Source organism: Dipodomys merriami, unplaced genomic scaffold, assembly GCF_024711535.1.
Source record: "Dipodomys merriami isolate MVZ:Mamm:240054 unplaced genomic scaffold, mDipMer1.0.p SCAF_421, whole genome shotgun sequence".
NCBI lineage: Eukaryota > Metazoa > Chordata > Mammalia > Rodentia > Heteromyidae > Dipodomys > Dipodomys merriami.
The window spans coordinates 895,157-961,519 of record NW_027205838.1 but is presented as its reverse complement, the minus strand read 5'-3'; the positions used below and the strand labels follow the sequence as shown (position 1 = coordinate 961,519).

Here is a 66,363-nt window from a genome sequence, read left to right as displayed (position 1 = left end):
CCGCTCCGGCTCCGGCTCCGGCTCCGCTCCGGCTCCGGCTCCGGCTCCGGCTCCGCTCCGGCTCCGCTCCGGCTCCGGCTCCGCTCCGGCTCCGCTCCGGCTCCGGCTCCGCTCCGGCTCCGCTCCGGCTCCGGCTCCGCTCCGGCTCCGCTCCGGCTCCGCTCCGGCTCCGGCTCCGCTCCGGCTCCGGCTCCGGCTCCGCTCCGGCTCCGGCTCCGGCTCCGCTCCGGCTCCGCTCCGGCTCCGGCTCCGCTCCGGCTCCGCTCCGGCTCCGGCTCCGCTCCGGCTCCGGCTCCGCTCCGGCTCCGCTCCGGCTCCGGCTCCGCTCCGGCTCCGCTCCGGCTCCGGCTCCGCTCCGGCTCCGCTCCGGCTCCGGCTCCGCTCCGGCTCCGCTCCGGCTCCGCTCGCTCCGCGCCGGGTCTTGCGGACGCCCGGCGGGCGCGGCGGGGGCGGCGGGGCCCGGGCGGCGCGGAGCGAGCGGAGCAGCGGCGGCCGCGCGGCGGCGGCGGAGATGCGGCGGCGACGCGGCCCGGGCCCGGCCTCGGCGCTGCGACCCCGGAGCCGACGCCCGCGCGGGGGCCCGGGCTGAGCCCCGCCGGCCCCGGGATGCCGGGCTGAGCCGCCCGCCTGGCGCTGGGGACCGGACAGGTGCGCGCGGCCCCCGCCTCCTCCGCGCGGCCCCGAGGTGAGCGCGCGGGGCCGGGGGGCCGGGGCCGGGGCGGGGAGCCGGGCCGGGGGGCGCGGGGCGCGGGGCGCGGAGCCCGGCCGGACCCCCCCCCGCCCGCGGCGCACTGCGGCCCGGGGAGGCGCCGGGGTTTTTCGGGGGCCGCCGCGCGCCGCCGGGGGGGGCGGGGGCCGGAGACCCGGATGGGGCGCGGGGCGCGGGGGGCCTCCGCGCGGGACACCCCCCCCGCCGGGGTCCCGCGGGTTTTGGGGTGCGCCTCGGCGCGGGGCCGCACGGGGCGCCGGGCCCGGGGTGGGGGGCTCGGCCGAGGGGGTCCGGGCGGGGCGCCCCGGGAAGGTGCGGGGGTCCCCGCGCCCCCCGCCGCCGCCAGCTCTGGGCCGGGCCGCCGCGGGGAGGCCGCGATGGGGGGGCCCGCCGAGCGCACCCCTCCTCCCACCGCAGCGGAGGGGCGGCGGGGGTCCCCGGCCCGGGGGGGCCCCCGGAGCCGACAAAGGGGACAAAGGGAGCCTCCCCGCGCGCCGGCCCGGGGGGGGCGCCGGGGCCCCCGCGCCGCGCGGATTGGTCTCGGGGCGGGGGTCACGTGGCGCCCCCCCCCCCGCCGGGACGGGACGGGGGCTGCGGAGGGCCGCGGGGGGGGGGCGCCCCGGGCCGGGCTGGGGACCCCGGGGTCGCCTCCCCGGCCCCCGGCCGGCCCTGGGCCCCTGCGCACCCCGGGCCGCGGTTCGGGGGCGCGGGGAGCGGGCGGCGGTTTGGGGGTGTCTGGGCCGCAGGAGGGGGAGGGGGCCGTGGATTGGGCCTGGAGGCCGGGCCGGGCCTGCGCCCCGCCGCCCCGGGTTTGTCTGGGCTCCCCCCAGGCTTCGCCAAATGGCCTCCGGGAAGCGTGAAGGTGGGGTCCGCCGGGGCCGCCCCCGTCCCCCCCCCCCCGTCCCTCCCCACCGTGGGGTCCGCTCCTCCCTGAGGAACTTCAGGACGAGGCCGTGCGGGGGTCTGGGGTGCGGTCCGGGGTTGGGGGGGGACCAGACGGATACATAAATACATCAATCCCAGCGTCCACCAGGAGCCAGCCCAGCTGCCAGAGCAGGAGGGGGAAACTGAGGCCTGGGAGCCCACAGAGAAAGCCGGGGGGCTGGAGGGGGGGGTGAACCAGGCCTCTCCAGACGCAGCTGTGGGACAGGGCGCGGGGGGTCGGGTCTAGGAGCACCGCCCGCCCCCCATCCCTGCCCCGCAGGCTCCCCCAGCCCTCCCTGACTCGATGGCCATCGGAGCTGTGTGACCTCGGGCAGGTGCCTGGCCCTCTCTGTGTGTGTGGGGGGGGGGTGCTCCAGGGCGTAATGGGATCTGTGTCCTCACCCCTTCGCCTGCCTCTGCCGGCCCAGCTGGCCCCCACCAGTGCGGGGCCTCCGTCCTACCCCCCCTCTGGCCGCGGGCAGGGAAGGGGCAGTGGAGGGAGCTGGAGGAAGGGCAGCGTGGGGCTCAGGAGCCCGAGGAGTTGCTGGGCTCCGGGACCTGGAAGATAACAATCAAACGCTGCCCTTGGAAAAGGTGACCCTGACGTCAGCCAGAGGGACAGGTGAGCCAGTCCCCCGGGACAGAGCGCGCGCTGGTCACCGCTGCTCTTCTGGGAAGGAGGGTGTCCTGAGCTGACCCTGGGGTGTGGCCCCGTTCCCTGATGCTAGAGAATGGGGGGGCGGGGGGAGGAAGGAAGCAGGGTAGGGCTTGCCTGGAAGAGGGCTATGGGACTCCCCAAGAGGAAGCCTCCAGGGAGCATCAAGCGTTATCCCCCTAGAAGGTTCCAGAGCAGTAAAAGAACTAGGGATGTTTCAGATCTGGGATTACCCCCGGGGGTGGTAGGGAAAGCTGGACCCTGACTCACGGATGGGAGAAGAGGCATGGAAGAGGGGGCATTACAGCTAGGGAAAGGACGGATGTATAGGAGTTGGCCAGGAGACAGGTCGTGTCAGAGGGCCTGGGGCCGCTCCTCTAGAGTGTGGGGCCTGAGAGCTGCCCCAGCTTGTGGGTCTAACTCACGCAGCCCGTCCCTCCGTGCCTCAGTGTCCCCATCTGATGTCAGTGGTTGAGGCGGACTCATTCGGTTCTGCCCTGGTCAGATTCACAACCAGATGGGAACAAAGTCACTAACCTTTGAATTAAAGGAGGCAAGTCCAGTGTGAGGAGTGGCTGGTGGAGGGGTTGGAGGGATGGCTCAGGTTAGCCAGTGAGCCAAAGGGACCGCGGGTCCCAAGTGTGAATCCTGCTTCAGACATAGGAAGGAAAAAAAGGGGGGGGGAAGCTGTGACTGGCTTTCCTGGCTGGAAGGTGGGGGTGTCCGGGAGTGGGAGGCGGGCTGAGGAGGAAGCAGACATCAGTGCTGGGAGAAAGAACCAGCACCCAGACCCCAGGGCAGCAGCAGCCTGTGCGAAGGCCCCGCGGGCAGGACGCTGCCTGGTGAGCTGGAGGAGCAGCAAGGAGGCCTGGGTAGCCAGAGAAGAGGGAGGAGGAGGAGGAGGCCAAGAGGGGCCAGGTGGGCCCAGGGCAGGGCGCCAGGGGCTGCGGCGGGGACTTGGGCTCTGACCCTGCGGGGACGTGGGAGCCGTGGAGGGCAGTGGGCAGAGGAGGGAGGGACCGGACTCGGTGCTCAGGGGCGCCCTCTGGCGGCTGCAAGGAGGCCGAGATGGCGGTGGGTGGGAGCTGGGGACCTGGTAGGCGATGATGTTGAGGGCTGGGCAGAGGAGGAGAGAGTGTGGTTTTTGGATTCCACCACATGGCCTGGTTCAAATACCAGCCTGGCCCCTTGCTGCCAGTGAGCCACCTGCCCAGCCTGAGCTGCTTTCCCTTCCCTGCGGAGTCCCACACAGCTCCCCCATCTGTCTCTCCTCCCTCTCCCTCTCTCTTTCTGTTGGGAACACATAGTAGGTGCTGTGAGTATACAGCAGGTGCTCTTTAAGTACTGTGCTCCAGACACAGGGAAGAACAGAGGAGGATGTATTTAGTTAGTTAGTTATTTTGCCAGTCGTGGGGCTTGAACTCTGGGCCTGGGCGCTGTCCCTCAGCTCTTCAACTCAAGGCGAGCGCTCTACCACTTGAGCCACAGCGCCACTTCCAGTTTTCTGGTGGTTTATCGGAGATCAGAGTCTCATGGACTTTCCTGCCCTGCCCGGGCTGGCTTCAAACCCCGATCCTCAGATCTCAGCCTCCTGAATAGCTCGGATGACAGGTGTGTGTCACCAGCGCCCGGCTCATGCACACATTTTATAAACAAGACTGTTCTCGGGGCATCATTCAGTGGGTATTTGTTGAGTACCTACTGTGTGCCCACATTCCTGAAAGCTGGGGGACCCACCACTGCAATGACTGGGAAGCCCCCGCGCCCCCCAGAGCCCACAGCCCTGACTGTGCTCCTGGGAGGAGGAGGTCAGCCCAGAGCCCACAGCCCTGACTGTGCTCCTGGGAGGAGGAGGTCAGCCCAGAGCCCACAGCCCTGACTGTGCTCCTGGGAGGAGGAGGTCAGCCCAGAGCCCACAGCCCTGACTGTGCTCCTGGGAGGAGGAGGTCAGCCCAGAGCCCACAGCCCTGACTGTGCTCCTGGGAGGAGGAGGTCAGCCCAGAGAGGGCCAGGCCTGAGCCCGGGCTGCACAGCTGTCCGCTGGATATGTGACCGTGCATGTGTGTGTGGCTGAGAGTAGGGAAACTGAGGCCCCGGGGAAAAAGAGTTAGGATGGATGCAATGGCCCGGCAGACCCCCTCAGGCTTGTGGAGATGTCATGGGTGGGGCCCGGGGCTTCTCCTTGGCACCCCGAGAACCCCCTCCCCCCTCGCCAAGTTCCTAGACAACCCGACTGCCTGCAAAGGCAGCTGGCAGCGGCTGTAAGTGGAGCTGTAACCGGACCTGGCTGGCCGCGGTCACTCAATCCCCACAGGGGACACCAGGCCTTGCGTGGAACTGAAGGATCGAGGGGACGCCCAGCTGGGCCAGGGAGGGTGCGAGGTGGGCCCCGGGACGCACAGCAAGGGCGGTGAGCCTTGGGGCCTCCAGGAGGGTGGGGCTGGGACCCCGGGCCTGGATCTCGGCTAGTGCTCATCACATGAGTGGATGCAGGTGTGTCCGTGGGTCCCGGGTCTGGACACCGCAGGGTCAGCGTGCGGCGGGGGTGGGCCCGGGGGTTGTGGGGGTGGCCGAGGGGAGATGGAGGCAGTCAAAGAAGGCTTCCTGGAGGAGGCGGCTCCCACCCGGGCCTTCGAGGAGGGAGGTGGTGACACTTGGCATCCTGGCTGTACCAAGGCCAAGAAGGGCAGAGCGCACAGCCGGGCAGGCCTGGCGGGCCGGGGCCTGGCCGCCGGGGAGAGCCAGGGCTGCGGCCATATCTGGCTGGGAGGGGGTCTTGAACATCAGCAGGTGAAACTTGGTTCCTTTTCCTTTCTTCCTTCCTCTCTCTCTTCTTCTCTCTTTCTTTCTGGGCTGTCCTGGGGCTTGAACTCACGGCCTGGATACTATCATCCCTGAGCTTCTTTTGCTCAAGGATAAACTTTGCCACTTGCGCCACAGCGCCATTTCTGGCTTTTTGGTGGTTCATTCGAGATGAGAGGCTCAGAGACTTTTTCCTGCCTGGGCTGGCTTCGAACCTAGGTCTTCAGATCTCAGCCTCCTGAGTAGCTAGGATGACAGGCGTGAGCCACCGGCGCCCGGCTTGGCCTTGTTTGTTGAGATGGGGTTTTGCTAACTTTTTGCCCAGGCCGGCCTTGAACCACTCTGCTCCCACTCTCCCACCCCCACATAGCTGGGATTACAGGTGTATGCCACCACGCCCGGCTAGGGGCTTCTCTGTCCCCAGCCGCCAGGGGTGCACACACGGGTCCCCAGGCACGTGGTCTCATAAAGCCTTTGGTTACCCCAGGTTGGGAGGGTAAACTGAGGCTAGCTCCGTGGATGGACCCTCAGTGGCATGGCCCAGACCATCCCTCCCCCATGGTACATGGCGGCCCGTGGTTTCTGGGCTGTGGGGAAGTGCCTCAGTTTCCCTACTGTGCACAGCCCTTTGCCTCTTGCATGTTCGGATACAGGAGTTAATTTAACAATGCGTGGTATACAGCAAGGGCTGCGTAAGTGCTTGTTGTGTTCTTCTGTGGAAGTGTATACTGAGCGCTCCCTGTTGGCCAGACCCTCTTGAGGTGCTGGGGGCGGAGGGGGGGAAGGGGGGAGGATTGTGCCCTCCCCAGGGTTCGGAGGTCAGCGCGGGGGTGCTTGGGAAGCTTCCCACCTGGCCCCAGAGGGGCTGATCCTGTGGGGTCTCCCGGGAGGGGCAGGTGGGAGCTGACTTCTGGAAAGATCCCTGTGCTGGCTGGCGGGGTGGGCCGGCCCTCATCAGGACCTGTGGGAAACAAGACCAGAAGGAAGGCCCGGCCAGCCCTCGGGTACGGAATATTCCCTTCCTCTGGGGTCCCCCAGCCCTAGGCTTCCCATTTAGCAGCTGCGTCCTCTGCAGGGAACACAGCTCCCAAACCCAAGCCTCAGTTTCTCCACCGGCAAAGTGGGCTTCCGGCTTCCCCGAGCCCACTCTGCTCCTCCCTCTTGCTTCAGATGCGAACAGACAGCTGTAAGAATGAGCATTTCTTGGGTACCGGCTGTATGCCAGGCACTGTACTGGTACCACCACCACCACGGGCCTGTGAGCAGGGTCTCCTTCCCCATTTACAGAGCGGGGAAACCAGAGAGGGAGCAAGATCTGTCCTGAGTCACACAGCACAGAAGTAGCAGAGTTAAGTGGCTCAGTGGTAGAGCGCTTGCCTTGCATGCATGAGGCCCTGGGTTCGATTCCTCAGCACCACATATGCAAAAAGAAAAAAAAGCTGGAAGTGGTGCTGTGGCTCAAGTGGTAGAGCGCTAGCCTTGAGCTGAAGAGCTGAGGGACAGCGCCCTGGCCCAGAGTTCAGGCCCCATGACTGGACCCCCCAAAAAAAAAGAAGTAGCAGAGTTGGGATTTGAACTCACAGCTCGGTTCTGGAGCAAAGCCCCTAGTGTAGTTTTAGTTTGAGATGAGCACTAGGGAGGCTGAAGCAGGAGGATCCATGGCTGCAGAGACACACACACACACACACACACACACACACACACACACACACACACACACACACACACACACACACACACACACACACACACACACACACACACACACACACACACACACACACACACACACACACACACACACACACACACACACACACGGACTGAAAGCTGGGGCTTGGCCTTGCACGCCAGCCATCCATTCACAGCAGTCAGCCCTCGGGCAAGCATTGTACAGAGAATAGAAACACAGCATGTGGTCTCTATAGGCTGGAATACTATGCAGTCATGAAAAGGAAGGGACTCATCACCTGCTCCACCCTGGATGCCCCAGCCCCGGCGACAGGCCGGAGGTGGCAGATGGGAGGAGGTGGGGCCAGGGGCAGAGAGGGGATGGGGGTTCACACTGTGAACGGAGGCAGCCTGTCAGCGTCGGAGGTGGAAGGAAGGTTCTGGAAGCAGCGGGTAGGGACAGCCACACAACAAAGTGAACTTATGAGCTGCTGCCGGGCCGCGCTCTCCCACGCCGTTCAGATGGTCTGTTCTGCAGGACGTCTGTTTGTGGAAAGAAGATGCCGGAGCTGGCCAAGCACTGGGGTGGCAGGTGTTCTGGGGGGTGGGGGGAGGAAGGCACACAGACATACAGCCCCCCCTCCAGGGTAGGCTGCAGGCAGGGTCAGAGGTCAGCCTCCCCGTGTGCCAAGCAGAGTGCAGAGTCTGGGGCCCCCGAGGGGCCGGGGAAGGAAGCCACGTAAGGAAAGCTCAGGACACGTGGATTCCGGCCGTGCTGACTCACAAATCCCGGAAGCCGGGGGGTCACGGAGAGGAAAGCCAGGCGGGCCACACGGGGTCTTCCTGTTTTGGGTCCTGACTGTAGGAGATCGGCTCACCCTGGGAAGGAGGGGGGGCTCTGTTCCCCCACCCTGAAGCCACAAGGCCAGGCCAAGCCCTCCCTGCCGCTCAGATGGGGAAACTGAGGTCCCGGGTCTGCTGGAGACTTCCCAGAGCAAGGAGGCTGCTGTGATTCTGACGTGGGTCTCCCCAGGCCCAGGACGGAACCCCCTCCTTTCTGATCGGGAGGGGGCCTGGCCAAGGCCCTCCGGGCTGGGAAGGCTGGGCGCCACAGGCCCAGCCACGCGATGGGAGAAGGAAGAAGCAGGCGCCCGCGGAGGTAGTGGGGCGCCCGTCTCAGAGGTACCCAAGCTGGGGACCCAGAGGGGGCCGGGAGCAGGACCTGAGAAGGCAGTGAGATCGTCCCTACCGTTTCCGTTAGCTCCCGTGTGGTGGTCTACAAAATTCCCAGGAGCCTTTCTCCATTATTATTATTATTATTATTATTATTATTATTATTATTATTATTATTATTTGTTGTTGTTGTTGTTGTTAGCTGCCAGAGCCCAGGTGTGAACTCAGGACCTCTAGCTGGCTAGAGGTTCAAGGCTGGTGCTGTGCCCCTGGAGCCAGGCCTGCCGTCGAGCTTTTGACTGGTTCATCGAGAGATAAAGAGTCTCTGACTTTTCTGCCTGGGCTGGGCTTCGAACCACGATCCTCCGGCCCTCGGCCTCCCGCATAGCCAGGATTCCAGGCATGCGCTGCCCCCAGCCTGGCTGTCATTTTAGTTTCCAGTATTGGGGGCCGGGGGAGGGGGGGTTGAACCTAGGTCCTCAGCGCCAGCGGGCACCCTTGGGCCGGTCAGGAGCGTCCAGACGCCGCGTGGAGGCCGAGGGGCGGCGGGCTGCGCGTGGGGTCGGCTCCGTCCTTGTCCTTTCTGTCTGTCTGTCATCACCTCCTGCTCTCCGGGGCCCTCCCGCGCCTCGTCCTGAAGCTGTGCCGTGCATTGCATCGTTTGGTGGCGGTGGGGTCGGGTTTTAGTGATTAATTAGCTAATTTTTGCCACCAGTTTGGTTGTTTTTTCCAATTCCTACCCGCGTGGGAAATGCTGGCCAGGCCGTGGCGCTCCCCCTGCGGGCCGCGCGCGGGGCTGCAGGCGCGGGCTCACGCTCCCTTCCCTCCCCTTCCCTTCCTCTCTTACCTTCCCCTTCCCTCCCTCCCCTCTCCTCCCTCTCTTCCCCTCCCCTCCTCCCTCTCTTCCCCTCCCCTTCCCTCCCTCCCCTCTCCTCCCCCTTCCCCCCAGGTGTCACGCCAGCCCCCCTGGCCCTCGCCATGCGGACCCCGCGAGCGCCCCCTCCCCGCCTGGCCCTGCTGCTGCTGCTGCTGCTGGGGGTCGCCCAGGGCCTCTTCCCGGAGGAACCTCCGCCCCTCAGCGTGGCCCCCCGGGATTGTGAGTTGTGGCTGTTGAAGGGAGGGTGAGGGCGAGGAGGGGGGAACCTGGCTTCAGCCATGCTGGCCTCACACCTCCCCTAGAAATGGCCTGACCTCAGCTCCCCTCCCCCATCTCGCCTCTCCTTCACCCCCTCCCTCCTCCCCTCCCTCCCAGATCTGAGCCACTACCCCGTGTTCGTGGGCAGCGGGCCGGGGCGCCTGACCCCCACCGAGGGCGCCGACGACCTCAACATCCAGCGGGTGCTGCGTGTGAACAGGACGCTGTTTATTGGGGACAGGTATGGGGGGACTGGGGGTGCCCATGAGCACGGAGCATGGATTCAGGGTGCTGCATGCATGCCGTGTGGTGGGACCATGGGGGGCGCTGGGTGCTACTGAGCGCCACAGAGGGGTGTCCTTGGAGGAGGGGCCACTGGGCCATGGAATCAGTGGGGAACTCTCAAAGGCAATCGGAGGGCTTCTCTGAGGAGGTGACATTGGCTTGAGACCTAAATGATTTTTTTTCAGTCACAGAAACGTTCTAAGTGTTCTAGCCGGAGGGCACCGCCGGGCAAAGGCCCTGGGGCAGGAGGGAGCCTGGCCTGTGGGGGGAAGGGAGGAGGGTCTGGCTTTGACCCTGAGTGGGGTGGGAGTAGTGGAGGGCAGTGGGCAGAGGAGGGAGGGTGCCCTTGGCTGGCCACTGGTGTCTGCTGCAGTGAGAAGCTGGAAGGTTCTGGGTGCTTTTGAGGGGCAGCGTCTGCAGCACTGGCCCATGGGTTGTACTGAGGAGGAGAAAGAACAGTGGGGGGTTGGGGTTCCTCCCGGGTTGTGGGATCTGATCCTGGGCATGAACAGAGACATGCCCTCAGCAGGGGAGGTGCAGGTCTGGGGGGACCTGGGGCAGCCAGCTGGACCCCCGAGTCTGCGGGCTAGAGATGGGTTTGGAGGAGTAGCAGGGTTGTGGATTGGGCTCAGGAGGCGTGGGGGGGTAGGGAGAGCCCCAGCTCTGCACCCTGGCCGAAGGGGGTGGCGCCAGGGGCGGCGGCGGAGAGGGGGTGACCAGGGGGTGGGTGGGGAGGGTGGAGAAGGCGCCGCCTGCAGGGGTGAAGCGGGGAGGGGAGGAGCGGGGGGGCCGTGGTGTGACAGGCCTGGACCACGTGGGGACCGGGCCCTGGGGGGGGCTTTGTTGGGGCTGCTCCTGGCAGGGTCTTAGACCCCCCGGGTGGATGGGGCGCGGGTGTGGGGAGCCCCACCCCACTCACGACGCCCCTCCCGCAGAGACAACCTGTACCGGGTGGAGCTGGAGCCCCCCACTTCCACGGAGCTGCGGTACCAGCGGGTGAGGACGGGGCGCGGGGCCTGGAGCTCCAGAGGAGGAAGTGGGGGGGCGCCCTGGTGGACCCAGCCGTGCCACCAGGCACTGGCCCCCCACCCGGCTCAGGAGCTCCTTTGCCTACAGAAGCTGACCTGGCGTTCCAACCCTAACGACATCGACGTGTGCAGAATGAAGGGCAAGCAGGAGGTGAGTGGGCCCTGCCTCAGCCACACCCACCCGCCGCGGCCACGCCCACAACACACAGGCCACGCCCCGAAGAGCGCCCCCGCCGCGGCCCCGCCCCCGCCGCGGCTGCCCCGCCCCACCCAGAGCGCAAGGCCCCGCCCACCGCGCACAGGCCCCGCCCCGCCTGCATGGCCACGCCCCTAAGGGCACCCAACACGTGGCCACGCCCCCAGCCACATCCAACACGCCAGGACCACGCCCCAGCTAATCCCAGCCTGCCCTGACCACGCCCCCAATTGCATTCAGCATTCCACCACCACCGCTGGCCCAAGCTACGCCCAGCCTCCCCATTCCCCCCCCCCCAGTGCAGACCTGGTCCACATCCCCCACCCCTACCGCTGCTTTGCTCCCTTCGGAAGCCCTAAGTCCATCCGGGCTCCTCCCTCTGCCACAGCCGCGCCCACCTCCACAGAGCCACGCCCACACCGGCTTCCCTCTGTCCCCTCCCCACCCCAGGGCGAGTGCAGGAACTTTGTGAAGGTGCTGCTGCTCCGGGATGAGTCCACGCTATTCGTGTGCGGCTCCAACGCCTTCAATCCCGTGTGTGCCAATTACAGTGTGAGTCTGCCCGTGCGTGCCCATAGCCACCTCCTCCAGGATGCCTTCCTGGATCTACCCCTGCCCCAGGCTCCACAGGAGCCAGTGCTGTCCAAAGGAGGCCCTGTAGGGCTCAAGGGACCCCTGAGCGGCTAGTCATAGGACTGACCAGGATTGACTACAGACCAGAGAGGTCAAGGGACTGGACAAGGTCACACAGTAATCTGGGCTGAAGCAGGACTACTCCTGGAGTGGGAAGCTGGGAGGTTCCAGACATGGCCAGGGGAGTGGCCACTCAGGCCTGGTCCTCCTGCAGATGGACACACTGCAGCCTCTGGGGGACAACATCAGCGGTATGGCCCGGTGCCCATATGACCCCAAGCACGCCAATGTTGCCCTCTTCTCAGGTGAGTGAACCCTGGACCCCCACACCACAGGGTCAGCCAGGCCCAGGCAGGCCTAGCACAGACAGCTGGGTGACCAGTCCACTGGCTGTGGGACGGCCCAGGCCAGGAATGCAACCAGATGTCAGGGTGTGGGTAAGAGGTGGGGCGTGGGTGGGGTGCCTCGACAAAGTCTGGGGTCCGTAATTCACCCTGGGATCCAGGCTCAGCTGGGCTTGTACTAGAGCCTGTTTGGGGACCTCATCTAGGCTCAGCATATCAAGGCAGAGCTGGGTTTGATACTCATCTTGAAGCAGGAATCGGTCTAGATCGGTGTTGGGATGGTGCCTGGCTCAGCCTGGAGACAGACGCACCCCTGGGTAGGGGTTGGGTCACGGCAGGCTCTCTTCTTTTTTGGTTGGTCGTGGGCCTTGAACTCCGGGCTTGGGAGCTGTCCCTGTACTCTTCAGCTCAAAGCCAGCACTCTACTGCTTGAGCCACAGCACCACTTCTGGTTTTCTAGTGGTTTTTGTTAGAGATAAGAGCCTCACAGACTTTCCTGCCCGGGCTGGCTTTGAACCCCGATCCTCAGATCTCAGCCTCCTGAGTAGCTAGGATGACAGGCGAGAGCCACGGGCGCCTGGCTACCGCAGGCTCTTTTTTTACCCACACTGACTGCTCTGGGCCTCTCCACTGCCTCCTCTCCCCCTCCCCCTCGCTGGGATCCAGATGGAATGCTTTTCTCAGCCACGGTGACCGACTTCCTAGCCATCGATGCTGTCATCTACCGCAGCCTTGGGGACCGGCCCACCCTGCGCACTGTAAAACACGACTCCAAGTGGTTCAAAGGTGAGGCCTGGAAAGGCTACGAGCCTATACCTAGAACCTAGACATCCATCCAATCCCCCTACCAGAGTAAGAGCCCCAGAGGTGCCACAGAGAGGACTCTTACCTCATCTTTGCAATGATTGGCCTTTTTAAAAATTACTGTTATTGTTATTATGAAGGTGATGTACAGAGGGGTTACAGTTATATGTCAGGTAAAGAGTATGTTTCTTTTTGGACAGTGTCCCCTGTTCCCTTTCTCTCTCCCAATTTTTCCTCCCATCTCCAACCACAAGTTGTATAGTTCATTTTCAACACAGCATCCAGTGAGTACCACTATTGCATTAGTGTACCCTTTGTCCCTTCATTTCTGTATCCCATTCTTATGTTCCCAAAGACAGATAAATGAACAAACAAGACAAAAAGAAATCTCGATGCCTGTGGCTCACGCCTATAATCCTACCTACTCAAGAAGGCTAAGATCTGAGGATCTCGGTTCAGCCTGGGCAGGAAAATCTGAGATTTTTTTTTTTTGGGGGGGGTGCAGTCGTGGGGCCTGAACTCTGGGCCTGGGTGCTGTCCCTTAGCTCTTCAGCTCAAAGCTAGTGCTCTACCACTGAGCCACCCTCCCAGCCCCTGAGATTCTTATCTCCAGTGAACCAACAGAAAACCAGAAGTGGTGCTGTAGCTCAAAGTGGTAGAGTGCTAGCCTTGAGCAAAAGAGCTCAGGGAAAGTACCTAAGCCCTGAGATCAAGCCCCATGAACAAAACAAAACAAAAGACAAAAAGAAAAAACAAAAATAACAACAAATGCTGGGCACTGGATGGCTCATGCCTATAATCCTAGCTACTCAGGAGGCTGAGATCTGAGGATCGTGGTTCAAAGCCAGCCCGGGGAAGAAAGCCCACGAGACTCTTAAGAAAGAAAGGAAGGAAGAAAGAAAGAAGGAAGAAAGAGCAATTTTATTTATTTATTTTTTGCCAGTCCTGGGGCTTAAACTCAGGTCCAAGTGCTGTCTCTGAGCCTCTGCTCAAGGCTAACACTCGCTCTGCTACTTGAGCCACAGCACCACTTCTGGCTTTTCCTGAGTAGTTAATTGGAGATAAGTCTCATAGACCTTCCTGCCTGGGCTGGCTTCCAACTGCGATCCTCAGAGCTCAGCCTCCTGAGTAGCTAGGATGACAGGCGTGAGCCACTGGCGCTGGCAAATTAGCAAACCTGTTCATATTGCAGAGAAGCCAGCCTAGATCCCCCTTTGATCATAAAACCCACCCAGCCCCCTGGTGATGCCGGGGCCGGCTCTGCCCTCCTCTCCCACAGAGCCCTACTTTGTCCATGCGGTGGAGTGGGGCAGCCACGTCTACTTCTTCTTCCGGGAAATCGCCATGGAGTTTAACTACCTGGAGAAGGTGAGGCTCTGCTCCCCGGCAGACCAGAGGGTGCCTAGCCCCAGTGCCCTACAGCCAGACCCTGGCCACCACCCAGCTCTTCCTCATCCACTGTCTGCCCATCTTCCCATAACCCCCGCACCCACTTCCATTCTGACACCCGCAGCTCCATCCACCCAACCGTCACACCCCATCATCCCATGTCCATCCACCTCCATCTGCCATCCATCCAGCAACCTGAAACCCACCAGCATGCTAACCAGTCCACTCATATCCCATCTACCCATCCATCCATATGTCCATCCATCCAGCCATCCATTCAGCCATCCATCAGCCATCCCTTCATCTTATCTGTCCATCTGGTCATCTGTCCACCCATCTGTCTATCCAGCCATCCACCCTACAACCATCCATCCATCCATCCATCCATCCATCCATCCATCTATCATCTACCCATCCATCCACCCATCTATCTGTCCCTCTACTCATCCAGCCATCCAGTCATCTATTTCATCGGTCCATACATCTGTCCACCCACCCACCCATCCAACCATCTACCCAGCCATCCATCAATCTGTCCACCCAGCCATCCAACTCTCTACCCATCCATCTACCCATCCATCATCCATCTACCCATCCATCCAATCATCTACCCACCTAAAACCTTCAATCCATCCATCCATCAAGCTGTCCACCCAGCCATTCAACCCTCTACCCATCCATCCATCCATCCATCCATCCACCTCTCCTCTCTCCTTGTTTCCTTGTCATCCTCCCTCCTCAGGTCCTCCCTCCCTGCACCCCGCATGCTGTCTTCCCCACACTGCCCTCCATCACCCCCACCCTACCTGTCCCTCAGCCCCTCAGCCATGAATGCAGACTTGTGCACTTACCACTCCTGGAACCTTGCCCTGCTCATCTCCCTTTGTGGTGCCTTGGTTTTCCCATATGTGCAATGAGGATGTGGCTGTCCTTTGTGGGGCTTTGGGAAGGTCAGCCCAGCCTAGGTGGTGGGCAGTGTGGTCTGTGACACTCACGTTGCCCTCTGACCCCCATCTTGGCCAGGTGGTGGTGTCCCGCGTGGCCCGAGTGTGCAAGAACGATGTGGGGGGCTCCCCGCGTGTGCTCGAGAAGCAGTGGACGTCATTCCTGAAGGCGCGGCTCAACTGCTCCGTGCCAGGGGACTCCCACTTCTACTTCAACGTGCTGCAGGCTGTGACGGGGGTGGTCAGCCTGGGGGGCCGGCCTGTCATCCTCGCTGTCTTCTCCACTCCCAGCAACAGGTCAGCCAGTGGCCACAGGAGCCACAAGGGGGCAGAAACTCTGAGTTCCTTTGGTCAGAAGTAGACAGGCAGGTGGGACTTCATCCTCAGGAAAAGGGACCTTCCAGAAAAGGAGTAGGGGGGGGGGAAGAGAAGAGACATGGGACCAGACTGTGATATGAGATGGAAGAAGACAGAAGATCATTCCAAGTTGGGAGGATAGGTAGCATGTGCAAAGGCCCTGAGGCTGAGTTGGGTGTTTTAAGTCTGTGTGAGGTAGCTGGTGTGGCAGGAGTGGGGGAATGTGGTGGCAGTGGGTGGAGGAGCAGCTGGGGAGCAAGGGGCAGGAGAGGGACCAAGTCAGGTTTGTGTTTTCATAACATCCCCTGATAAGTGGGTTTGTGAGCCAAGTAGCCATGGGAGGCTGGACATTCAAATATGGTGCCTGGACATGGGGTGGTGTGGGAGGAAGCTGACAGGGCCCTGGGCAGGTGAGAGGAGGAACAAGGGGCTATCTTTGGTGCAGGGAAGGGAACACCTGGCAGGCAGCCCTGAGGTCAGGGACCATGGTGCTGCCCCCCCCAGCTCACCTCTGACCCCCCGCAGCATCCCGGGCTCCGCGGTCTGTGCCTTCGACATGACCCAGGTGGCCGCGGTGTTTGAAGGCCGCTTCCGCGAGCAGAAGTCCCCAGAGTCCATCTGGACGCCGGTGCCAGAAGAGCAGGTGCCCAGGCCGAGGTGAGGGCGCGGCGCGGGCCGGGGGCCGGGGGCCCGGGGGGCCGGGGGCGGCCAGCCCCTGCCCAGAGCAGCCGAGCCCGTCACAAACACGGGGGGACAGAGGGGCCACCCCCCCGACCTGGGGCCAGCGGAGCGTCCCCGGGGGCCACGGCTCATTTGTGGGTCCCCGGCCTCATGCCCCCCCAGGCCCGGCTGCTGCGCGGCGCCCGGCTCGCAGTACAACGCGTCCAGCGCACTGCCCGACGACATCCTCAACTTCGTCAAGACGCACCCGCTGATGGACGAGGCGGTGCCTTCGCTGGGCCACGCCCCCTGGATCGTGCGCACTCTGATGCGGTCAGCGCTGGGGGGCGGGGCCTCGCTGGGGGCGGGGCCGGGCTAAGGGGTGGGCCTTGGGAGGGGCGGGGCCCTAACGGGAGGGAGCCTTGTGGAAGTGTGGGCAGACCTGTCCTGGGTGGTAGGCGTGGCCTCGCTAAGCCACGCCCCCATGTTTCACAGTAGTGCCATCAGCGCGTGGGGGCGGAGCCTGAGCCGGTCCAGGCTGTGGGCGGGGCCTGTGGAGGCGGGGCCTGAGGTGGACAGTGGCTCTGAGCCCTGGCCAGGGGGTGTCTGAGTAAGGGTGAGGCAGGGGCTGTGAACATCCTAGCTGATCAGGAAACATCTGAGGCTCGAAGTTCCAAGCCAGCCCAGGCAGAAAAAGCCCCCTCTTATCTCCAATTAACCACTCAGAAACCGGAAGTGGAGCGGTGGCTCCAGTGGTAGAGCGCTCACCTTGAGCGCAAAGAGGCTCAGGTACCGTGCCCAGGCCCTGAGTTCAAGACCCACAACTGACAAACTAGAGAAAGAACGAACGAAAGCAAGCAAGCAAGCAAGAGATCGGGAAAGGGGAGGAGCCTTGTCTAAGGGAGGGCTGGACCTTGTGGTGGGCGGAGACTTCTCAGGTCACACCCCCACGGGCCCTGAGGCCGGCAGCGCTGGTGGGTGGGGCTTAGTTAGGGGAAGGGGCGGGGCGCGGGCGGGCCTGGCTGGGATGTGGGTGGGGCCTCGTCAGAATGGGGCGTGGCCTGGCGGAGCAGGAGCAGATGCCAGCAGTGGGCCTAGTCCAGGCTAGGGGACCGGGCGGGGCCCTGCGCAGGCTGTGTGGTGGCGAGTGTGAACTTCCTACCGGGGGTCACTTGCAGCTCAGCTCACCTCACCTCTCTGGGGGCCCCGTTTGTCCACGTGCACTCGCGTAACCATGCAGGGGGGGTGGACTCTTGGTGTCCAGGAGGCCTCAGCCTGACACCCCCTCCCGCCCCTCTCTCCGCCCGCAGGCATCCGCTCACCCGGGTGGCCGTGGACGTGGGCGCCGGGCCCTGGGGCAACCAGACGGTGGTCTTCCTGGGCTCTGAGGTAGGCACTGTCCTCAAGTTCCTCGTCCGGCCCAACGCCAGCCACTCGGGGACCGCGGGACCCAGTGTCTTGTTGGAGGAGTTTGAGACCTACCGGCCGGACAGGTGAGGCCAGGCATGGCTGGGGAGGGTGGGCCTGCAGGCGGAGAGCCCAGGGCTCACTCCTCCTCGTCTGGGGTGCCCAGGTGCGGACGACCCGGCAGCAGTGGAGAGACGGGGCAGCGCCTGCTGAGCCTGGAGCTGGACGCGGCCTCGGGCGGCCTGCTGGCGGCCTTCCCTCGCTGCGTGGTGCGCGTGCCTGTGGCCCGCTGTCAGCAGTACTCAGGGTGCATGAAGTGAGTGCTCGCACCCACCCTCTGCCAGCCCTGGGTGGGGAGGATGGGAGGTGACAGAGAAGGGGAGGGAATAACCCGTGCAAAGGCCCTGGGGCAGCATGAGCAGCATGAAGGCCCATGTGGCTGAGCTAGGGGCAGAGAGGGAAACACAGGTAGTGCAGGATGGACTTTGATTCTGAGGGAGGTGGAACTCTGGGCGTGAGAACGAGGTAGGGATGGGATGGAGGCTGTTTGTAGCTCTATCCGGGTGGTGGCTGTGGAGGGAGCACCGCTGGGCTTGGTGTGAGCACCGAGCCTCCCCCCCAAACAAAAAAGATCAGGACCCACATCCTAGGCCAGCTTGCCTAGGCTCTGCAACTTGGTCTGCAGTTAACTTCCTGGGTGAGCTCAGCAAGGCCCAGAGCACAGTGGGACCTTGAGGTGACTATGGATTGCTCCTTTAGGAACTGTATCGGCAGCCAGGACCCCTACTGTGGATGGGCCCCGGACGGCTCTTGCATTTTCCTCAGTCCAGGAACCAGGTACAGAAGAAGGGGGTTGGCATCTGACCCCTGACCCCCGAGGGTCTCCACTCCGCTGGGTGAGGGCCTCTGCTAACTGTCCCTCTGTCCCTCTTAGAGCCACCTTTGAGCAGGACGTGTCCGGGGCCAGCACATCAGGTTTAGGGGATTGCACAGGTGAGTACTGGAGGGGGGTGGTGCTAGACTGGGACCCCCATCCCCGCCGTGCTGCAGGTTAAGCTTCCATGGGTCCCACTTGTGCAGGAAGGAAGAGGCAGATTCCAAAATGCAGGGGCACTGAGCAGACTCCCAGAGGGACAAGAGGCGCTTGAATAGACAGTCACGTTAGGAGTGGGCTCAAATGGTAGGGCTCTTGCTTCAGATGTGCGAGGCCCTGGAGTTCCACTCTCGGCACAGAATTCAAAAGAGTTAGGGCCAGGCGTGGTGGCTTACCTCTGTAATCCAGTATTTAGGAGGTAGAGGCTGGGGAGATCTTGGGTCAGAGCCAGCCGAGGCCAGCCTTTCTGGAGACCCACAACACAACTAATAAGCCAGGTGCAGCGATTCCAACCTGCCGTTCCCAGGAGGCAGCAGGAGAAACGGATCTTAATCCTCAGGCAAAGGTGCCAGGACCCTATCTAAGAAGTGATGAGAGTCCCAAGAACTCTGGGTTTAGATCCAGCGATAGGGGGCGTGGCTCAGATGATAGAGGTCACACTCAAGATCTAGGGGGCGTGGCTCAGGGTGTGACGCAAGTGCCAGGGGCGTGGCTCGAGCGTAGGGGGCGTGGCTCCACTGAGTAGGCCACATTCAAGTGATGGGGTTGAGACTCCAACGACAGGGGGCGTGACTGGAATCGTGTGGGCGGGACTCAGGCTATAGGGGCGGGGCTTGCGCGGGGCGGGGCTCAACAGGTCACATTCAAGGATGGGAGTGTGACTCCAGCGGCAGGGGGCGTGGCAGGAGCCGTGTGGGCGGGGCTCAGGCTGTAGGGGTGTGGCTGGCGCGGCGAGGCATGACTGAGGGGAGCCACGCACTAGCGGTGGGGGCGTGGTTTACGCCGTAGGGGGCGTGGCTCGTTCCCAGGGCGGGCCGGGCGGGGCGGGGACCAGAGCCGGCCTCGGCCGTCACCTCCCCGCCCTCCCGCAGGACTGCTGCGCGCCAGCCTGTCGGAGGAGCGCGCGGGGCTGGTGTCGGTGAACCTGCTGGTGACGTCGTCGGTGGCGGCGTTCGTGGTGGGCGCCGTGGTGTCGGGCTTCAGCGTGGGCTGGTTCGTGGGGCTGCGCGAGCGGCGCGAGCTGGCGCGGCGCAAGGACAAGGAGGCCATCCTGGCGCACGGCGGCGGCGAGGCGGTGCTGAGCGTGAGCCGCCTGGGCGAGCGGCGGGCGGCGGGCGGCGGGGGCCGCGGCGGGGCCGGCGGCGGGCCGGGGGTGCCCCCCGAGGCCCTGCTGGCGCCCCTCATGCAGAACGGCTGGGCCAAGGCCACGCTGCTGCAGGGGGGCCCGCACGACCTGGACACGGGGCTGCTGCCCACGCCCGAGCAGACGCCGCTGCCGCAGAAGCGCCTGCCCACCCCGCACCCGCACGCGCACGCGCTGGGGCCCCGCGCCTGGGACCTGGCCCACCCCCTGCTGCCCGCCTCCGCCTCGTCCTCGCTGCTGCTGCTGGCCCCGGCCCGGGCCCCCGAGCAGCCCCCCGCGTGCGCCGAGCCGGGCCCCGACGGCCGCCTGGGCGGCCCCCGATCGGGGCGCGCGTCCCACGGGGGCGACTTCCCGCTCACGCCGCACCCCAGCCCGGACCGCCGGCGGGTGGTGTCGGCGCCCACCGGGCCCTTGGACCCAGCCTCGGCCGGCGACGGCCTGGCGCGGCCCTGGAGCCCCCCGCCCACCGGCAGCCTGCGGAGACCCGGGCCGCCGGGGCCCCCGGCCGCCGCCCTGCGCCGCACGCACACGTTCAACAGCGGCGAGGGCCGGCCCGGGGACCGCCACCGCCGCCCGCACGCGCGGCCCAGCACGGACCTGGCCCACCTCCTCCCCTATGGGGCGGGGGACCGGACTGCGCCCCCCGTGCCCTAAGGCGGGGCGCCCCGCACCCCAACCCCCGTGCCTCTGCGGTGCCAACCCGGGAGCCGGAGGGGGCGCCCGGCGGCCCGGCCCCCCGCGTGGGGGGTGCCCCCCACCCCGGCCACGCGCAAGCACAAGCCGCCCCCCCCCCCGCCGTGCCCGCCGGGGGGCCGGGGGGGGGGCGGGCGGCGGGCCCCGGACGGAGGCCGCCCCGCCCCCCGCGCGGACGCGGCGGCTTCTTTTGCATTTTTGTTTTTGTAACTAATTGCACAACTCCGTTCTCGGGGTTGGTGGCCGGGGGCGCGGGGGGGGCCTCGGCGTGGGGCGCGGCCGCGGGGCACCGCTGCAGACCCGCGCCCCCGGCCCGCCCGCCAGGCTCCCCCGGGCCCTGCGTGTGCGTGTGTGTGTGCGCGTGTGCGTGCGTGTGCGTGTGCATGCTGTGTCGTGTGCAAGGGGCCGCGGGAGGCGTGCGTGCGTGCGAGGCCGCCTGGTGGCCCAAGTGTGCCGAGCGTGGGACCCGAGCTGGGGGGAGGGGGGCTCCCCAGCATTGGCTGAGCCGATATTGGGGCTTCCAGAAAGCCTGGGGCTTCTGGGGTACCGGATTGGAGTTTGAGTTCCTCCCCCCCCCTCCCCTAGAGGAGTGGAGGGGGGCGGGTCAGGGTTCAGGGAGACGTGGAGGGGGGGGCCTGCCGGGTGTCACCCTGGGCAGCCGCTGTCGGAAGGGCTGGTGGAGCTGGGGGGCCCTGAGGGGTGCTGCGGAGACTTGGCGGCCCCCACCCCCTGTGATCGCAGGCCCCCCGGGTGGCAGACCGGCCCCCCACCGCCCGCTCCCTTTGTGACCTCCCCCACGGCTGGGGCCAGCCAGCCAGCCGAGCATGCCACGTGGCCGCCCAGCCCTGGATCCTCTCCGCCCCTCCCCAGCCCCTCACCTCAATAAAACTCTGTTTACAACCACCGGCCCCCCAGACTCCGCCTCTGCTCTGTTGCCTGGGGGGTGAGGGCCCCCCCACCCCCAACCCTGGATATACCAGTAGTTCACTCCTGTCATCCTAGTCTCAGGAGGCTGAGGTCTGAGGATCGCGGTTCAAAGCCAGCCCGGGCAGGAGAGACCATGAGACTCCTATCTCCAATAAACCACCAGAAAACCGGAAGTGGTGCTGTAGCTCAAGTGGTAGAGCGCTTGCCTTGAGCTGAAGAGCTGAGGGACAGTGCTCAGGCCCAGAGTTCAAGCCCATGACCAAAAGAGAAAAAATCTAGGGAGTTGGGTGTCACTTGTGGGCGGGCGGGAAGGAGCTGGGAATGATGCTGGTATACACCTGTGTGGCACCACAGGGACCAAGGAGGCCCTCCCCACCCCCCTTACAGGGTTCACAACCTGGTCTAGGGGAACCTAGAGCTTTACAGTCAATTAAAATTGATTTGACGGCCAGCTGTGCGGGTGTTCACCCTGCAGCTCCAGCACCTGGGAGGCTGAAGCAGGAGGATACAAGGCCAACTTGCGCTACCCTACCCGTGAGCCTCATTGCAATAGCAAACAAAACAAAGGACAAGCCAGGCTGCAGTGGCTCACACTGGTCATCCTAGCACCTTGGGGAACAAAGTGGGAGGATTGAGGTTCCAGACCATCTTATGCAGAAAAGTCCATGGAACCTTCTTCTCAACCTATAGTGGACGTGGTGAAGCTGTGGATCAAATGGTAGGGTGCTAGCCTGGAGCCTAAAAACAGCTCAGGGATAGTACCTAGGCCCTGAGTTCAAACCCCAAGACCAGCACATACACAGATTGTGTAAGGAAAAAAGATACAAGGGTACCTGGTGAGAGGTTTGGGGATGGTGGGACGGAGAAGTAGGGGACAGCAGCCTGTGCAAAGGCCCTGAGGCCTGGGGCTAACTTCGAAGAGATGGGTGTGAGGAGAAACAGGGCCTTACAAATAAGCAGAGGGACTTTTTATTTATTTTAGTAAATTATATATAAGAAAATGAATCCATGCAACTGCAGAACCGTCTCTTTCCCCAACCTGTCTCTCCTTTACAACAACTCTGTTCTTCCTGCTCCAGGCCTTGAGCAAGTAGAACGGACAGGAAGCTGTGGAGCTGTAAGCCCAGCATGCGGTCAGATTTCACTAGAGAGATGGTTTAGGTGTTGTGGCTCCATTTCCCAGCCCTTCCGTCCACCCAGTGTTAGTTACTTGGCCCTCTGGGAGCTGGCCTGTGGCTGTGTTCTGACAACCAGAGGATCACAGTGTGAAGATCCTGGTTCAAAGCCAGCTGGGGCAGATAAATCTGTGAGATTCTTATCTCCAGTTAACCAGCAAAAAGCCAGAAGTGGAGCTGTGGCTCAGTAGTAGAGTGCTAGCACTGAGCAGAAAAGCTCAAGGACAGCACACAAGCCCTAAGTTCAAACTCCATATAAAAGCGGGGCTGGGAAGGTGGCTCAGTGGTAGAGCGCTTGCCTGGCATGCATGAGGCCCTGAGTTCGATTCCTCAGCACCACATACACAGAAAAAGCTGGAAGTGGCGCTGTGGCTCAAGTGGTAGAGTGCTAGCCTTGAGCTGAAGAGCTGAGGGATAGTGTCCAGGCCCAGAGTTCAGGCCCCACGATCAACAACAACAACAACAAAAGCATATAAAAAGGAAGAAATCATCAACAACAACAAAATAAAACAGCAAAAGAGGGCCTGGGAGACCAAATCCAGCTGCATTCATGGGGAAACTGAGTCTGAGCTATTAGCTTAAGTTCCCAGAGCAACAGAATGGAAATCATCGCAGAGCTTGGATTCATGATTGTTTCTTCCTGAGCCATTGTTCTAGGGAAACAATAGTGATGTAGCCCGTTGAAGACAAGAGGTTTTTTGGTTTTGTTTTTTGGGTTCTTGCTTTCTCTTCTGGAGTATGTTAGATCTGGCACATAGAAGCATTAGAAATGTTGAAGTGGAGCTGTGGCTCCAGTGGTAGAGGGCAAACCTTGAGCAAAGAACCTTAGGGAGCTGGGTGCCCTTGGCTCAGACCTGTCATCCTAGTTACTCAGGAGGCTGAGATCTGAGGATCTCAGTTCAAAACCAGCCTGGGCAGGAAAGTCCATAAGACTCTTATTTCTAATTAACTACCAGAAAAACATTGGAAGTAGTGCTGTGGCTCAAGTGGTAGAGCGCTAGCCTTGAGCTGAAGAGCTGAGGGACAGTGCCCAGGCCCTGAGTTCAAGCCCCACTACCCAAAAAAAAAAAAAAGGGGCTGGGAATGTGGCTTAGTGGGAGAGTGCTGGCCTGAACAAAGCCCTGGGTTCGATTCCTCAGTACCACATACACAGAAAAAGCTGGAAGTGGCGCTGTGGCTCAAATGGTAGAGTGCTAGCCTTGAGTAAAAGAAGCTCAGGGACAGCGCCCAGGCCCTGAGTTCAAGCCCCAGGACTGGCAAGAAAAAAAAAAAGTTGAAAGATGTTACCAGAAATGAGTAGTTGCAAAGAGACATAGCACTGCCCCACTTTATTCTCTATGTTCCTAAATATTTAGAAAGCACTTGTGTTTTTTGTTTGTTTGCTTGTTTTTGTCAGTCATGGGGCTTGAAATCTGGGCCTGGGTGCTGTCCCTGAGCTCTTCAGCTCAAGGCTAGCGCTCTACTACTTGAGCCACAGCTCCACTTCCAGTTTTCTGGTGGTGCATTGGAGATAAGAGTTTCATGGCCTTTCCTGCCTGGGTTGGCTTTGAACTGTGAGCCTCAGATCTCAGCCTCTTGAGTAGCTAGGATTACAAGTGTAAACCACTGGCACCCTGCTGGGTTTTTTCTTTTTTTTTTTCTTTCTTTCTTTTTTTTTTGGGTCCGGTCATGGGGCCTGAACTCTGGGCCTGGGTGCTGTCCCTCAGCTCTTCAACTCAAGGCGAGCGCTCTACCACTTGAGCCACAGTGCCACTTCCGGCTTTTTTCTTTTTGCTTATGTGGTGCTGAAGAATTGAACCCAGGGCCTCATGCATGCACGGCAAGCGCTCTATCACTGAGCCACCTTCCCAGCCCCTTTTCTTTTTTCTTTTGACAGGACAGAGCTCGAATTTAGTCCTCCTGTTCACTTGGTTGTCAAGGCTGGTGCTCTACCACTTGAGCAACATCTTCACCTGTTTTTTGTTTTTGTTTTTGTTTTTTAATAATGATAGCTAAAATCTCATGGATGTTTCTGCTTGGGTTGGTTTTGAACTGAGACTCTCTAAATCTAAGTCTCCTCAGTAAACTAGGATGATAGGTGTGAACCACTGATGCCCAGTTTAGAAATGTTTTTAAAAATGCTGTTTCTAGGGGCTGGGAATGAGGTTAGTGGTAGAGTGTTTGCCTAGCATGCATTAAGCCCTAGGTTCGATTCCTTAGTACCATATACAAAGAAAAAGCCTTAAGTGGTGCTGTGGCTCAAGTAGTAGAGTGCTAGGCTTGAGCAAAAGAAGGTCAGGGACAGTGCCCAGGCCCTGAGTTCAAACCCCAGGACTGGCAAAAAAATATATATATATTTCTAGTTCAGCATTGTTGTTCCTACCTATAATCTGAGATAATCAGGAGGTGGAGAGCTAGAAGATTTCTGTCCAATGTTGTTCTAGGCAAAACAGGAGGTACTACCAGAAAACTACTAAAGCAAAAAAAAAAAAAAAAAAAAAAAAGGAGGGGGGGACTGGGAATGTGGTTCAAGTGATAGAGCACCTATCTAGCAAGCATGAGATCCCGAGTTCAAACCTCAGCACTGCTCTTCTCCCGAAAATAGCTATTTTTGTTTTTTGTCAGTTGTGGATCTTGAACTCAGGGCCTGGGCGCTGCCCGTGTGCCCTTCAGCCACAGCGCCACTTCTGGTTTTCTAGTGGTTTTATCGGAGATAAGAGTCTCAGGGACACCCCTGCCGGAGCTGGCTTTGAACCACAGTCTTCGGATCTCAGCCTCCTGAGTAGCTAGGATGACAGGCGGGAGCCACCAGTGCCCAGATCTTTTTTCTTTCTTTTTTTAAAATGTTATTCAAATAAAGCCCATCATTGTACTGAAAGCCCAGTCCGTCACCTATTCCTGCACTAAAACACTGAGAGGATTACAAACACAAAACTTTTTTTAATGAGCTTCCGGATTGTTCCAGTAAGTTACACTTCTGCCCCCCTCCCCTCCTGCCCTGCTCCTTTGACCTTTGACTTCTGGGATAGGGAAAGTGAAGACTCAGCCCAGGAGACATTCAGGTGCCCCCCCCAAAAAAAAACACAAAAATAATAAAAGATAACAAACTGGGCTTAGAGACCCAAGAAGGAGAGGGCAGAAAGCTTTGCCAGGAAACAGTGTTGCAACCCCGGCTGTCGCTCAGCAATGGGGTGGGGACTTCCTCGTTGACCCTCCCTCCCCCCAGTCCGGGCAGGTATAAGGCTGCCAGTCCCAGGCCCCCCCAGCCCCAGCAGCTCGGGGAGGCCGGAGAAGACGCAGCATGTTGTCCTACAGCCCAGAGCAGAGGTAGGTTCCCAGCCCCCCTCCCCCGACACCCTGTCCATCGGAGGGAAGGGCGGGCCTCACAGAGCCACAGGGACATTCCATGCCCTCCCTCCAGAAAGATCAGGGACAGATAGAGGCCAGCAGGCAAGGCTGGGCAGCCCCGGCCAGTGCCGGCCACGGCCACGCATGCACGCGCACACCTTCACACCCAAGAGGAGTGTGGGAGAGGATTCCTCCCAGGGACTCTGTGGTCCTAGTGACCTGGGGTTTCATGGGAGACATGGGAAAGCCCAGATTCCACCCCTCTCCCCTTCCCCCAAACCTGCCCTGCCTGCTGCCGCCCAAAGCCAGAGCTCCCTTCCCCCCCTCCTTCCCTCCCTCCCTCCCTCCTTGCGTTCCTTTTTTCCTTCCTTCCTTCCTCCCTCTCTCAGCTGTACTGGGGATTAAACTCAGGGCCTGGGCGCTGTCCCTGAGCTTTTCTGCTTATGGCTAGCGCTCTACCACTAGAGCCACAGCATCACTTCTGGTTTTTTGGAGTAGTTTATTGGAGATAAGAGTCTCACGGAGAGGGCTGGGAAGGTGGCTCAGTGGTAAAGTGCTTGCCTGTCATGCATGAGGCCCTGGGTTCGATTCCTCAGCACCACCTAAGCAGAAAAAGCTGGAAGTGGTGCTGTGGCTCAAGTGGTAGAGTGCTAGCCTTGAGCTGAAGAGCTGAGGGACAGCGCCCAGGCCCAGAGTTCAGGCCCCACGACCGACAAAAAAAAAAAAAAAATGCCTCACAGAGTTTCCTGCCTGGGCTGGCTTGGAATCTCAATCCTCAGATCTCAGCCTACTGAGTAGCTAGGATTACAGGTGTGAGCCACAGCACCACTTCCAGGTTCTCTGTGTACGTGGAACCGAGGAATCAAACCCAGGGCTTCGTGCCTGCTAGGCAAGCACTCTGCCACTGAGCCACCTTGCCAGCCTTCCCCTTCCCCCCTGCCCCAAGGAGACTTCTATCTTCAATTAACCACCCAGAACCGGAGCAGCTGTGGCTCAACTGGTAGAGCAAGCAGCCTTGAGCAAAAAAGCTCAGGGACAGCGCCTAGGCTCTGGGTTCAAGCCCCGAGACTGACACCAAACAAAAAAGAAAGAAAAAGTAGGAGGTGAAGGGAGTAGGGCTTGCATGTGTGTGTGTGTGTGTGTGTGTGTGTGCCCCTACTGAATAAGCTCATTAAGCATCTCTCTTGCCTGCAGCCCTGAGGGCTGGCATCCCTCCCGAATCCTGTTTCTCCTTGCACTGTCTGTGGCCTGGGCACAGGGCACCCTCCACAGCCCCAAAGAGTGCCTCATCGTGTCATCCGCCAATGGCAGCGCCATCTCCTGCTTCTCCCCGGCCAGATTCCCCAGCCATCTCCCCGCTGACACCTTCCACCTGGCTGTGGAGTTCTCCAACCTCACCTCGCTGCCGGCCGCCGCCCTGCAGGGGGTTCGAGGCCTGCAGGAGTTGCATCTCTCTAGCAACCAACTGGAGGCGTTGGAGGCGGACCTCCTGCAGCCCGTGCCTGGGCTGCGGGTCCTGGATCTCACCCGCAACGCCCTGCGCAGCCTCCCCGGGGGGCTCTTCCACCAGGCCTCTGCCCTCCACACCCTGGTGTTGAAGGAGAATCAGTTGCGGGGCCTACGGGCCTCCTGGCTGCAGGGCCTGAAGGCACTCAGCTTCCTGGATCTGTCCGGGAACGGCCTCCGGGCTCTGCCGCCCGGGCTGCTGGCCAATCTGTCCGCCCTGCGCACGCTTGACCTTGGGGACAACCAGCTGGAGACCTTGCCACCCGGCCTCCTGCGGGGGCCGCTGGCTTTGGAGCGCCTGCACCTGGAGAGGAACCGGTTGCGCGCCCTGGCGGAGGACCTGCTGTGGCCCCAGCCCCGCCTGCGGTCCCTTTTCCTCCAGGAAAACCGGCTGGCCTCCCTGGAGGCGGGCCTCTTCCGAGGCCTGCAAGGGCTGGACATGTTAGATCTGTCCAATAACTCTCTGAGCAGCCTTCCCAGAGGGCTCTGCGCGCCCCTAGGGAGGCCGGCAGCCCGGGACATGGAAGACGGCTTCGACTTCTCCCACAACCCCTGGCTCTGCGGCCCCAACCTGCAGGACTTCTACCTTTGGCTGCTGGACAATCAACACAAGATGTTCTCCAGAGAGGACACACGGTGTGCCCAGCCGCAGGCCTTGAAGGGAAAGCCGCTCCTGGAGGTGGCCAGCTCCCAGGGAGGCCTGGAGCTGGGGTAGGCGTGGGAGAACCCCATGTAGCACCTCAAACCCCCACTTTGCTTCCTTCAAGGGCCTCATTCCAGTCTCCCACTGCTCCTGGGATCCCCTGTCAGCCAAACTCCCCAAACCTGCCCCCGGCTGCCCAGTCCCCTGTGTGTTGATCCTCTGGCTAGGGCTTCTTTTCCTGCTTGCCATTTTCCATCTTTTGTCCCCTGGTTGCCCCCCCAGATCCTTCGTCCCTCCCGCTGGCTGAGTCCTGGCCACCCCAGGGAGGTGTTTTTGTTTGTTTGTTTTCTGTCAGTCCTGGGGCTTGAACTCTGGGCCTGGGTGCTGTCCCTTGGCTCTTCAGCTCAAGGCGAGCGCTCTACCACTTGAGCCACAGCGCCACTTCTGGTTTTCTGGTGGTTTTTTAAGAGATGGAGTCTCACAGACTTTGTTGCCCGGGCTGGCTTTGAACTGTGAACCTCAGATCTCAGCCTCCTGAGTAGCTAGGATGACAGGCATGAGCCACCAGCGCCTGGCATGTTTGTTTTTTAATCTACCTTCATGTCCTGGGGACTCCGGGAGGGCTAAGCCTGGAACCCTGATTCCTCTCACCAGATTCTGCCCCAGATGGTTAATAAATAACTATGGAACAAAATCTAACTGGTCTGTGTCCAGATGTGGCTTCATCTGGAAAGTAGGCATGGTCCAGTGCCAGCAGCTCATACCTATCATCGTAGCTCCTCAGGAGGCCGAAAATGGAGGACCAAGGTTCAAAGCTTATCACCAAAGAACCAGCAAAAAGCTGGAAGTGGAGCTGTGGCTCAAGGGGTACAGTACCAGCCTGAGTTAGTTCAAGCCCTGGGACCAGCACACACACACACACACACACACACACACACACACACACACACACACACACACACACACACACACACACACACACACACACACACACGGAAAGAAGAAAGGCAGGCATCAGAAGAGGGATGAGGAATTGAGACCCAAAAGCCTTCAATGTTCCCAAGTAGATGGCTTGTCCTTAGGGTGGGTTGTCATTGGCTCCTTCCCTCCCTCCCTCCTTCCTCCCTCCCTCTCCCCCCACGATCCTGGGGCTGAGCTGGAAATAAAACCCTGCTCATTGCCGGGTGTCATTTTCCCTGTGGACTCCTGCCAGCCCTTGTGTCCCAGATCACACAGGCAGGTCTCCGCCGTGTCACATTGGGCTGCTCTGGCCCAGGGTGCCTGCTCAGGGTACACCCCAGGGGCTGGAGGGAGCCGAAGGCCTGGGCGGAACTGGGGGGTTGAGTCCTCACAGCTCAGATCTGGGAACCCTTGTCCATGCAGAGTTGGGCATGGGAGGCTGGAGTGAGGTTTCGGGGAACTCTGAGCTGTTTGGGGTTGCCTAGGTTCAGCCCCCTAAGAAAAAGGATCCTGTTATATCCAGGTTGAAAGCCTGTGGTCTGGAGATGATCAGGCTGGATTCGTATTGGATAGTTACAAAGCCAGGACAACTGGTTTCAGGTTTTGTGGAGGGATAGGGGTACTGGGATTTGAACTCAAAGCCTGGTGCTCATTGGGCTTCCTTGTTCATGGCTTGTTCACCTCCAGTCCAGCTTTTCGCTGGTTATTTTGGAGTTGGGGGGGACCCCTAGAAATTTTCTGCTTGGGATGGCCTTGAACCCAGTTCCTGCAGATCTCAGCCTTCTGGGTAGCTAGGATTAAAGGCGGGAATCTCCTGAATCTGTCTGGTTTAAGCATTTGAACTCTATTTGGCTCATTTGTAAAAATGAGAGAAAGGGCTGAGCTGGCTCCTGGCTTTCAATAGCAGATTTACAGGATGAAAGAAGCCAGGCATTGGTGGCTCAGGCCTGTCATCCCAGCTACTCAGGAGGCTGAGATCAGAGGATCACAGTTCAAAGCCAGCCCTGGCAGGAAAGTCCATGAGACTCTTATCTCCAAGGAATCACCAGAAAATTGGAAATGGAGCTGTAGCTTAAAGTGGTAGAGCCCCCGCCTGCCCTGAGCTGAAGAGCTGAGGGACGGCGCCCAGGCCCAGAGTTCAAGCCCCACAACTGACAAAAAAAAAAACAAACAACAAATACAGGGCTGGGAAGGTGGCTCAGTGGTAGAGTGCTTGCCTAGCATGCATGAAGCCCTGGGTTCGATTCCTCAGTACCACATACACAGAAAAAGCCAGAAATGGCACTGTGGTGCAAGTGGTAGAGCGCAAGCCTTGAGCCAAAGAAGCTCAGGGTCAGTGCCAGGCCCTGAGTTCAAGCCCCAGGACAGGCACAAAAGAAAAAAAAAAGGTGTGTGTGTGTGTGTGGAAAGTGACTTGCCCAGGGTCGTTCGGCCAGGCGTTGGGGGGTGGCGAGGGGGCTGCCTGGGGAGTCATTCACATCAAGGAGCTCAGTCCTGGGGCATCGAGCGTCTCGGAGTTGCTATGGAAACCGCGGAGCCAGGACCCAGCCGGGCAGGACCCTAAAGCTCCGCCCCCGGGAACACACCCCCTCCGGAGCCTTCCTCTCATTGGTCAGTCCTCGAAAAGGTTCCCGCCCTCTCCCCCACCCGATGCTTTATAAGGCGGGTCTGCCCGCCAGCGCGGGGGGCGGAGACGCGGCGGCCGGGTGTGGGGTCCGCGGGGCGCAGGCGCGCGGGGGCCGCCGGTGAGTGCGGGGCGGGGGGCGCCGGGCCCCGCAGCGGGTTGGCTGGGCGCGGGTCCCGCGCGGGGCGCGCTGGGCCCGAGCAGGTGGCCGGGACCCTTGTCCCAGTTGGCCGGGGTTCCGGACGCGGCGGGGCCGAGCCCAGGGCTCCGAGGGCGGCGGCCCCGTCCCCCCGCCCCGCCGGGCCGGGTGACCTTGGGCCCAGCGGTTGGGCTGGCCGCGTGCCTCAGTTTCCCTGCCTATCCAAGTGGGGCTGCCCGGGGTCTGCAGCTCCCCACGCGTGGAGGCCCGTCCCCAGCCACCAGGGGACACAGCCCAGAGGGGCGAAGGCGTGTCCCCAGACTCACACAGCAGGGCAAGGGGAGACAGGGGTCACCCCTCAACCGGGTCAGAGAGCCCCCCCAGGCGCTGAAGCCCCCCCAGGCGCTGAAGTCCCCCCCAGGCGCTGAAGTCCCCCCCAGGCGCTGAGGTCCCCCCCCAGGCGCTGAGGTCCCCCCCCAGGCACTGAAGCCCCCCCAGGCGCTGAAGTCCCCCCCAGGCGCTGAAGCCCCCCCAGACACTGAAGTCCCCCCCAGACGCTGAGGTCCCCCTCCTGGCACTGAAGCCCCCCCCCAGACGCTGAAGTCCCCCCCAGGCGCTGAAGCCCCCCCCCAGGCGCTGAAGTCCCCCCCAGGCGCTGAAGCCTCCCCCCCAGGCGCTGAGGTCCCCCCCCAGGCGCTGAAGTCCCCCCCAGGCGCTGAGGTCCCCCCCCAGGCGCTGAAGTCCCCCCCAGGCGCTGAAGTCCCCCCCAGGCGCTGAAGTCCCCCCCAGGCGCTGAAGCCCCCCCCCAGGTGCTGAAGTCCCCCCCTTGGGGGTCTCAGAGGCGGTGGAAGGGCGGCTCGCTAGGGTCTCCTTCCCGCAGGCTCACCCTGCGTGTCTACCATGTCTGACCACGCGGCGGCCACGCAGGACCCCAGACCCAGCTCCGAGCAGGAGCAGCAGGTGAGTGACCTCCCCATGGCACAGCTTCCAGCCAGGCCGGCCCCGTGTCCACCTGTGATTCTGCCATGTCCCAGGGCTGGGACGGACAGCCCAAGCAGAGTCCACCCCCGGCCACCGTGTCTAGAAGCTGCATTCTAGATCAATCGATTCTGATGTCCCATCCCCAAGCAATCACGCCACAGTGTGGGGTGTGTGTGTCTGTCTGTCTGTCTGGGGCTTGAACTCAGAGTCTGAGTGCTGTCTCTGAGCTTTCTCATTCAAGGCCAGTGCTGAGCCACAGAGCCACTTTGGGCTTTTTTGTTTGTTTGTTTGCTTTGTTTTGTTTTTGTTTTTGTTTTTGTTTTTTGGTGGTTCATTGGAGATAAGAGTCTCAGAGACTTTCCTGCCCAGGCTGGCTTTGAACCCTGATTCTCAGATCTCAGCCTCCTGAGTAGCATTACAGGTGTGAGCTACAGGTGCCTGATTTTATATCTGAACTTATTTTTTGGGGGGGGGTCCAGTTGTGGGGCCTGAACTCTGGGCCTGGGCGCTGTCCCTCAGCTCTTCAGTTCAAGGCTAGCGCTCTACCACTGGAGCCACAGCGCCGCTTCTGGCTTTTTTTCTTTTTGCTTATGTGGTGCTGAGGAATTGAACCCAGGGCCTCATGCATGCAAGGCAAGCACTCTACCACTGAGCCGTCTTCCTAGACCCTTTTTTTTTTTTTTCTGTTGGTTGTGGGGTTTGAACTCAAGGGCCTGGATGTTGTCCCTGAGCTCTTGCTCAAGGACAGCGCTCTACCAGTTTGAGCCACAGCTCCACTTCCAATTTTTGTTTTGTTTAATTGGAGCTGAGGGTCTCAACACGGCCTTTGCTACCCAGGCTGGCTTCGAACCATGATCCTCAGATCTCAGCCTCCTGAGTAGCTAGGCATGAGCCACCGGCATCCAGCTTTCATGTCAAAAACTTTTAACCTTGTGCACAGGACTGACAGCCAGTATGGCCCCCCCCAATCCTTCTGTGTGCATCTCCCTAACTCCTCCATTCCTCCCCACACATCTGGCTGGGAGAGAGGACCAGCAGGCTTGGGGGCCTCCAAGCCACCCCCTGCCTCCCCCAGGTGCCTCTCTGATACCCACTCCCTCCCACAGAACGTGGTACAGCGTGTGGCAGCCCTGCCCCTGGTCAGGGCCGTCTCTGATGCCTACTGCTCCACCAAGGACCGGCACCGGGTGCTGGGCTCTGCCTGCCGCCTGGCTGAGCACTGCGTGTGCGGTCTCACCACCAGAGCACTAGACCATGCCCAGCCGCTGCTTGACCACCTGCAGCCCCAGCGTGAGTCCCCAGCTTGTGTTCCTGGGTCACCACCCGCCCCCCTTGCTGCCCAGAATGACCTCAGCCCATCCTCCTGAGCCACGTGCCCCAGCCCTTTTTGCCTTCATTATTTTGGGGACAAAGTCTCCTGTTTTTGTTTTGCCCAGGGCTTGGCCTGGGAAAGAACAGAGTTTCTCCCACCTACATCTCCTCATAACAGCTGGGATGATAACTATAGCCTACCATACACCCCGCTTGTTGGTGGAGATGGGGAGCTTTTTGTCTGGGCTGGCCTTGCTCCTTGATCCTCTTGATCTTTGCCTCCGGAGTAGCTGGGATTACAGGATACAACTCTCTTTAATGTACTTCCTGGGGCTGAGAAGTGGCTCAGTGGTAGAGCGCTTGCCTTGCATGCCTGAGACCCTGGGTTCAATTCCTCACTCAGCACCACATAAGCAAAAAGGAAAAAGCCGGAAGTGGCGCTGTGGCTCAAGTGGTAGAGCGCTAGCCTTGAGCTGAAGAGCTGAGGGACAGCGCCCAGGCCCAGAGTTCAGGCCCCATGACCAGACCCCCCAAAAAATGTACTTCCTGTGTGCCCTCCTGTAGACACCCCACCCCACCCCACCCTCGACACCTCCATCTCTTTCCTTGTCATGCACCTCTTTAAATCTGCTCAGCTGGCCTTACACCATCACCTGCTGAATTATGGCCTCTCTTCTCTGGTCCTCTCCCCTCAGCCTCCCCCTAACCCACCTTTTCTTTTTTCCAGTCCTGGGGCTTGAACTCAGGGCCTGGGCACTGTCCCTGAGCTTCTTTGGCTCAAGGCTAGCGCTCTACCACTTGAGCCACTTCCAGCCATTTCTGTGTATGTGGTGCTGAGGAATGGAACCCAGGGCTTCTGCATGCTAGGCAAGCACACTACCACTGAGCCACCTTCCCAGCCTGCCTCCCTCCTTTGGTCCAACATCCCTTGGGTCCCTTTGTGTCCCCCCCCCATCCTTATGCTGGTCCTGAACCACACAGCTTAGCCCTGTCTAGTCGCTCAGGGGTCTAGCCTGCTGGGTGAGTGGGAAGAAGAAGACTTTGGGCTCCTGTCTGACTGAGGAATCAAATCACTCGAGAGTTCCAACCTGAGACCCCTCCAGCCCCTTCCCAGTGGCTCCTGGGACCTTGAGCTTCCCTGAGGTCATTGGATCTGGGTGGGGCTCGGGGGGTCACCATGGAGGCTGAGCTGGGCAGCAGGGCAGAGGCAGGGGACAGGGCAGGCTCTGTGGGTCAGGATCACCAGGGAACGGCGTATGGAGGGGAGGCCCCGGGCTCCCTGCGCCCCCGGGCTCCCTGCTGTGTGTCCAGCCGCTCTGTAGCTGCTGGAGAATGGGGGCGGGGGTCCTCCAAAGACTGGCCCACCTCTGGGGTCCGCTGTCCATGGCCCGGGCTGGGGGCCCTGTCTCTCTCTGTGTTGCCTCTCTAGCCCCCCACTCCCTCCCTCCCTCCGATCACCCCATGTACCCCCAACTTCCCTTCTCTCCCCAGTAGCCACAGTGAACCACCTGGCCTGCAGAGGCCTGGACAAGCTGGAGGAGAAGCTGCCCTTCCTCCAGCAACCTTCGGACACGGTACGGGGATGACCAGCTGGTGGGGACCCCGTGGAGGGGTCACCCCCTCAAGTCTAGGCAGGGGAGGGGGCCAAGCCCCTGCTCAGAGGAAAAGAGAAACATCAACAGCCAGAGGCGCCTCCACACGTAGCCACACTCCCCCCCCCACAGGGGAGGGTTCTATCTCCCCATCATTTGATAGAGGGGAAACTGAGGCACAGAGGCGGGAAGGGGCTTTAGGGCCCGGCCCCGGTAGCTGAGGTTGGCAGGGCTGCCGGCCTGCAGCGCCCGCAGTGGCTCTACTTCCCGCCAGGTGCTGACCTCGGCCAGGGACACGGTGGTCAGTGGGGTCAGCGGGGTGACCGGCCTGGCCCAGCGGGGCCGGCGGTGGAGCGTGGAGCTGCGGCGCTCGGTGAGCCACGCCCTGGACGTGGTGCTGGGCAGGTCTGAGGAGCTGGTGGACCACTTGCTGCCCCCGACCAGTGGTGAGGACGGGCCCCGATACCTTCCCATGCAGCCATGGGTGAGGGGTGGGGGTGGGGCCGGACCAGAGAGGTTCACCACAGGCAGAAGGCCACACAGCACCACAGGGAGCCACTTCCACACCCCTCTGCCCCCCGCCCTCTCCCCCCCCACACACACGAGGCTGTCTAAATGGCACAGCATAGCTATGGGTCCAAACCCTGGGTCTCCTCAAGGCACCGTGTGGGATTTGAGCTCGGTGCCTCGGTTTCCCTCATCTGCAGGCTGCAGCTCCCAGTCGTAGCTGGTGTTGAGGGTGAGCACAGAGGGGGAGGGGTGGCCATGCTGACCCCTGCTGTGCTCCTCCCCAGAGGCTCTGGAGGCCGAGGCCCAGGGCCCGGCAGCGGCCGGGGCGGAGGCGGAAGCGGCCTCCACGGAGGAGCAGAGACGCCAGCAGGGCTACCTTGTCCGCCTGGCCTCCCTGTCATCCAGGATCCGCCATCTGGCCTACGAGCACTCTATAGGGAAACTGAGGCAGAGCAAACACTGCGCACAGGAAATGCTGGTCCAGCTGCAGGAGATGCTGGAGCTGGTGAGAGGCCTGTGACCTGGACCAAGTGGGGGCCGAGCACCCGCCCAATCCACGGGGGGGGGGCAGGGCCCGGCTGCCCGAGCTCCCAGTGGAGGAGAGGACGCGGGCCTGGTGGTGCCTGCCTGTAATCCCAGCCCACAGGAGGCCCAGGCGGGAGGACCGCAGGTTCCAGGACCTGCTCGCGCTCGCTCACATCTCCACCCCCATTTCAGATGAGCCCAGTGCTGACCCTTGAGTCACCTTCCCCGCTCCCCGCCCCGTCCTCCTCGCCTCTGCCACTAGAGGGCGCCTGTGAGCGCCAAGCCCCACCCCTCCCTCCCTCCCTCCCTCCCTCCCTCCCTCCCTCCCTCCCCGCTCTGCCCGGCCATCCACCCCGCAGCCCACAGGGCCCTGCGCTTTAGCTTATTAATGGAGGGGCAGACGGCGCCTGTCTCGTCCGACGCTGACGCCCCTGTCCCTGTCCCTCAGATCCACAGAGTGCAGGACAGGGCAGCCCTGCCCGCCAAGGCCCAGGAGCCCCGGGGGGACCGCAGCCCGAGCCCCCTGCAGAACGGCCGCTGCGGCCAGGTGAGGGGCTGGGGGGGGCGCGGCCCAGCAGGGGAGGGGCTCCCCGCCAGCCTGGGGCTGCGGGACCAGGCCGACCGCGACTCAAACCAAGTGCTGATGATCAGATGCTAGCGGCTCACGCCTGTCACCCCAGCTACTCAGGAGGCTGAGATCTGAGGATCGCGGTTCGAAGCCAGCCCGGGCAGGAAAGTCCCTGAGACTCTGATCTCCCATGAACCACCGGAAAACCGGAATCGGCGCTGTGGCTCAAGTGGTAGAGCGCTTGCTTTGTGCTGAAGAGCACAGGGACAGCGCCCAGGCCCTGAGTTCAAATCCCAGAACTGGCACTTGCACGTGTGCACACACACACACACACACAGTGTCTGGGGGGGAAACTGAGGCAGGTAGCCCAATCCCATTTAGAAGGTGTTCAGGGGGGAAACTGAGGTACCCAGGTGATCCCAGCCGAGGATGCCCAGAGGGGAAACCGAGGCAAGGCAGGTCCCCAACCCCCGGCGGTCCGTGCGTCTGTCTGTCGGCAGGTGGAGCTGGAGAGGCTGGCGGCGGAGCTGGCGCGCGCGGTGGAGGCGCTGGCCGAGGCGCTGCCCCCCGGCGCCCAGGCCCGCGTGGCGGCGCTGCGGGCGGGCGTGGCGGCGCTGCGGGCGGGCGTGGCGGCGCTGCGGGCGGGCGTGGCGGCGCTGCGGGCCGCCCTGGAGGACGCGCGGGGCCCCCACGGGCAGCCGCGGCCCGCGGAGGTGCCGGTGGGGCCGGCGCTGGCGCTGTGGGCCGGGCCGCTGCCCTGGCTGCTCGGCCCCTTCGCGCCGCTGCTGGTGGAGCGCGCGGAGCCCATGCTGGACCTGGTGACCTGCGTGGACGAGGTCATCGGGGACCCCGACCCGCGCTGGGCCCACATGGACTGGCCGGCCCATCAGAGGGCCTGGGCGGCCGGGCAATCCCGGGCAGCGGGGGGCACCCCGGGGGACCCCGAGCCCCCCAGCCTCCGGAGTTCACACACCCTCATGCCCGAGCTGGACTTCTGACGTTGCCCGGGCGCTGCTGATCCTCGGCGGCCGCCGGGCACCCCACAGCGCCATCCCCGCTGCCCCCAACAGGCCACTGCTGGGCCTGGTGGCCTTGCCTGTTACCCCAGCTGGGAAGGACCCCCCCCCCCAGGAAGGGGGCCAGGCAAAGCCTCAGCCCATCACCAGACCCTGTCTCTACAAAGGGAACTGAGCCGGGCGCCGGGGCTCCCGCCTCTCATCCATCCCAGCTCACTCAGGAGACGGAGGTGGGAGGCTCCTGGTTCAAAGCCAGCCCGGGCAGGAAAGTCTGCGAGACTTTCTCCACGTCAGCAAAAAGCCAGAAGTGGAGCTGTGACTCAAATGATAAAGCACCAGCCTTGAGGCTTTGGGTTGTCCTTTTAAAGCTCAGGGACAGCGCCCAGGCCCTGAGTTCAAGCCCCAGGACTGGCGCAAATACATTTTCTATCTAAAAAACAATACCCAGCTAGATGGAAATAAAGTCAGAAACTCTGAGAATCGCACAGTGTTCTGGTCTTTCCCTTTGGGGCTGGACATCCTGGACAGAGGAGCCCCTGCCCTGCCATGTGTTCTCAGAACAAAGGTGCTTCTGTGTTGACGACCCTCCTGATCTCGGGCTCCTTGAGTAGCCGGCATTACAGGCGTGAGCTACGGCACCCGGTAAGAACCAAATCCACGGAGAAAGCTGGGGACCGGACCGGCAGGGGACGAAACCAAGCCCTTCTCTCCCAACCTCCTCACGACCGTAGCCGCCGGTCCGGCTGCTGTGGCACAGGTTGGGGATGGGGGAGACGGGCAAAGGCCGAGCAAGGGTGGCGGCCGGCCTCCCCCTTCACCCCAACGCCTGGTCCTTTCACCGCATTCCGGGCGGTGGCTGGGCAGGGGTGTTGGGAAAGCAGCACCCGCAGGGCATAACGTCAGGGCGGCCTGTGGCTGCCCTGGGACGTTGTCCAGGGTGTGGTTCTGGGAAACCCAGCCAAGCAGCTCCCACATCTAACAAGTAAATAAAGCCAGCCGGGCACCATGGCACCTGCCTGTAATCCCAGCTACTCAACAGGCTGAGATCTGAGGAGCTCAGATCTGACTGTAGCTGCTCCTGCTACAGAACCTCCAGAGCTCCCAAGTGTGCTCTGACCAGCTTCCTCCTGAGTCCCTGTCCCCAGCTACGCAGGCCCCCCACACCCTTCCCACCCAAGGCTCATTGACTCCTCCCCCAGGAAGCCTTCGCAGCCTCTCCTCCAATGGGACGGCCCATACTCACCTGTCCAGCTTGATGGACAGGCCTGCAGGCTCCTCCCACCAGGGCTGGTGGTTTAAATACAGAATCCCAGGCCCCCAAATCCACGTGGAGGTTTGTTGCCATTAGCTGAGGATTTATTGAGCGCCTGCTGTGTGCCAGGCAGGCAGAACTCACAGCGAACCCAACACCCCCTGCCTTGTAGTAGCTCACATTGTAGGAAAATAAGTGTAAGAGACCAATGTTGAGATGGTGAGAAAAAAAAGCAAATGGGAAATTGTTGATGGGGGGGTTGGGGGGAACGGAGTGGACCCAGAATGGCTTCTGTAGGAGGTGACCTCTGAGGAAAGGCCTGGAAGGAAGTGTGGGATTGGGGAAAAGGTGGCCCTGGGGCAGCAGCAGCCTGTGCAAAGGCCCTGGGGCAGGATGGGTGGCACCCAGGCAGATTTGGAGGAGCAGCACCTGGTAGGCCTGGGGCAGGGGAGTGGCGGGAGGGGGAGGCAGGGAGGAGATGGAGCAGGTGGTGCAGGAGGGCGGGCTTGGACCTCAGAGGGAGGGGGAATGTGGGAGGGCAGGGGCAGGGGAGCTATTTCTCCTCAAGTTTACTATTTATCTGGCTCTGTCCCCCCCCCCCATCACCTTTATCTAGCCTTGGCCAGGGGACCCGCCATCTTCTGTTCCCCGCCTGTTTAGGAAATACAGAGACAGCTCCTAGGAGATGTCCTGGGAGCCACGGGCTCAGCCTGCCTGTCACCCCCCATGGAGCCGCCCGGGCTCCTCTGCCCCTCACTTACTTGGCGTCCAGCCTCTGAACCCTGTCTACCATTGCCTTGCGCCGTGGACACAGCATACCTCCTCCGGGAAGTCTTCCTGGGTTGGGCCAAGCCCAGCCGTCTGGCAGGCCGCTCCCAGGGCTCCGTGGAGCCGTGTCTCAGCCAGCCTGTGTGTCCCTTCTAGAGAAAGCCATGCCCCTCCCCGGGTCCTCAGGACACCTGCTCCTCTGAGACCCTCTGTGGGCCTGGACTGGGCTAAGCTAGTGTTTGTTGAGTGGCTCCTGGTAAACACGTGACCTCACAGAGGTGAAGGATGGGGAGAGAGCTGTGTGGGTATCCGGGGCAGAGGTGTGCAAGGAAGTAGAGGCTGTGCAAAGGTCCTGGGGTAGCTTGGCTGCGTTCGAGGAGCCACGGTGAGGAGACTCGGGGTGCCTGGAACAGAAGGAAGCCAGAGCAGGGTGGCGGTGGGGGGGGCAAGAAGGGGGGCCACCCAGAGGGGTCTGGCAGGGGAGACTGAGGCACAAAGGCAGGATGAGGTCGAGGCGTGCGGGCGGGCGGGAAGAGACCTGTACCCATCCCATGGATGGGAGTGGAGGCGGAGGGCTGAAGTGCCCGGGGCTCAGGCTTTAAGCCCAGCTGGTGTATGAGTCACGAGGCCTGGGGCAGCCGGGCCAGCACCGTGGGCAGAGGCCCTGGGAACAGAGGAAAGGTCCTGGGCCGGGGCCTGCACTGGGCAGGATGGGTGGTCACGTGACCGCCCCCCCCCCAGCCCTGGCCGCCAGCCGAGGGGCGGGGCCTGAGCTGCCCCAGACCCTATAAGGCCTGCGAGCCGGGCACAGCAGCAGCTGCCAGCCCCGGGCCTTCCCCACGGGAACCCCAACGCGGGCCGCAGCGGACGGAGGGGAAGCTGTGGGGGTCCCCCACGTTTTCTCTGCCTCACCCCTTCCAGTCCCTGAGATCGCCACTATGTCTGCTGGGGAAGAAGGGAGCCGGGGTCGCCCCAAGTCGAAGGGCAAGGTGAGCAGGGGGGGAGAAAACATGGGGGTCAGAGGCCGAGGTGAGCCCCCGTTCTGCTCACCCGGCCTCTTCCGCCCCCCCCCGTCCCCCCCCATGCAGACCCTGAGCAGCTTTTTCGGGTCCCTGCCCGGCTTTGGCGCTGCCCGGAACCTGGTGGCCAACGCCCGTGGCTCCGGGAAGGAGGCCCGGCCGCCCCCCGACCCCACGGCCGCGCCAGCTCGGGCCCAGGGTGAGTGGACCGAGCCACGGGGGGCAGGGGGGGGAACGGGGGTCCTCGGGCTGGCAGGACACAGGCAAGCCTGGCCCTTTGGGAGATTTATGCGTGCTTGAGTGGTCTCATCAGTCACAGCAGTGCCCGATGGGGGAAACTGAGGCAGCGATGGGTGGACAGGCCAGGTTAAAGTGGAGGGCTGAGCCCGGCGGTCCCCCATAGTCTCTGCACCCCACTCCTTGTCTTGCGTAAGCACATTTGAGCTCATTCGGAAGTGTGTGTGTGGGAGCCTGGTGTCCAGAGACGGCCAGCGGCTCTCCTGGGGTCACACAGGAGCTGGCTGGGACAGGACGGGCCCAGGATGGGCAGGGGAGTGGCTTCCGTGGGGAGCCCCCCCCCGTGACCCCCGATCTGGCTCAGAGCTGCAGGCAGCTGCCTTGGCCACCGCAAACCTCGGGGACACACAGCCAAGCTCTGCCTCAAGTCACCCCAGGCCCGGGTGGGCACCCAGGGCCCCGAGGGAAGAAGGTCCCTGGGGGAGCTGAGCCTGGCTGGCGGCCGCGGGTGCCACCTTCCGCTGTCCCTGGCACGGTGGCCGGGACATTCCAGGCAATGATGCAACGGGCCCCGGGCAGCGGGGCCTTTCCTAACCGCCGGTGTCCTCACAGCGGCCTCGGAGCCAGAGCAGGTGGCCGGGGAAACGGAGAAGCTGCAGGGGCCTTCGGATGAGGTGAGAGGCGGCTCGGCGGGAGCCGGGCGTGGGCCACGAGGGTGGGCACCCACGCGCAGTGTGACGCGGCCTGTTTGTGCCTCTGGGAGACTTGGTGGCTCCTGTTCCTCTCTCTCTCTCTCTCTCTGGGCCTCGGCTTGCACATCTGGGAAATGGGCACACGCTCCATGCTCCAAAGGGCCTGATGTTCCCCTCCTGTCCCAGTCAGTCTGTGAGAAAGACAGAAATTGCTCATTGCATCCTAGACACCCAGTGAGGCTGACACACCCGCCCCAAGTCACACAGTGGCACGGGCAGGACCGTGGTTCTAGATGAGCCTGGCCCTGCAGAGGGTGTGACAGCTGGGGGCCACATTCGGGGGGACAAAGCGCTGGGAGGGTTGAGGGTGCGGCCTGCACCCCACTCTCCGCGCTGCTCTGCCCGGAGCACTAGCTGGCCAGGCTTCCCAGAGAGCCAAGTACGACTGGGTCACCCCAGTTGGACTCCCCTGCTTCAAATCAAAGCACCCCTCAGAGGCCATACCCTGCTCTTCTGCCGGCACGGAGCAGCCGCCGCATTCCAGCTCCCCACTCTCCTCAAGGAGCTCTTTTGTGTAGGATGGGGTTTGAACTCAGGGCCTGGAAGCTTGGGAAGCAGGCATTCCCTGCCTTGAGCCACTCCCAACCAACCAAGCCACGCCCACAAGAAACCACGCCCACAACCAAGCCACACCCACAAGGAACCAGACCCATAGCCAAGCCACACCCACAACCAAGCCACGCCCATAACCAAGCCACACCCACAGCCAAGCCACGCCCACAAGAAACCACGCCCACAACCAAGCCACACCCACAAGGAACCAGACCCATAACCAAGCCACACCCACAAGGAACCAGACCCATAACCAAGCCACACCCGCAACCAAGCCACACCCACAAGAAACCATGCCCACAACCAAGCCACACCCACAACCAAGCCACGCCCACAAGAAACCATGCCCACAACCAAGCCACACCCACAAGGAACCAGACCCATAACCAAGCCACACCCACAAGGAACCAGACCCATAACCAAGCCACACCCGCAACCAAGCCACACCCACAAGAAACCATGCCCACAACCAAGCCACACCCACAACCAAGCCACGCCCACAAGGAACCAAGCCCATACCACTGTGGCCAAGCCCCCCAGCCATGGAAGTAACTTTTTGGATACCCATGGGACTAGAACTGGGCCTGGGCACCATCCCTGAGCTTTTATTTATTTTGGGGGTAGCGGCCAGTTATAGGGCTTTGAACCCTGGGCCTGGGCGCTGTCCCTCAGCTCTTCAGCTCAAGGCTAGTGCTCTACCACTTGAGCCACAGCGCCATTGGAGATAAGGGTCTCAGGGATTTTCCTGCCCGGTCTGGCTTTGAACTGTGATCCTCAGAAATCAGCCTGTGAGAGGCTAGGATTGCAGGCTGAGCCACTGGTGCTGGGCTATTATTTTTTGAGCCACATCCCTATCTATCCCTATCTACCAAGCCACGCCCACCAAACAATACATTCCTCATCGAAGCCCCACCCCCATTGCTGGAGTCATTGGGTTTAGGTCCGGTGAAGGCTCAGAGAAGGGATGTGGCTTGCTTACTGTCACCCTGCAAGTGAGGAGAGCTGGATTTGAACTTGGAGAGAGAATTCCAGGGATCCTCAACCCCAGTACCAGGCTGAGGGGCTGAGTCATTCTCTTGTGTGGTGACTTTCTGTTGAATGCAGTGTGTGTGTGTGTGTGTGTGTGTGTGTGTGTGTGCGCACGCGCACGTGCGCGTGCGTCACCAGTCCTAGGACCTCACACTCTTACTTAGGTTTGTGTTCAAGGCTAGCGCTCTACCACTTGAACCACAGCTCCACTTCTGGTTTTCTGGGGGTTCGTTGGAGATAAAGAGTCTCACAGACTCCTGCCTGGGCTGGCTTCGGACTGTGATTCTCCGATACAAACTCGTGCCTAGTGAGTACATTGGTTTTAATAAACACTAAGCCCAGATGGCTCAACACCTCAGGAGCAAGAGTACAGAATGGCTGGGCGCTGGTGGCTCACTTCCTGTAACCCTAGCTACTCGGGAGGCTGAGATCTGAGGGATTCTTATCTCCAGTGAACCACCAGAAAACGAAGTGGTGCTGTAGTGGCGCTGTGGCTCAAGTGGTAGAGCGCTCACCTTGAGCAAAAGAGCTCAGGGACAGCTCCAGGCCCAGAGTTCAAGCCTCAGGGCTCAGAAGAGGGACATTTGGGCCAGCTGTAATGGTAACTAAGAATGCCGCGTCTTGGGGTGCCAGGGTCCCCTACAGTGAAAGGAGGACATGCAGTGCTCAGCTGAGGGGGAGTCGGGCCCCAGTGGTGCTGGCGGGAGCTGGGCCTGTGGGTGGCGGGTGGCAGAGGCCTGTGGCCTCCACTTGCCGCTGACCGCCCTGCTTCCCCCTCAGCTGACCGCAGCGGCCCAGGCGGGCTCCACGACGACGCGGACCAAGGACGCCCTCTCCTCGGGGATAACCAGCATGCTGGACTCGGCCAAGGGTGTGGTCCAGGGCGGCCTGGACACCACACGGTCAGCCCTGGCCAGCACCAAGGATGCAGCATCTGAAGGGGTCCTGGGGGCCGTGGGGATGGCCAAAGGGGTGGTGCAAGGGGGGCTGGACACCTCCAAGGTGGTCCTCACAGGTACCAAGGACACGGTGGCCACCGGACTCTCGGGAGCCGTAAACGTGGCCAAGAGCACCGTGCAGGCTGGCGTGGACACCAGCAAGACCGTGCTGACCGGAACGAAGGACACAGTGGCCACTGGGCTCACGGGGGCTGCAAATGTGGCCAAGAGCGCCGTGCAGGCTGGCATAGACACCAGCAAGACCGTGCTGACCGGAACGAAGGACACAGTGGCCACCGGGCTCACGGGGGCTGTGAACGTGGCCAAAGGGACAGTGCAGACCGGCCTGGACACCACCAAGTCTGTGATCATGGGCACCAAGGACACAGTGGCCACTGGACTCATGGGGGCTGTGGATGTGGCCAAAGGGACAGTCCAAACGGGCCTGGACACTTCGAAAGCTGTCCTCACAGGCACAAAAGATACAGTGGCCACCGGGCTCACGGGGGCCATGAACGTGGCCAAAGGCACAGTGCAGACCGGCCTGGACACCACCAAGAGCGTGCTGACCAGCACCAAGAATACAGTGGCCCCTGGGCTCACAGGAGCTCTGAACATGGCCAAAGGGACAGTGCAGACCGGCCTGGACACTTCAAAGGCTGTCCTCACGGGCACCAAAAACACAGTGTCCACAGGGCTCACAGGGGCCATGAACGTGGCCAAGAGCGCTGTGCAGGCTGGTGTAGACACCAGCAAGACTGTGCTGACCGGCACGAAGGATACAGTGGCCACTGGGCTCACAGGGGCTGCAAACCTGGCTAAAGGGACAGTCCAAGTGGGCCTGGACACTTCAAAGGCTGTCCTCACAGGCACCAAAAACACAGTGTCCACGGGGCTCATGGGCGCCATGAATGTGGCCAAGAGTGCCGCACAGGCTGGCGTGGACACCAGCAAGACCGTGCTGACCGGAACGAAGGACACAGTGGCCACTGGGCTCACAGGGGCTGCGAATATGGCCAAGGGGACAGTGCAGACCGGCCTGGACACCACCAAGTCTGTGGTCATGGGCACCAAGGACACAGTGGCCACTGGGCTCACAGGGGCCACAAATGTGGCCAAGAGTGCTGTGCAGGCTGGTGTGGCCACCAGCAAGACCGTGCTGACTGGAACAAAGGACACAGTCAGCAGTGGGGTCACTGGCGCCATCAATGTGGCCAAGGGGACAGTGCAGACCGGCCTGGACACTTCAAAGGCTGTCCTCACAGGCACAAAAAATACAGTGTCCACCGGGCTCACGGGGGCCATGAACATGGCTAAGAGCGCCGTGCAGGCTGGTGTGGACACCAGCAAGACCATGCTGACCGGAACGAAGGATACAGTGGCCACCGGGCTCACGGGGGCTGCAAATGTGGCCAAGGGGACAGTGCAGACCGGCCTGGACACCACCAAGTCTGTGGTCATGGGCACCAAGGACACAGTGGCCACTGGGCTCACAGGGGCCACAAACGTGGCCAAGAGCGCCGTGCAGGCTGGGGTGGACACCAGCAAGACCGTGCTGACCGGAACGAAGGACACAGTGGCCACCGGGCTCACAGGGGCTGCAAATATGGCCAAGGGGACAGTGCAGACCGGCCTGGACACCACCAAGTCTGTGGTCATGGGCACCAAGGACACAGTGGCCACTGGGCTCACAGGGGCCACAAATGTGGCCAAGAGCGCCGTGCAGGCTGGGGTGGACACCAGCAAGACCGTGCTGATGGGAACGAAGGACACAGTGGCCACCGGGCTCACGGGGGCTGTGAACATGGCCACGGGAACGGTCCAGACCGGCCTGGACACCACCAAGTCTGTGGTCATGGGTACCAAGGACACAGTGTCCACCGGGCTCACAGGGGCCACAAACGTGGCCAAGAGCGCTGTGCAGGCTGGTGTGGCCACCAGCAAGACCGTGCTGACCAGAACGAAGGACACAGTGGCCACCGGGCTTTCAGGGGCTGTGGACGTGGCCAAGAGTGCCGTGCAGGCTGGGGTGGACACCAGCAAGACCGTGCTGACCGGAACGAAGGACACAGTGGCCACCGGGCTCACAGGGGCTGTGAACGTGGCCAAGGGGACAGTGCAGACTGGCCTGGACACCACCAAGTCTGTGGTCATGGGCACCAAGGACACAGTGGCCACTGGGCTCACAGGGGCCACAAATGTGGCCAAGAGCGCCGTGCAGGCTGGGGTGGACACCAGCAAGACCGTGCTGACTGGAACTAAGGACACATTCAGCAGTGGGGTCACCGGTGCCATCAATGTGGCCAAGGGGACAGTGCAGACCGGCCTGGACACCACCAAGTCTATGGTCATGGGCACCAAAGACACAGTGTCCACGGGGCTCACGGGGGCCATGAACGTGGCCAAGACGGCTGTGCAGGCTGGCGTGGACACCAGCAAGACCATGCTCACTGGAACGAAAGACTCGGTCAGCAGTGGGGTCACTGGCGCCATCAATGTGGCCAAGGGCGTTGTCCAGGGTGGCCTGGACACTTCGAAAGCTGTCCTCACAGGCACAAAAGATACAGTAACCACAGGGCTCACGGGGGCTGTGAACGTGGCCAAAGGGACGGTCCAGACTGGCCTGGACACCACAAAGAGCGTGCTGACCGGCACCAAGAATACAGTGGCCCCTGGGCTCACAGGAGCTCTGAACATGGCCAAAGGGACAGTGCAAACCGGCCTGGACACTTCAAAGGCTGTCCTCACGGGCACCAAAAACACAGTGGCCACAGGGCTGACTGGGGCCACTAACTTGGCCAAAAGTGCCATGCAGGCTGGCATGGACACCGGCAAGACCGTGCTGACCGGCACGAAGGACACGGTGAGCAGTGGGCTCACCGGTGCCATCAATGTGGCCAAAGGGACGGTCCAGACCGGCCTGGATACCACCAAGAGTGTGCTGACCGGCACCAAGAATACAGTGGCCCCTGGGCTCACAGGAGCTCTGAACATGGCCAAAGGGACGGTGCAGACCGGCCTGGACACTTCAAAGGCTGTCCTTACAGGTACTAAAAATACAGTGGCCACGGGGCTCACAGGGGCCATGAATGTGGCCAAGAGCGCCGTACAGGCTGGTGTGGATACTGGCAACACCGTGCTGACCGGCTCGAAGGACACAGTGGCCACCGGGCTCACAGGGGCCATGAACATGGCCAAGAGCGCCATGCAGGCTGGTGTGGACACTGGCAAGACCGTGCTGACCGGCACGAAGGACACAGTGGCCACCGGGCTCACAGGGGCTGTGAATGTGGCCAAGGGGACAGTGCAGACCGGCCTGGACACTTCAAAAGCTGTCCTGACAGGCAGCAAAAATACAGTGTCCACGGGGCTTACGGGAGCCATGAACGTGGCCAAAGGGACAGTCCAGATGGGTCTGGACACCACCAAGTCTGTCGTCATGGGAACCAAGGACACAGTGGCCTCGGGGCTGGCGGGGGCTGTGAACGTGGCCCAGGGCACTGTTCAATCCGGCCTCCACACAACTCAGAATGTGGCTCTGGGTGCCAAGGCCACCATCTGCAGTGGGGTCACCCAGGGCATGGATGTGGCCAGAGGCACCGCCCAGGGTGGCCTGGACACCAGCAGCGCCGTGCTGGCTGGCAGCAGAGCCGCCACATCCACCCGACTCACGGAGGCAGGAGACGTGATCCCGGGCGCTGTCCAGGCTGGAGTCGGTGCTGCGCGGAGTGGCGGAGCCCACAGTGAGCTCACGGATGCACACGGGGTAGACACAGCGCCTGCCGGGCTCTGCCGTGAGCTGCGAGGGCTGGGGGAGCTCTTCCACCCCATGAGCGCCCAGGAGCAAGGTGAGGCGGAGCGGGCAGGGCAGGGGCGGCACCGCCTGGGCTCTGAGCCAAACCCGAGCGCAGGCCTGGGGTTTCCTGGGGTGAGGCTGGCTGTCTTTCTTCCAGCCCAGCTGGAGGCCTCGGAGCCGGGGCCGAAGGTGCTCTCGGCTGACCAGGCCAGCTACTTCGTGTGTCTCGGGGATCTGGCCCCCAGCTTCCGCCAGCGGGCTTTCGAGCACAGCCTGAGCCACGTTCAACACAGTCAGTTCCAGGCCCGGGATGCCCTGGCCCAGCTGCAGGACGCCTTCCAGACGGTGAGGACGCCGCTGCCCCTCCCCACACCTCTGCCCACGCGCCATTCAACACACGCACACCGTACGCCGGGCAGGCCCGTCCCCGCAGAGGGGCAGGGGTGCAGAGCCGGGCCGGCGGGGGCAGCTGGGGAGCAATGCCAGTACAGCTGGACTCAGGACCCTGAGGGCGAATCAAACAGCTTCCGGGGCACAGTGCCTGTGCATCCTGGGGCAGGGTCTCTGCAGGCCGCTGAGCAGCGTCTCAGGAGCCCCTCCCACTGCGACACCCACTCATGTCCCTCAACGTCAGCCAGGGGCACCTGAGGACTGGCTGGGCCAAGGCCCCAAGGCAGAAATATGCTGAGAGGGTGGCAGAGGGGACAGGACAGATCCTGCCCTGGGGACTCAACCCTAGAAGTCATGCTGATGGCCAGGACTCTAGGGAGTCATGGCTGGGTTCATGCTGGATGGTGACATCATCTTACAGACATCAAGTTGCCTGGTCGCCACTCCTAAGCCCGCCTCTGGTCCCTTCCATGAGACCCCGGGGGTCAGCCCAGCCTGAGCTCCAGGGCCCGTGCTCTGGGACGCACTAGTCCCTGCCAGGCGCCCCCCTCCCCCTTCTAACCCCCCTTCCACCCTTCCAGATGGAGGCCGAGGTGCAGGCTCCAGGAGAGCAGCAGTGTGGAGATGGGGAAGCTAGCCCCACAGCGGACCACACAGGGAACCAAGAGGTGCAGTGGCGCAGTGGACCTCTCTCCTCCCCAGCCTTCCCCCTGCCCCTCTCCCTCCCTCCCTTGCCCTCCCCTGCCCCTCCCTCCCTCTCCCTCCCTCCCCTGCCCTCCCCTGCTCACCGGCTGTCTGTTCCACAGGCACCCGGCGCCGAGGCTCTGTCCAGGGTCTGCACCCTCCTCCGCCAGCTGCACTCGGCCTACAGCGGCCTGGCCTGCGGCCTGCGGGGCCTGTCGGAGCCCCAGCGGCAGCTGGGCCGCGCCCGCCACAGCCTGTGTGAGCTCTACAGCCTGGTGTCCTCCGTGGGCTCCGCCGTGGAGCTGCCAGCCGAGAGCCTGGCCCAGAGCTGGGACGGCGTGAGCCGCGCGTGGCAGGGGCTGGAGGCACAGCTGGAGGCCCTGCAGCACAGCCCCCCGCTCGGCTGGCTGGTGGGGCCCTTCGCCACGGGCCCCGGCGCGCACCAGCTATAGGCATCTGCACACCCAGGCCGGTCCTGTGCACCCCCAGCCCAGCCTGCTTCCCCAGGGCCCTGGTCCTGTGCGTCCAAGCAGGGGCCCCGGGGATGGGGCTCTGTCTGCGCCTCCTGCCCTGGCTCCAGGGAGGGGCTGTGTGGCTAGGACTGGCCGCAGGACTTCTGGGAGCTCCACTCCCGAGTGAGGACCCTTCCTTCCTCAGCCCCCGTGGGCCCCTTCCTGTGGCCACCTCTACACTGCGGGCAGAGGCTGACCCGGCCCCTGGCGAGTGCACAGCAGGTGCTTGCGTGGGAAATGCCTTCCCAGGGGATCTCGCTTGAGGGAACAGGCGAACCACCCCGACCCCTGTGGGATGGAGCCAGGCTGTGCAGAGGGCTGGACGAGGTGAAGCCGGGGCCTGGCCGTCCTCCCTGGCCTGGGATCTGCGGAACGGGCCAGCGGGGGCGGGGGCCGCGGGGACGGAGGGAGCAGCTGGTGACGGCCATGACAGGACCTGTGCCCCCCCCAGCCTTTCCTTCCCCAGCTTCATGCCACACGCAGCACGGAGGAGCGACACGAGTGCCGCCGGCTACAGCCATGGAGACACCAGGCCCCGCGCTGCGCTCCGGGCCTCCTCCAACAGTCCACCCGCTCCCAGGGGCCTCTGGGGGACGGGGGACGCACACCGCTCCCCACTGCCGTTAGCAAACCGAGCCAATAAAAGGGATCTCTTTTCATTAGAAAACCCTTTATAGTCATTTCATGTCGGTCAGAAATCACAGAAATTAGGCAGAAAACCCCCCGAGGGGACAGATACAAACAAACAGCACAGCGGTTCCCCCCAAGGTCTCTGCTCTGGTGGGGGTCGGGAGGGGACAGCAGCCGCAGCCCGAGCTCAGCTCTCCTCGTCCAGCCGCACCCTCTCGCGTTCCTGCCGCTCGCCCCCAGGCCTGTCCGGGTCCGGGCCCTCCCGCAGGCTGCTGGGGGGGCAGGGGGGCACAATGGAAGGGGGGTGAGGACCGCTCGGCCAGCTCCAGGCCATGGGGAGCAGGGCAGGTGTGAGGGGAAGCGGGGTCCTGGCGCTGTCTGTGGGCTGGGAAGGGGGGGGCGCGGCCGCGGGGGGGGGCACCCGGGGCACACTCACCCGCCCCGCAGGTCTCCAGAGCCGCGCCTCGCGCCCTCCTCCGAGTCCTGCGCGTCTTCCTCCTTGTCCTCCACGCTCTCCCTCTTTTGTGATGTGGCATCGCCGTTCACGGGGGCTGGGAGATCTAGGGGGCATGGAGAAGTTGGGGTCACTCCCTGACCCCCGTGGCGGACCTGTGGTCGGGGCGGGCCTCGGGCGCTGAGCCTCTGCCTTGCAGATGGCCTCCCCCAAACGGCCCTCAGCATGCGCAGGCTCACGCGAGAGCCACAGGCTCCGCGAGGCTGCTCTGCAGCTACTGCGGCCACCTGGACAGAGGCAGGGTGTGACCCCGCTAGAATGTTCTAGCCCGAGAGACACAGGAGCAGGCTCCGCCGCCCGGGTCCTCACCAGCCGCCTCGTCCTCAGCCTTGTCCTTGGGGGCCTCCTCCCCGCTCAGCAGCTCCTCCGTCTTCTCCCTCTCGGCGCCCGTCTTGTTGGCTTTCTGGATCGCCTCAATCTTGGGCCCCAGCACCCGCGACTTGAGCCGTGTGTAGACCTCCGCCGCCTTCTCCATGACGTCCTTGTTGGCTTTGTACCGGCGAATCTGCCCACACGGCCACCGTGTCACCCCAGGGAGCCGGCTGACCTCCCACAAGACCCTTGCCAGTCCCCATGGCCTCCACCCCCGCAGGGCCCCTCCCCATCTGCCTCCTGCCTTACCTTCTTCAGTGTGGCCACCACGTCGGTGTTCTTTTGCAGGATCTGGGAGGTCACTTGCAGCGTCCCCAGCTCGTCCAGTGCATTCAGACACCTCTGCACGTCCTGGGGGGGGGGGGGGAGGAGAAGGGTTGTGGCTGCACCATGGCCAGAGGCCAGCCAGGAGCCAGCATGGTGGTGGGGGGTCCCCTACACTGCAGGGGAGGCCGGGCCCTGACCCCACAGGTCCACCCAGGCCTTCACTGATGTAAAGAGAACTCCCGGGACGCGAGGTGGCTGAGCCTTCATGGCTGAGGATGTCTTACCGGATTGTCGACCTTCAGTGCGAACTTGATCTCACTGTGCAGCTTCTGCAGCTTCTCCTCTACAGAAGGTTCTGGGCCAGAAGAGACACCATCGGACCTAAGTGGGGACTGCAGGCCCAGGCCCCGGGCAGCTCAGCCCCCCACACTCCAGGCCCCGGGGCTCTGCGGAGCCACTGGCGCCCTCCTGAGAGGGAGGCGCTGGCCGGCCTGGTGTGCCCCGCCCGCCCCGGCTCCTCACCTTTCTTCTTCTCCACCTTCCTGTCCAGTGGGAGCCCTTCGGACCGTTTCCGGGTTCGCTCCACTTTCCCAGGCCTGTGGAGAGGTGACCCCCACACAGGTCCCTGGTCACCTAGCCCATGTGGCCACCAGCGCCCGGGGCACCGGGCTCCCACCCCGCAGCTGGGCCCTGGCATGGATGGAGGGCGGCCACCTGCTTCCGGGGCTGCGGGCCTGGCCGGGGGGGTACTGACCTGGCTCTCTGCTTGTCTTCGGGCCGGCCCCTCTTCTCCTTCTGGCTGGGTTTCTTCGTGGGCTCCGAGCCCTGGGACTGGGACTTCCTCCCAGGTTTCCTTCCCTGCAGCGGCAGGAGCACAGGGGTCGTGAGTCCAGGCCTCCACCCAGCAGAGGGGCAGCAGTGGCACAGCCCGGTCCTCTTTTCACTGCACAACCCACCCTCTCTCCTCCCTGCCTCCCCGCCCCTCCCACCTCTGTTTCAGCCACACAGGCTCCTTCACTGGTCCTCAAACAAATCAGGCTCCACCCTGCCCCAGGGCCTTTGCACAGGCTGCTCCCCTGCCCAGAATCCTTGTGCACTGCCCCTCGCTGTGTTCAGTTCCTTGCTTAAAACACCATTACGCCTGAAGCATTTGAGATGGACCTTTCTAAAGTGGAAAATGGGGCCTGTGAGGGGGTGGAGACTGCAGGTATGCGGGCGGTGAAGGCAGGTGGACTGCAGTCCAGGCCTGCCTGGGAGAAAAGGGAGAAACCTTATCTGAAAAGCAGCTAAAGCCAACAGGAGTAGGATGTGGCCGCCGGCTCTGCAGCCTGCATGCCCGCGCCCCGTTCCCACACCTCGTCGGTGCTCGGTATCCCGGAAGTCCCTCAGGAAGGTGTGGGATGGGGAGGGCGGGCGGCCGCGGCGCAGGTCCTCCCGGGCGCCCACCTCTCGGTCCAGCTCGGCCTCGGGCTCCGAGTCAGAGGAGGACGGGGGGCCGCGGCCCCGGCCCTTGCGGCCGCGCTTCTTGCCGGGCTCATCGTCATCCCTGAGCTCGTCGGCGCTGCTGCCCGCGCTGCCCGCACACTCGGCGTCCCCGCGTTCCGCCCGCTCTCGCCGCCGCTCCTTCTCCTCCTTCTCCTGCTCCCGCAGCCGCCGCAGCTCCTCCTCCTGCTCACGCCGCCTCCGGGCCTCCAGCTCGCGCCTCCGCTCCTCATCACGCCGCTTCCACTCGCTGATGCGGTCCACCTCATCGCTATCGCTGCGGGGAGGCGGCCATGGGCTCAGCCCTGAGACGGTCCCAGCGCCGCCCACGGCCCCGCCCCCGAAGATGGCCCCTCCCACCGCCCCCGCCCCCAGCGAAGACCCCTCCCACCAGCCCCGCCCCTGAAGACGGCCCCTCCCGCCGCCCCGCCCCCAGCGAAGACCCCTCCCACAAGTCCCGCCCCTGAGGACGGCCCCTCCCACCAGCCCCGCCCCCAGCAGCAGGCCCTCCCTCAGGCTATGCTCCCTGATGACGGCTCCTCCCAGGGGCCTTGCCCCCAGCGGTAGGCCCTCCTACCGCCCCCAACCCTGTGACGGCCCCTCCCACCAGCCCCGCCCCCAGCAGCAGGCCCCTCCCACCAGCCCCGCCCCCTGAAAGACGACCCCTCCCACCGGCCCCGCCCCCCGAAGATGGCCCCTCCCACCGCCCCCGCCCCAGGGAAGACCCCTCCCACCAGCCCCGCCCCTGAAGACGGCCCCTCCCGCCGCCCCGCCCCCAGCGAAGACCCCTCCCACAAGTCCCGCCCCCTGAGGACGGCCCCTCCCACCAGCCCCGCCCCCCGAAGATGGCCCCTCCCACCGCCCCACCCCCGGCAGCAGGCCCCTCCCACTGGTCCCAGGGGCCTCGCCCCCAGCCACAGGCCCTCACAAAGCTCCACCTCCCCCGCGGAAGCCCCGCCCCCAGTGACGGCCCCGCCCACCGGCCCCACCTGCCCGCCTCCTACCTGTCGCTGCTAGAGCTGGAAGGTGGCCTCTCAGGCTTGGGCTTCCTCCCACGGGGCTTGGGGGGCGGCTTCTCCGCTAGGGAAAAGGAGGATGCTCACCACCTTGCCTCAGCACGCCCACCCAGGTCACCCTGGCCTGCACGCCTACCTGGCTTCCGGCCGCGCTGAGGCTTCTTGACAGACACATCGGAGTCCGACGAGGAGGAGGATGAGGAGGAGGACGATGCTGACCTGGCCACCGCCGCTGGCTGCGCCATCACCCCGTCAGAGTCTGCTTTGGAGTCGGAGTCGGAGGCTGTGGGCACCTTCTGGGGCACACAGCAGGGTGTCGGGGCAGAGCAGGAAGAGGGTCACAGGGCCGAAGGCCACGGCCACCCATCCCCCACTGCCTTCAGTGCCATCCAAACCCCTCCTTACAACAAGAGGGCAGGTGGCACAGGCCTGGCAGCTCGTGGAGGTCAGGGCCAAGCTGGCATCGTGGGTTCAAATATGCCCTCCTCAGGCCAATGAGCAGCCGCCACTTGCCCCGGCCAAGCCCAGCATCAGTACTCACCCTAGCTTGTTCACACACACACACACACACACACACGCACATGCACACGCACACACACGGCTCTACAGGCTTGTGGCATGCCAGCCCCCAGAATGCCACACTGGGCATAGTGAATCAGAACCTGCTGCTCCTCAAGAAACTGCCTGGGCCCCACCACAGAGGGCCACATGTTCTGTGCGTCAGTCATGGCTGGAAGCCACGGGGCTGGGAGAGAGAAGCCCCATGTAAACTGAGAAAAGGGACCACAGGGCACCCTACCTTTTTCTTCCGCCCTCCTGGGGGCCCCCTCCGAGGTGGCCGGCCCACAGTCTTCTTCTCAGGGGTGAAATCCTGTGGGAGGAGAAGGGAGCTGCAGGGGGTGTGGGCTGCCACGTGGGGCTCTCCCTCACACAGGCCCCGGCCCGCCCTCCAAAGGAGCAGGCAGCTGCTCACCTGGTCACTGGTCTTCTCTGACTCAGACGAGCTCTCTGAGTTCTCATCCTCTGATGGCGAGATGCTGGCTGGATCCAGGTCACTGGAGGCTTTGCGAGCTCGTTTCGAGACGGACATCTGCGAGGAAGCGTGGCCACTATCAGTAACCCGCAAGCAGCGCTCATGGTAAGGGATGAAAAGCCCAAGGGTGGGAGAGGGTCTAGAAGAGGGAGGGGGGTGTGTGTGTGTGTGTGTGTGTGTGTGTGTGTGTGTGTGTGTGTGTGTGTGTGTGTGTGTGTGTGTGTGTGTGTGTGTGTGTGTGTGTGTGTGTGTGTGTGTGTGTGTGTGTGTGTGTGTGTGTGTGTGTGTGTGTGTGTGTGTGTGTGTGTGTGTGTGTGCGTGCGCGCGCGCATGCGCGCGCTGCGGTTGGGTGCTGCCTTTTCACTCAAGGCTGGCATTCTGCCACTTGAGCCACAGCTCCACTTCTAGATTTTTTTTTTTTTGGTTGGTTGTGGGGCCTGAACTCTGGGCCTGGACGCTGTCCCTCAGCTCTTCAGCTCAAGGCGAGAGCTCTACCACTTGAGCCACAGTGCCACTTCTGGTTTTCTACTGGTTTATTGGAGATAAGTTTCATGGACTTTCCTGCCCGGGGCTGGCTTTGAACTGTGATCCTCAGATCTCAGCCTCCTGAGTAGATAGGATTATAGGCGTGAGACACCAGCAACTGGCCACTTCTGAATTTTTTGATGCTTAACTGGAGATGAGTCTCATAGAGCTCGGTGCTAGTGGCTCATGCCTGTAAGCCTAGCTACTCAGGAGGCTGTGATCTGAGGATCACAGTTCAAAGCCAGCCCGGGCAGTAAGGTCTATGAGGCTTATCTCCATTTAACTACCAAAAAAAAAAAGCCAGAAGTGGAGGAGCTCAAGTGGTAGAATGCCAGCCTTGAGCACAAAAGTTCAGGGGCAGCATCTAGCCCTGAGTTGAAGCCTTAGGACAGGCAGGCGTACACAGACACACATACACACACACCAAGAGATGTGGGTCTGCCTCTCAAGTGTGAGGTTCTGAATTCAAATGCTCTACCACCACTTAAAAAAAGAGAAAAAAAAAAGGAAAGAAAAGAAAAGCTATCGATTTAGCTGAGCACTATGCTCAGACCTATAATCCTAGCTACTCAGAAGACAGAGCTGATGATTCCAACTGGAAGCCAGCCTAAGCAGACAAATCAGACTCATCTCCAATTAACCAGGCAAATATGGAAGTGGAGCAGTGGCTCAAGTGGTAGAATGCCAGCCTTAAGCAAAAAAGTGCTGGGACAGTGCCTAGGCTCTGAGTTCAAGCCTCAGGATTGGCACACACACACGCACAAATACATGCAAACACACATACACACAATAATGAACAAATAAATTCAAGGCAAAACCCCTCACAAAATAACAATAACAGGGCTGGGAAGGTGGCTCAGTGGTAGAGCGCTTGCCTTGCATGCATGAGGCCCTGGGTTCGATTCCTCAGCACCACATAAGCAAAAAGAAAAAAGCCGGAAGTGGCGCTGTGGCTCAAGTGGTAGAGCGCTAGCCTTGAGCTGAAGAGCTGAGGGACAGCGCCCAGGCCCAGAGTTCAGGCCCCACAACCGGACCCAAAAAAAAAAAAAAATAACAATAACAAAAATGCCAAGTATGTTATAAGAAGGTTGGGGGGAAGGTGGAGGAATTAAATCATGCTGGGTGCCAGTGGCTCACGCCTGTAATCCTAGCTACTTAGGAGGCTGAGATGTGAGGATCGCAGTTTGAAGACAGCCCAGGCAGGAAAGTCCATGAGACTCAGAAGCCAGAAGTGGTGCTGTGGCTCAAGTGGTAAAGCGCCAGCCTTGAGCAAAAGCAGATCAGGGACAGCACCCAGGACCAGCAAAAGGAAAATAAAAATTAAATCATCACCATAAATACATTCATATTCCCCACTGCTTCTGGGGCTTGAGATCAGAGCCTGGGTGCTGTCCCTGAACTTGTTGCTCAAGGACAGTGCTCTACCACTTGGGCCATAGCTCCATTTCTGGCTCTTTTTGGTAGTTTACTGGAGATAGTCTCAAAAACTTCCCTGCCTGGATTGGCTTTGAACCTTGATCCTCAACTCTCAGCCTCCTGACCTTTTCTTTTTTTTTTTTTTTTGCAGCACTGAGATTTGAACTCGGGGTCTTGAGCTTGCTAGGCAGATGGCCTATCACTTGAGCCATATCCCCATATCTGCCAGCCTCCTTAATAGCTAAGATGACAGACATGAGCGGTCCCTGGCTATAAGACATTAAAGTCCATTCAATATCAAGACTAAAGTCCTCATTTTAACCTGAGACCAGCTGAGTGAGGTGGTTTCTGAGAACCTGAAACACTTCACAAGACCCCCATCATCTCAATAAGTCAGGCATGAGGATTCATTCCTGTAATCCCAGCATAGAGCAAGCGGAGGCAAGAGGACTGCAAAGCTGTAGAGGGGAAGGGGAGAAGAGAGAGGGGAGGGGAGGGGAGAAAGGAGGAGAGAGGGGAGAAATGGGAGGGGGGATGAAGGCTGACAGGGAGGGCGGGAGGACCCGCCTCCCAGGAGGGACAGAAGTGGGCAGCCTTTGGCCTACATGTGCCAGGCCATCCTGTCTCGCCCCTACCTTCAGTGCCGCTGTCTTCCGCTTCAGGCCACTGTGGTCACTGCTCTTGTCGGAGTCGGAGTCGCTCTCCATCCTGTCGCTGGCAGCTGCAGCGGTCACGGCCGTGACAGCCATGACCCCCCGGTCCTCGTTGTCCTCGTCCGCGTCACTGCCCCCCGCAGGGTCAGCTCCGGGGGCCTCCTCGCTGTCGGAGGAGCTCACTGGCTGAGGGGGGACACAGTCCACACATCACTAGGGGCCCTGGGTGGCTCTCCCTGTCCGACTAGTCACCCAGATGCCAGCCCTTACATCTCAAGTGTACGGGCTCCATCTCCCCATGAGGAGGGCAAGTCCAGAGCGCTGTGGCTAGGGGCAGGATGGGGAGGCTAGGGAAGGCAGTGTTAAATCCTGATTCCCAGTGCCTCAGTGGTACTGGAAGTGTACGGAGCTCTCTCGACTGCACTTGGACTTCAGCTAGAGGGCTGGCAACATCTCTGTTTTAAAACATGATTCGTTGAGTCTGGAAAGGTGTGTTAGTGGTAGAGTGCTTGTCCAGTCCTGGGTTCAATCCCTCGGTATGACATATACAGAAAAAGCCGGAAGTGGCATTGCGGCTCAGGTGGTAGAGCGCTAGCCTTGAGCAAAAGAAGCTCAGGGACAGTGCTCAGGCCCTGAGTTCAAGCCCCAGGACTGGCAACAAACAAACAAACAAACAAAAATCATGATTGACTGGATGACGTAAAAACGGTTCTGTGAGCAGCTGGGCCTTGAGGACACAGGCCCGTGGCGTCCACTGCTGGATGTGCTGAACTCCTGCCTTCCAAGGGAGTGGCCCAAAAGCAGGCAGCCCCGAGATGACGCTACAGAAGGACACGGACCGCTCTTGGGACCCTTCTTGAATTCACTCTGAAGTTTGCAAGAGGAAAGTGTGTAAGCCCATCACCCATGCAGCCAACCACCACAGAATGCCTGCCATGGGCCTGCGCCTGGCTGAGTGCTGGGCAGACACTCCCTGCCCTCGCTGAGCTCACAGTCTATCGGGGAGACACGGTTAGGACCCAGCACAAAGATGGGGAGTTGCAGGACTGCCTGCTCTAGAGAGCACAGCTGAAGAGGGGAGAGGCTGAAGACACAAAATAAGACTCAAGGTCACCAGGAGCAGGAGGGAATGGAGGGGGACGGCTCATGAGTTCTTTGTGGGGTGCCCGGAAGGTTCTGGAATTAGGGTAGTTATGGACAACATGGCAAATACATGGAAAGCCGTTGAGGGGGTAGTCTCAAATGGTGACTTGTTGTAAATGTCCCCTCCATTTTTTTTAAAGAAAGAAGGAACACTGGGCTGGGAAGGTGGCTCAGTGGTAGAGTGCTCGACTTGCATGCTCAAAGCCCTGGGTTCGATTCCTCAGCACCACATAAGCAAAAAAAGAAAAAAGCCGGAAGTGGCGCTGTGGCTCAAGTGGTAGAGCGCTAGCCTTGAGCTGAAGAGCTGAGGGATAGCGCCCAGGCCTTGAGTTCAGGCCCCATCCATGACCGGACTCAAAAAGAAAAAAAAGAAGGAACACTGTTCTCTGGATGACTGTAGTTGGGGGGTCTGGGACTGTAAGGAAGAGAACCAGGTTGGGAGAGAGCAGAAAAGTCCAGGAATAAGGGGGCTGTGGACACCGGGTGCAGGGGCTGGGCAGCGGGGAGGTAGCTGGATGGACCTTCCTTTGCTCATTTAGCTGGTTGCTTGACCCCCCTCCCTTTATTTGTTTATTTATGTATGGCAGTCCTAGGGTTTGAACTCAGGGCCTGGGCATTCTTTTGCTCAAGGCTAGCACTCTACCACTTGAACCACAGCTCTATTTCCCACTTCTTCTGTGTATGTGGTACTGAGGAATGGAAGCCCCAGGGCTTCATGCATGCGAGGCAAGCACTCTACCACTGAGCCACCTTCCCAGCCCTGGCTCCCTCTTTTCTAAAGTTCTTCTCTTCCACTGATGGGAGTGGCTGGCACCACAGTGGCCTCCACACGGAGCAGGTTCATTCTTAACAGACAAGGGAAATGAGAAGCAGGCGCTGAAGGGAGCTGGTGGCGCAGCACTGAACGAAATCCTCTCCCTGCGTGGCCCAGGCCACGTCAGGGCCTCGCCTGTACAATTTCTGACAAGATTAAAAAGGATGATACTTAAGTAGGTCAAGGCCCAAAGAGAAAAAGACAGGATTTAGGATTTTTTTTCTCCTACTTCCCTCCCCAGCAGGGAGCCACAGCAGGGGTGGGGGATGAGGTGGGGGTGGGTGGGGGACACGTAGCAACTAAATGGCTAGGCCAAGGGTCCCCTGTAGGAAGCACAGGCCAGTGTCCTGGTCCTAAGTGCCACCAAGCTGGTCACTGCAATGTGTAACAGCTCCGATGATCACGTGACTTTTGCAGGTGAGGATACACACACGGGGAAAGGGGGAAAGACAGAATCTAAGTAACAGCTCAGGAGCCTGCAGCCAGGCGCCGCCATACACACCAGCACTGGGGAGGCTGAAGGGCGAGTGTCACAGGCCAGCCTGGGCCACATGGCAAGACCTTGCCCCAGAAAGGAGGTTATTAAATAAATACATACATGCATAAGTGAATGAATGAAAGAGCACAGAATCCGAGGCAGGGTAAGGACTAGCCTGGAAGCCTGGCGCCAGCCACAGCTTCTGATGAACAGTCCTTCCCTACTCCTGCCCAGCTCCTGACCAGATAAACCTCTCTGCCTCCACAGCTCTGGCATCCTGCCCATCATCCCACCGTGCCCCCACAGAATGGGACAGTGGATGCTACCATGAACACAAGGGACATGATCTGCAAGGGCTACAGAGCCACGACTCGAACCTGGGTCCAGTGTCCCAAGTGCCCCTTCACCATCCTGCTAGCGGCTGGTACCACTCAAGAGAATGCAGGCCTAGGCATTCAGAGCTCTGGGCTCTGGTCCCAGCCCTATTGCCCACAGACTTAAGAACCTTAAACAGTAGCCAGGTGTGGTGAAGCAAACCTGGGATCCCAGCACTCAGGACACTAAGCCAGGATGATAAGGGATCCAAAGCAGAGCCTGGAGCTGGTGGCTCACGTCTGTAATCCCAGCTACTAAGGAGGCTAAGATCTGAGGACTGCAGTTTAAAGCCAGCTCACCCAGGAAAGTCTGTGAGACTCTTATCTCTAATTAATCACCAAAAAGCCAGAAGTGGAAGCTGTGGTTCAAGTAGAACACCAGCCTTAGCAAAATAAGTTCTGAGACAGTGCCTAGGATCTGAGTTCAAGACCCAGAATTGACATACTAGTGTACACAGGCATGTGCACATGCACAACCCCCACACACGCTACCTCCCAATCCCCCCACCTCCAGCTCCAAAGCAGCATAGTGAGATCCTATCTCAAAGGGGGTGGAAATAAAAAGCAACGAAGGAAAAAAGAAACCTTTCAGCTGGTTGGAGTGGCTCATGCCTGTAATCCTACTCCCAAGGCTAAGATCTGAAAACCATGGTTCAAAGCCAGCCTGGGCAGGAAAGCCCAGGAGGCTCTTATCTCTAGTTAACCAGTAAAATACCAGAAATGGAGCTGTGGCTCAAGTAGTATAGCAACAGCCCTGAGTGAAAAAACTCAGGGACAGGACCCAGACACAAGAGTTCAGAAGCTCCAGGACCAGCACACACACATACCAAAACAACAAAAACAAAAACAAGAAGAAGAAAGCTTGGACAGGTCCCTTTGCTTCTTGTAAGTAACAAGAAGTTACCAATAGGTTATTCTAGGTCACGAGTAATTGTGTCCACAGGGTGCATTTGGTAATGTGTAGGTACATTTTGGTAGTGGAGATTGTGCTGGGGTAGGCAGACACCAGGCAGGGTGTTTTGAGGCCAGGGGTGCATCCCAGCCCCCTCCAGCTACAGAAAAAATTGGGCCCTACCTGAGGCCCAACACAGTTACACTGCCATTAATTACACCAACCCTGGGAAGCCCGGTCTGGCTGAGGCACCTCAGAGACAAGCCTGGCCCCTCTGGGCATACAAGCAGACACTAGGCCTCTGGGCCATCTGAAGGCACACCAGGACACCATCTTGAGCTCTTGTTAGGATGAGGACATGAGAATAGGCCCTCCACTGCACTTTGGGACTAGTATGAAGCCCTGAGTTCAAATCCCAGCACCTCCAGGTCAGCCTCTCTCATGACCTGTTGAGCCAGACCAAGCATGGTGGTGCACAACTGTAACCCAGCACTTGGGAGGCCGAGGTAGAAGGACTACAAGTTTCAAGTCTGCTGGGCTACATGATGGGTCCCCGGCTAGCCAGGACTGCACAGCAAGACTGAGTTAAATAGCTAGACATGGTAGCTACTCAGGAGGCTGAGTAGCCAAAGTGTGCAAGACCCCATCTTAGCCAGGCGCCAGTGGCTCACGCCTGTAATGCTAGCTACTCAGGAGGCTGAGATCTGAGGATCATGGTTCAAAGCCAGCCCAGGCAGGAAAGTCCGTGAGACTCAAGTGGTAGAGCACTCGCCTTGAGCTCTTGAAGAGCTCAGAGACAACACCCAGGACCAGAGTTCAAGCTCCATGACCAAGAAAAGCAAAACCAAACAAATAACAACAGCAACAAAAAGTAGGCACAGAGCTACATGTGATATCCTGCAAGAGACTGCAGTCTACGCTGGCCTGGATAAAAGATACCAACATCTGAAAAAATAATGAAAAAAAAAAATCATTTCTCAAGTGGCAGATGCCTGCCTGGCAAGCTCAACGTCCCAAGTTCAAACTCCCAGACCAGTAACAACAACAAAAACACAAATAATCAAAGCCAAAATGAGACTGGCACCAGTGGCTCATGGGCACATGGCTCCTAGATACTTAAGAGAGCTGAGCTGAGCAGGAAGATCAAGGTTCAAGGCTAGCCCAGTCAGAAAAACCCACAAGAGGGCTGGGAAGGTGGCTCAGTGGTAGAGCGCTTGCCTTGCATGCCTGAGGCCCTGGGTTCGATTCCCCAGCACCACATAAGCAAAAAGAAAAAAGCCGGAAGTGGCGCTGTGGCTCAAGTGGTAGAGTGCTAGCCTTGAGCTGAAGAGCTGAGGGACAGGACTCAGGCCCAGAGTTCAGGCCCCACGACTGGACCCAAAAAAAAAAAAAAAAAAAAAAAACCCACAAGAACCTAGCTCAAAAGTAACCAGCAAAAACAGGTCCAAAGACATGGTTCGAATGGTAGAGCATCAGCCAAACAACTGCAAGGTCCTGAGTTCAATGCCCAGTACCACCAAAAGTAAATAGAGTATGTGTGAGCATATATGACATATACATATATATTTATATATTTAAATAGATATAACGCAATGTTCAGAATTAGATACTTAAAGAGAGAATGTGCGTTTGTAACAGTGGGGGATCTTGTGAGGGTAGATAGAAACTGGCCAGAGGCAAGATTGCCTTGTCACTGGAAATACCCATGTACCTACTGAATTTTCTAAGTGTGCATAAAGAAGAAAACAACTCAGTTTCCCATAAATCCAAGCTTCCAAAGGCCCACCTATACACAGAACAATGCAAGGTCTCTGGGACCGTGCATAAGAACTGCAGGGCCCCAACGTCTTGACCCTCTACCATTGGAGGGGTTGGCCCAAGAGGCTGCGTTTAACACCCATGTTGTATTTAGAAGTACATCCGGGTTAGATACCTGAGGCTAATTTGCAACTTTGGGGTTCAGTGGAAGCTCCTTCGGTTTCTAGAGTACTATTTTTGATTTCCCTTTCCTTGAGAGCAGGCATCTACACCGTACTTAGCAAGCTGTGGGTGTCCAATAAATATTAAATGGGGAGATGATTCACCAGGAGGTAATAAGCTCAGGATGTAACCAAAAGGAACTTGAACGGGTGCCACAGAGAAACTCATGGAACTCACTGCCTTGAAAACTTTCTGCTCCACTCAGCCAGGATGGGTTTCAAACAGGGACCCTGTTTCCCGGCCTCATCTGGGGTGATAAAAGTAAGCTATAACTCTCAAGATGGGAATGTCAAGAGATGTGTTGAGTGAAGTCCACATGTTGGACAGTAATCTTGGAAGGCAGGGGCTAGGCCTGACCATTCTTCCCTCCATGTGTCTAGCATAGCCATGTGTCTAGCAATACTCGGCAATGGGAACACAGAACCATCCACAGGTCCTGGGGTGACACTCATAAGTGCCAGGAACCACGAGGGGAAGGCAGGCAGGTCTTGACTATCTCCACACCATTCTCCCCACAACCAGCAGGGTACCCCTAAGTCCTCCACAGCCTTCTGTGGAGTTGAATTGTACTTTTTAAAATTCCTTCCCCCAGAGCCCCTCCAGACACCAGCTTGCCCGAGTTGTCCCCATCACTACGGCTCTGTTGTCATTCTTCCCACCAACCAGGAATCCTCTCTCTACACCCGACCTCCAACTCTCCTGGGCCCGATATTAGGCAAAAAAGGTCAAAGGAGTATGTCACTGACAAAAAATACGGTTTGCCTTTACGAGGGTGGGGCCCCTTTTCTCTGCCCAAGGGCCATTTGGATATTTATCACATCATCCGTGGCCTACAGAAAATTCCTACCACAGGCCAAGGAGCGCAGGCCTTGAGAAGCATGCTAGAAGCATGTGCTCACCCCACGCCTGCCTTAGAACACAGAGAACACTTTTTTTTCTGCTGACCTGGGAACAGTGGTCTTTACCAGGATAGATTCCGAAACCCTATGCCCCCCTCAACCAGCCCCAGACCACACATCCTGGGACCCTTGGCGGTGGCCATGGGGGAAGCCCCTGGCATGGACTGGGTAGAAGCTGGGGATGCTGTTCTGCCCTCCCAGAGTGTGATCGAGCCAGGCTGAAGCAGAGAACCTGGTCCAGAAGCTTCTCTTCTCCCGTGGGACAAGAAAAAGCCCACCTGTAGCCCCACTAGGAGGAAGTGTCCTTTGCAGACTCCCCCGGAGCTGGACACTTCCCACCCCAAGTTACTCACCGGTGGAGCGCTGTAACTGGCGTGTGGATTGTTCTGGATTTCCCACAGTCCTTCATTGAAACCTTTCCTCTTGTTGGGCTTGCCGTATTTGTCTTTACATTTGTCGTAGGGAAACAAGTCCTTCGGTCCCAGAAAGGCTCTGGAGAATGGAACCATGGGCCAGCTAAAGGTAAACTGGCCACGTAGAGGTATTGGGGACTGGTGGGGGGAGAGAATGAGGACAGGGGATACCAGGACCCATCTAGGGACACTTACGTTTCATGTGTACCAAAGAAGAAGATGGGGTATTTGTTGGGTGGAGGTTTCACGGCGCCATCAGCAATATCATCGATCTGTAGGGGAGGCCAGTTAGGAGAGGCTTAGGGTGAAGGCCAGGAGGCCCACCTGCACACTCTGACCCAGGAAATCACCAAGACAGCCACCAAGTTACTTGGGAAGAAGCATGGTTGGGGGCGGAGGTGCTTTCAACCCAGGAGACACATCTCCTTCCAAGCAGGAATGTGCATTCTCCTGTGTACCTCCATTGCAAGCCTGTCCCCCACCCAGAGCGATTCCTCTCCCTGGGAAGAGGGAAGAAAGCTGCCCTAAGACAGGTGCTTCACCTGAGCACAGCTAAATATGGACTCCTAAAGCAACCAGGGGGAGGGGGGCCAAGCTCAGTTTCTATGAACTCCCAAGACCTGACAGGGACCCCGGCTCCTGCAGAAAGCCCAAGCAGCTGTCTCTCAGAAGATGCAGCTGTGAGCGCCAAGGATGCAGAGAGTGGGGGGTGGGCTGCAGGAGACAGGCCCTGAGAGCATCCAGGAAGTCCCACCCTCTCCCTGCAGGCTCATGGGCTCCAGCAGCTGTCAGTCATATCCTCACAGGAGGTTAGCAGCCCCTCCACTTCCAATCAGGTGCTTGGAAATATTCCGGGCTTTCTAGCTGGAGGAGGGGGGTGGGGCAAGGAGGAAAAGCTAGTGCTCTGGAAAGAAGAGAACTGGGCAAAGGAGGGAAGTGCTGATAAAGTTTCATTGCTCCCATCTCCTCCAGAAAAACCGGCGCAGACAAATCAACTTACAGTGGGTTTTCTCATCCCAAATAATGCCTCCCCCATCCATCTCTCCAACTGTGAAGGACTAGGGCTGCTGGAAGCTTCTCTGTCACTCTCACTCTCCTAGGTTCCCTCAGTTAAGCAACCTAGCACCCTGTCTCTGTAGGATGCTAAACTCGGCCAGGCTGAGGACCTGACTTTCTGGCTTCTGGAGCTTCTCCTCTCCCATGCTGAGGGCCACCACTGACCCTGGGAGGTCAGTTCCCCTACTCCACTGTCTGAAGCTGGGGCTTCTATCCTACCATTCCAGAAACGACCTAGGGGTGACAAGGGCCTCTGGGGCCTAGTGTACCCAGGATTCCCCAATTCCTCCAAAAGTGGAACCCCAAGTTCTTTGGTCTCTGCCCTTCCTTAAAGGCTCCATCCCCCAACATCAGCTGTCCTGATTCCTTCACCTTTGGCCTCCCTCGGCCCCTTGGCCTTGACCCTCACCCCTTTTCCCCATTTCTGCAACTCTCCTCCAGGAGCTGGCACGGCCCCAATGCCACTCACAACTTCTGCTCAGGAGTCCAGGCGGCCCATGGACCTTCTCCAGTCGGACCTGGCCCAACTTACTCAGCCTTCCCCCTTGCCCTCGAACCCATGATAGCCCCGCCCCAAACTTAACCCCACCTTGAAGCCTCTCAGGACCCGGCAGGGACCCCCTGACCGAGGGGGGGGGAGGGGGGGAGGGGGAGGGGAGGGGCTCGACCCCTGGCCACCATCCGGGGCGCTGGTTTCTCGGCGCAGGGACCCTCCAATCACCCCTCTCCCCCACCCCCCGGCCCCGCAAGACCCAACTCCACGCCCAGGGCGCGGCTTCCTCAGAAACCGGAGCCCCCGGCCCTGCGGACCCCAGCGACGGATGCCTCCGGTCGGGAAGCCTTCCTACACCCCGGGGGCGCCGAGGGCCCCCCGCCGGCCCGCGCCCCCTCAGGGTGCCGACCCCTCAGCGTGCGCGCGCGGCCCGCGCCCCCCGGCCGCCCCGAGCCCCGGCCCTCGCCGCACCCCCCGCTGGCCCATCGCCGCGCGGCCTCACCCGGGCTGGCCAGTGCGGGTAGCCCTTCATCTTGGCGAACACCAAGTCCCCGGGCTTGAAGGCGTGCGGCATGCTGGCGGCGGGATGCCCAGGCCGCGGCGGACGGCGGCGGCGGTAGCAGCGGCGGCGGTGGCGGCGGCGGCGGCCGTGGCCGTAGCAGCGGCAGCAGCGGGAGACGAAGTCGGGGGCGGGAAACGGACGCCAGAGGGGCGGAGGCGTCCTCCCAGGCAGCCGGCCGGCGCGTACTTATTGGGCTCGGAGTCACAGGAAGTCCCGCCCCCTCATCTTCACGGGCCGGGAACGCTGTCGCTCAAGACCACGTGCGGGGACGGAGGAGCGTGCAGACCAATGAGAAGAGGAGTTGGAACGGAGCTAGCTAACGGGATTGGATAACGGGCAGACCAAAAGGGCGTGACCTAGAGACCTAATGGAAGGGGGCGGATACTACAGGAGGTGAAAGGGGAAAGGTGTGTGGAGGGAAACGAAGGCGCTAAAGGGGTGACGGGGCGTGGTTCTCCAGAGGGGCGGGACCGAGGCCTCCCTATGCTGGAAATAGGAGGTTGACCATTGGATATCACCGGAACAAAGGCCCAATCATCGGAGGAGGCAGGTTACCAACTGAAGGCGGGACT

General features: G+C 61.0%; 5 protein-coding genes across 8 annotated transcripts; 4 read left to right on the top strand and 1 right to left on the bottom strand.

The window, feature by feature from the left end:
• Positions 1–517: 517 nt before the first annotated feature.
• LOC138807603 (semaphorin-6B) lies at positions 518–20,954 on the top strand. 2 transcript variants are annotated; one of them, XM_069993386.1, is made up of 17 exons: positions 518–685; positions 8,884–9,030; positions 9,187–9,310; positions 10,290–10,350; positions 10,471–10,533; positions 11,029–11,130; positions 11,426–11,516; positions 12,222–12,341; positions 13,639–13,727; positions 14,772–14,989; positions 15,575–15,706; positions 15,893–16,042; positions 17,020–17,202; positions 17,283–17,432; positions 17,876–17,953; positions 18,051–18,109; positions 19,082–20,954. In XM_069993386.1, the coding sequence occupies exons 2-17, from the start codon at positions 8,913–8,915 to the stop codon at positions 20,005–20,007; spliced, it is 2,664 nt and encodes an 887-aa protein (XP_069849487.1). In that variant the 5' UTR covers positions 518–685; positions 8,884–8,912; the 3' UTR covers positions 20,008–20,954. The 2 variants fall into 2 exon arrangements, with proteins under 2 accessions (XP_069849487.1, XP_069849486.1); XM_069993385.1 differs by lacking the exon at positions 518–685 and adding an exon at positions 7,542–7,943.
• A 4,390-nt stretch (positions 20,955–25,344) lies between these two features.
• Positions 25,345–28,618, top strand: LOC138807602 (leucine-rich alpha-2-glycoprotein-like). The gene is made up of 2 exons (XM_069993384.1): positions 25,345–25,454; positions 26,670–28,618. Exons 1-2 carry the CDS (start codon positions 25,429–25,431, stop codon positions 27,694–27,696), a joined length of 1,053 nt encoding a protein of 350 aa, XP_069849485.1. The 5' UTR covers positions 25,345–25,428; the 3' UTR covers positions 27,697–28,618.
• Positions 28,619–30,276: 1,658 nt separating this feature from the next.
• LOC138807618 (perilipin-5-like) lies at positions 30,277–37,332 on the top strand. Its single transcript, XM_069993403.1, has 8 exons — positions 30,277–30,329; positions 31,228–31,307; positions 32,435–32,618; positions 34,131–34,213; positions 34,506–34,677; positions 35,026–35,246; positions 35,715–35,813; positions 36,335–37,332. The coding sequence occupies exons 2-8, from the start codon at positions 31,248–31,250 to the stop codon at positions 36,830–36,832; spliced, it is 1,317 nt and encodes a 438-aa protein (XP_069849504.1). The 5' UTR covers positions 30,277–30,329; positions 31,228–31,247; the 3' UTR covers positions 36,833–37,332.
• Positions 37,333–39,702: 2,370 nt separating this feature from the next.
• LOC138807599 (perilipin-4-like) lies at positions 39,703–49,440 on the top strand. The gene is made up of 7 exons (XM_069993380.1): positions 39,703–39,859; positions 39,959–40,088; positions 40,739–40,800; positions 43,240–47,245; positions 47,351–47,538; positions 48,165–48,251; positions 48,390–49,440. The coding sequence occupies exons 1-7, from the start codon at positions 39,809–39,811 to the stop codon at positions 48,717–48,719; spliced, it is 4,854 nt and encodes a 1,617-aa protein (XP_069849481.1). The 5' UTR covers positions 39,703–39,808; the 3' UTR covers positions 48,720–49,440.
• On the bottom strand, positions 49,433–65,954 carry LOC138807601 (hepatoma-derived growth factor-related protein 2-like). 3 transcript variants are annotated; one of them, XM_069993383.1, is made up of 16 exons: positions 65,732–65,954; positions 63,876–63,952; positions 63,621–63,759; positions 56,670–56,873; positions 54,034–54,150; positions 53,860–53,931; positions 53,197–53,356; positions 53,049–53,124; positions 52,009–52,321; positions 51,317–51,420; positions 51,085–51,158; positions 50,847–50,917; positions 50,545–50,646; positions 50,233–50,428; positions 49,846–49,969; positions 49,433–49,678 (listed from the first exon to the last, which is right to left on the bottom strand). In XM_069993383.1, the coding sequence occupies exons 1-16, from the start codon at positions 65,801–65,803 to the stop codon at positions 49,597–49,599; spliced, it is 1,983 nt and encodes a 660-aa protein (XP_069849484.1). In that variant the 5' UTR covers positions 65,804–65,954; the 3' UTR covers positions 49,433–49,596. The 3 variants fall into 3 exon arrangements, with proteins under 3 accessions (XP_069849484.1, XP_069849482.1, XP_069849483.1); XM_069993381.1 differs by having other exon boundaries at positions 49,433–49,681; positions 65,732–65,953; XM_069993382.1 differs by having other exon boundaries at positions 49,433–49,681; positions 53,197–53,353; positions 65,732–65,953.
• Positions 65,955–66,363: the final 409 nt, after the last annotated feature.

Coding starts and splice junctions, on each gene's coding strand:
- LOC138807603 (XM_069993386.1), top strand. CDS start 8,913: ATGCGGACCCCGCGAGCGCCCCCTCCCCGCCTGGCCCTGCTGCTGCTG. Junction 10,534..11,028: donor GAATGAAGGGCAAGCAGGAG/GTGAGTGGGCCC, acceptor TCCCCACCCCAG/GGCGAGTGCAGGAACTTTGT. Junction 17,954..18,050: donor TTCCTCAGTCCAGGAACCAG/GTACAGAAGAAG, acceptor TGTCCCTCTTAG/AGCCACCTTTGAGCAGGACG.
- LOC138807602 (XM_069993384.1), top strand. CDS start 25,429: ATGTTGTCCTACAGCCCAGAGCAGAG. Junction 25,455..26,669: donor TCCTACAGCCCAGAGCAGAG/GTAGGTTCCCAG, acceptor TCTTGCCTGCAG/CCCTGAGGGCTGGCATCCCT.
- LOC138807618 (XM_069993403.1), top strand. CDS start 31,248: ATGTCTGACCACGCGGCGGCCACGCAGGACCCCAGACCCAGCTCCGAG. Junction 32,619..34,130: donor TGACCACCTGCAGCCCCAGC/GTGAGTCCCCAG, acceptor TTCTCTCCCCAG/TAGCCACAGTGAACCACCTG. Junction 35,247..35,714: donor TGCAGGAGATGCTGGAGCTG/GTGAGAGGCCTG, acceptor CCTGTCCCTCAG/ATCCACAGAGTGCAGGACAG.
- LOC138807599 (XM_069993380.1), top strand. CDS start 39,809: ATGTCTGCTGGGGAAGAAGGGAGCCGGGGTCGCCCCAAGTCGAAGGGC. Junction 47,539..48,164: donor TGCAGGACGCCTTCCAGACG/GTGAGGACGCCG, acceptor CCACCCTTCCAG/ATGGAGGCCGAGGTGCAGGC. Junction 48,252..48,389: donor ACCACACAGGGAACCAAGAG/GTGCAGTGGCGC, acceptor TCTGTTCCACAG/GCACCCGGCGCCGAGGCTCT.
- LOC138807601 (XM_069993381.1), bottom strand. CDS start 65,803: ATGCCGCACGCCTTCAAGCCCGGGGACTTGGTGTTCGCCAAGATGAAG. Junction 56,874..63,620: donor CCAGTTACAGCGCTCCACCG/GTGAGTAACTTG, acceptor GTCCCCCCTCAG/CCAGTGAGCTCCTCCGACAG. Junction 50,918..51,084: donor GAAGGTGGAGAAGAAGAAAG/GTGAGGAGCCGG, acceptor CTTCTGGCCCAG/AACCTTCTGTAGAGGAGAAG.